A 72,089-nucleotide genomic window follows, 5' to 3' on the forward strand; every position below is an offset into this window, starting at 1 on the left:
TTAATGTCCGCCACTGGAACCCACATCCTCTCCTCAGGACCATAACCCTCCCAATGAACGAGGTACTGAAGAGAACCGCGGACAATACAAGAGTCCACAATCCTAGAGACCTGAAATTCAAGATTACCATCAACCACAATCGGAGGAGGAGACAAAGAGGGGGGTACAGTGGGTTGGACATAAGGTTTTAATAGGGACTTGTGAAAAACATTATGGATCTTCCAAGTCTGAGGAAGATCAAGACGGTAGGCAACGGGATTGATGACGGACAAGATTTTGTAAGGCCCAATAAACTTAGAACCCAACTTCCAGGAGGGAACCTTTATTTGATATTCTTAGTAGACAACCATACCAGATCACCAACATTCAGGTCCGGACCAGGCACACGTCTCTTATCCGCCACACGCTTATATTTCTCACTCATGCTCTTTAGATTATCCTGAATCTTTTGCCAAATAGATGACAAAGACGAGAAGAATCTCTCTCCCTCTCCAGAGAATGTCCCAAACTGCGGATGAAACCCATATGCACCAAAAAATGGTGACTTATCAGAGGACTCCTGACGACGGTTATTTAAAGCAAACTCAGCAATCCTCCTGATTCTCCGCCACAAAACAACGCAGATATGTCTCCAGATTCTGATTGACGCGCTCTGTCTGGCCATTCGACTGCGGGTGGAAAGCGGAAGAGAATGACAACTGAACCCCCAAGTGAGAACAGAAGGCCTTCCAGAATCTGGAAACAAACTGCGTGCCCCTATCAGAGACTATGTTTGAAGGCATACCATGCAGTTTGACAATGTGATCAATAAATGCCTGCGCCAGCGTTTTAGCATTGGGCAAGCCAGGAAAAGGAACAAAATGCGCCATTTTGCTAAAACGGTCCACCACCACCAGAATCACAGTCTTCCCCGAGGAACGAGGCAGGTCCGTAATGAAATCCATGGACAGATGTGTCCAAGGACAGCGCAGGTCTCGCAGGCTGCCACAAAACCCTCAACCGACTTATGAAGAGCCGGCCACCAGAATCTCCGAGCAATGAGATCCACTGTGGCTCTACCCCCCGGGTGCCCAGCAAGGACAGTATCGTGGTGCTCCTTAAAAACCTTGTGTCGTAAAGCGAGAGGCACAAACAACCTCCCAGGAGGACAAAGATCAGGAGCCTCTGCCTGGGCTGCCTGAACCTCTGCCTCGAATTCAGGATAAAGAGAAGACACAACCACCCCTTCAGCCAAAATGGGACCCGGGTCTTCAAAGTTCCCCCCTTCCAGAAAACAACGTGACAGGGCATCCGCCTTCACATTCTTAACCCCAGGGCGGAACGTGACAACAAAATTAAACCTTGAAAAGAACAAAGACCATCTGGCCTGTCTCGGGTTCAGACGCTTGGCTGACTCCAAGTAGGCCAGATTCTTATGGTCGGACCTTCTCAGGGTCCATGCGAAAACCAGAAGCGGAGAGAAGAAACCCCATAAATTGAATTTCTGGAACTGCAAACACACATTTTTCCAGTTTAGCGTACAATTTATTCTCCCGCAGAATGAGCAAGACCTGACGTAGGTGGTCCTTATGAGTTTTGAAATCAGGAGAAAAAATCTAAATGTCATCTAGACACACTAATACAAATTTCCCCATTAAATGATAAAAAATGCTGTTCACAAAATGCTGAAAGACGGCTAGAGCATTCATCAAACCAAAAGGCATAACCAAAGTCTCAAAATGGTCCTCAGGGGTATTGAAGGCCGTCTTCCATTCGTCTCCTTCTCTGACCCTGACCAGGTTGTATGCCCCTCTTAAATCCAACTTGGAAAAAACTTTTGCCCAAACAATCTGGTTAAACAGGTCTGGGATCAGAGGAAGCAGATAAGGGTCACGAATTGTGATACTGTTCAGCTCCCTGAAATGCAGACATGGTCTTAAAGAACCATCTTTTTTCTTAACAAAGAAAAAACTAGCGGCAACAGGTGACTTCGAGGGTCATATGTGTCCCTTTCTCAGGCTCTCAGAGATATAAGCACGCATAGCGACCCTTTCAGGTTGGGAGAGATTGTATAAACGATATTTAGGCAGCTTGGCGCCTGGGATGAGATTAATAGGGCAATCGTACTCCCTGTGAGGGGGCAGCTCCTGAACACCACTCTCAGAAAACACATCCGAAAATTCAGAGAGAAAAGATGGTACAGTCTTAGTAGAAACCTCTGAAACAGATGTCGAGAGGCAATTCTCTCTGCAAAAGTCACTCCAACCATTTATTTGCCTCGCTTGCCAATCAATGGTGGGGTTATGTTTAGTGAGCCAGGGTAGCCCCAACACTAGAGGAGTAGGCAACCCGCTTAGGATGAAGCATGACACATCCTCAACATGAGTATCACTCACAATCAAACGGATATTGTGAACTATGCCCTTTAACGATTTCTGAGAAAGTGGAGCGGAATCAATAGCAAAAACAGGTATATCCTTTTCCAAAGTGCATACCTGGAAACCATGTGTTATAGCAAATTGATTATCAATGAGATTGACAGCTGCTCCACTATCAGAGGGGATTGAGAGAGACTGAGACCCCTGCACACTGAATGAGACCGCCCCACTGTCCCTGGACTGAGTATGACAGGAAGGAGCGATCTCTCCTCTCTCTCTAAGACGCCTGTCAATACGAACGGCCCGAGACATGGCAGACTCCAAGGAGGTAGGTCTCTCATGAAAGGCAAATGCATCTTTCAATCCCTCTGAAAGACCATGGCAAATTGACTTCGGAGTGCAGCATTATTCCAACCAGTATCAGCGGCCCATCTCCGAAATTCTGAACAGTATATCTCTGCGAACTATTTACCCTAGCATAAAAGACGCAATTTAGATTCAGCCAGAGCAATACTATCCGGATCATCATATATCTGACCCAGGGCTACAAAAAATTCATCCACTGATCAGGGGGGCCGTGCCCTTACCGGCAGCGAAAAGGCCCAAGACTGAGCGTTATCCCTGAGCAGTGAGATGATGATCCCCACCCTCTGCTCCTCATCACCAGTGGAATGGGGAAGTAGGCGAAAATGGAGTTTGCAAGCCTCTCTAAAACGAACAAAATTCTCACTACCCCCAGAGAAGGCATCCGGAAGCAAGATCTTAGGCTCAGAACAAACTCCATGAACGCAAGCAGAACCGGTCACCTGAAACTGAGATACAGTTTTACGGCGCTCTGCGACCTCCAGTGAAAGACCCTGCATGCGGTCAATCAAGGCTGAAACCGGATCCATGCTTAGGACGGTTTTGGCGGTTTATAATGTCACGGATGGTGTAACAGAAAACAAGAAGTTACAAATAAGGATCCGACTGGCTTGATCCGAAACTAAGGAACAAAAGGGTGACCCCTATTAAAGCCCTGAAGCTCTCCCTGTCTTCTCAGCCCATGCAAAGATCTCTATGATAGATAATTGCATGCCCTCGTGCCTCGACTATATGACACCTGAACACCCTATAATAGTGAGGGGACACAACCACCGGCACCCTACACTTAATACGGAGGGAGTCAGGGTCACCTAGGATCAAGGCAACAGGAAAACACAAATAAATGAACAGACTTATCTGTAGAAGCATCAGTTGCAGCTTGCAGCATGAGCACACTCCAGGAAGTTGTATAAACTGCAAGGTGAGGCAGTATGGGGAGGAGATATATAGGGAGGCAATCACTGCTAATAGATGACAGCTGGGAGAGGGAGGAGAGATGTCAAAACGAAAGCAAAACAAAAGAAGATCATGCAGGAGGTACTGAAGAACGTTTATCAGAACTTCTCAAAGATCTGGTGGTGACACTGGGATAAGGACATTTGGATGCTGTGCTGGGACACGGAAGTGTCACGGACGGTGTACAGGAAACAAGACAAAGCAACATGCATATATGACTCACTGGATCCAAAGCTAAGGAACCAAAAGGGAGACCCCTGCACAAGACCTGAGACTTTCCCTGGCTGCTCAGCCTATGCAAAGATCCCAGAGGTGGATGGTTGCATATCCACGTACCTCGACTATATAACCCCTGAACACCCTACAATAGTGAGGGGACACGACCACCGGCTCCCTACACCAGACACGAAGGGAGTCAGGGTCACCTGGGATCCAGCAAACAGAAAATAACAGATAAATGTTCAGCACTTAACTTTGTAGCAGACTGGAAAACAGGATCAGCATGCACACACACTCCAGGAAGTAGTATAAGCCGCCCAGTAATGCATTATGGGGAGGAATTTAAAGGGAAGCAATCAGTCCAACTACATGACAGCTGAGAGAGGCTAACGAGATGAGGAACTGAACAGCACAACAAAGAAAACTCAAGGAGGAGGTTCTGAAAGGCTTCTGTCAGAGCTTCTCAGCTGTCTGGTTGTGACAGGAAGTGGATGTGGTCGCTGATGGTGCTTGCAAAGGACCAGGTGCAGGGCGGGAGGCATTCGTGCCTGCGCCTTCAACAGGGGATTGATCAGCACATAACACAGGGGAATAGGAGGCAGTGGTGTGACTCGCAGACACAGATTGTGGACCCAGGCGTTTGTCCCACTTATTACGGTGCTTTGATGCCATGTGGCGGATCATGCTGGTGGTGGTGTGGTTGTTAGTGTTCACGCCGCTCATTTTGGTACAGCACAGGTTGCAAACTACTATTCTTTTGTCGTCCGCACTTTCCTCAAAAAAGCGCCATACTGTGGAACACCTACTGCTTGGCAAGGGAGATTTCCGCAGGGGGGTGCTCCGTGAAACAGTTGCGGGCCTGTTTGGTGTGGCCTGCCTTCTCCATTTTGCCACCCCACTGCCTCTTCCAGCCTGTTGCGGTGCAGAAGATCCCTCCCTGTACTGCTGTCCTCGCTCGGCTTCCCACCTTCCCAGGTTGGGTCAGTGGCTTCATCGTCCACCACTTCCACTTCCTCACTCTGCTCATCCTCCTGACTTGCTGACCTAACCACTACCTCAGTGATTGACAACTATGTCTCATCCTCTTCATCAACCTCTTGAGACAGTAATTGCCGTTGAGTTATTGGAAACTGTGTCTCATCATCATCCACCTCATTAAACAGTAATTGCCTTTCCCCACCGTCATCTTCTTGTGATTGTGGATGCTCAAGAGTTTGGGAATGAGGGCACAAGATCTGTCCCTCTTCAAGAGTGATTGGCGAGAGGGCCAAATCAAGGATCGGCGCTGAAAAGACGGGCATGAAGCTAGGTATCATGCAAACTGGGGCATGAAGCTAGGTATCATGGATGATTGTTTTTCTTGTACTCTGGCAGCAGGCACAGTTTCACCGCGCCCAGGGCCACGGCCTCTGCGTACACCATCAGCCACTGCCACGTCCCTTACTGCTCGCCTTTTTAATATTAAATGTTTTATATGATTGAAAGTCTGTCACACGTACAGTAGCATAGGATTTGGAAGTGTATGTGCAAACAAATTTAAAAAGGTATTTGGGATGTGGAAACGTCACACAGGAGATATCCCGCAGGTAATGTCAATGCTGTCACCAGCGGTTTATGAAAAATTACAGGGAATGTCATAGGTATTTGGGATAAGGAAACGTTATACAGGAGATAATGAACAATTACGACCCTACCTGGGAAGGATTTCATAAATCATCACCAACTAAAGCCTAATTCGGCCAATAACCTCACTTGTCCCAGATGATAAAACTTAACTTTTAATAAAGTGTTTAAGAAATACTTAAATAACTGTGAGCTAAAGAGGATTAAAACTATCTGATGCCTAGTCTGTAGTGAACTTGATGTGCTATAGTTGCTATGACCAATGGGGGTGCACTCCCCAGGTCACACACTTGCTACCTATATAGCACTCAGTGCTTAAACGTCCTGTGTTAGTATAATTGAGCCACTAATCGCTTGTGGAACTGTACTGATGCTAGACTGCACTTTTCACTTGGAACAGACAGGTTTCAGAAGCTAAAAAACACTAAACTCTGTCCCCCAACATGTTTCGCCAGCTAATCTGGCTTCATCAGGGGTTCCGGACAATGCTGTCACAGACAAGGACACTGGATGTCACAGATTTTTTTGGGATGCGCACACTTTACACTGGAGATGTGGCGCAGCTAATGTCGCTGTCTGCAACGGCCTAACAATTGTACGCTATTTATTGCAGGATGCACCAAAAATAGATATTGCTGCCACACACAATAGTCCTTAGAAGGACTTTTGGGTCTGTAAAGTTTTTAGCAATTTAGCACAGGTTGCACTAAAAATATAGATTGCTGCTGCCACACACAATAGTCCATAAGGGTCCATTCACACGTCCGTAACGTGCTTTGCGGATCCATGGATCCTCGGATCCGCAAAACACAGACACGGCAATGTGCATTCCACATTTTGCGGACCGCACATCGCTGGCACTAATAGAATATGCAATTGCGGACAAGAATAGGACATGTTCTATTTTTTCCGGGTCCGCAATTCCGTATCCGGGAAGCACATCGTGCTGCCCCATAGAAATGAATGGGTCCGCGATTCCGTTCCGCAAAATGCGGAACGAAATTGCAGACGTGTGAATGGACCCTAAAAGGACTTTTGGTTTCTCTGGTGGTAAAAATATTCTTATATCACTCCCTACACTGTCTGTCCCTTCCTCAACACAGCTCTCCCTGACTAAGAATGAGCCGAACATGCGTCATCAGGCGCGGATGCGGACAGCGTCTGCTGTCTACATTTTTTGCAGCCCTATTAAAATGAATGGATATAAAATACAGTCTTGTGAATAGGGCTTTATCCAAACTGTACAAGCAGAATGATAAATGTGTCACTTTTCTCTTCATTACATCACCTCATGGCTGTCACATCTCACCTTGTCATTTTGCATCAGAAAATACAGTTTGTACCGTATGTAGTGCATACAGTATAAGACTACGCTTAGCTGCACCTCTTTTTCCAGTACCAGTGCAATAGCGCCGCCCCCGTCATTGTACCCCTCAGATGCCGCGTTCATACATGATCGCGGCATCTGAGTGTAAAAATAACAATAATTTTTTTTTTAATCTAACTTACCGCCTCCTAATTTGCATATTTTAAAAAAGTATCATAACTCCGGAACGCAGCCTCAGATCAACAAAAGAAAAACTGCGTTTTAATCAGGGGAGCCACATCTATGTGTCTATGAAAATAGTTGGTTTGGGAAGTCGCTGGTGACAGATTCCCTTAAAATTTTTGAATCCAGAGGGAAAACAAACCAGGCTGGTGTAGTGAGCTGCATTTATATTTATATAAGGAGATATATAACGCGAGTTTGACCGCGACGCGTGGTTGATTAAGTGTGGTTGCGTAAGTGTGTGACTTAAGATTAAGTGGGGGAGTATCTGAGAGCTAAAATATTTGTGGACATTGTATCACGGCTGAGGATGGGGAAAACCCTCAGCCGTGCGATGACAGAGGATGGAAGTCACGACTTGGCCAGAACCACAGAATTAGGGAGCAGGTCACCTCCTATTGCTTCCCTAATCTGACCCTAACTCCTAGCGACATGAGCCGACCTTGAAGGTAGGAGGGCTCATGCTCTGGAACCTCGGGTCCCTACTAGCCCTCCGCAGGTCCCTAAGCTAGGAGCTGGGTAGACTACCTGTTCCTCCTGGACATGGAGAAATAGGAGTCTAAAGATGGCCAAACTATAAAGACAGGGGAAACAGAAACAGTCATATGGCAATGGCAGGTAAGTGCAACTAGTACTAACACTTACCTGCCACAGACACAGAGCCTTGGACCCAAGTACCAGTGCTGCTGTCCACAAACGACAGAGCACACACACCACACAGGACACCAGGAAACCATATGCTGTAAAGAATAGACATGACACACAAACACATCCTCATAACATTGTGTATAAACAATACATAACAATTTGTTTATGACCACAAGGGTGGCCCCCACTGGCAGATTGAATTACCAGGAGGGTGTCTCCAGCAAAGCATGGCTGAAGAACCCCTCAGCTTCTGATCTCCAAAGAGGCTTTATAGCCCAAAGTGGCCACACCCACACAGACACACACAGGAGAGGGAATTAACCCTTCCAACACTAGCCAGAGAGTGAAACAACTAAAAGGGGAAGTGTCCAAACAAACATCACACTGCAGCTGTTACCGCAGGCAACGACATGCGTGGCAACCATGTCCTGGGAGTCAGCCAGAAGGCGAGACACTGCCACCACATGTACACATCCAAACCAAACGTTGCCATGGGCAGCCACAGTGAAGGGAAGAGTCACAGTGCACACCAAACATAAACTTTGTGCATACCATACACACACACCTAACTGAGAGGTTGCTAGGTGCAACCTCATGAACATTGCCGCAAGCTGCCTAGCACCAGCTCAGGCTGCTCTACTGCGACAATACAAAATAACTTGTTGCCCGCGGCAACCACAAGTGAGGCAACACACTAGCGGCCCTCACCTGTGGTTGAACAACCAAACCAAACCGCAGGCAACAGCTTGCGGTTCAGGAGTCACAACCATGACCATGGCCGTGACACATTGATGAGTGGCTGTGTTTGACTGTATTGTGTGCTGTGATAACACTTTTTTTTTTTTCCTTCTCCAGGGGTTGCAGGGGTTGCACAAGTGAGTAATTAGGGTGTGGCTGTCTAATTAGGAGACTATAAAAACTCAGCAGTGAGAGCAGCACAGCCTTTTTGAATCCAGAGGGAAAACAAACCAGGCTGGTGTAGTGAGCTGCATTTATATTTATATAAGCAGATATATAACGTGAGTTTGACCGCGACGCGTAGTTGATTAAGTGTGGTTGCGTAAGTGTGTGACTTAAGATTAAGTGACTTTAGATTCAGGGACTTCAGTGGGGGACTGCAATTAGCCAGTTTCTTAGTACTACATTATATTGTATTTTTCGCTTTTGTGGTGTAATCCCCATTTAGTATGTGTTGACAGATTACTGGGAGGGGCTGGAGAAGATCCAGCGGTCATGGTCCATATCGGAACCAATGACAGTTAGGGGTAGATGGAGAGTCCTTAAAAATGAGTTCAGGGAATTAGGTCAAAAGCTTAGGGCAAGGACCTCAAAGGTAGTATTTTCCTAAATACTACCTGTACCACGAGCCACACAAGAAAGGCAACGGGATATTAGTGAGATTAACAAGTGGCTCAAGAACTGGTGTAGGAAAGAGGGGTTTGGGTTCCTGGAGAACTGGGCCGACTTCTCTATCGGCTACAGGCTCTATCGTAGGGATGGGCTGCACCTCAATGGGGAAGGGGCAGCTGTGTTGGGGAAAAAGATGGCTAGAAGGTTGGAGGAGTGTTTAAACTAGGGACTGGGGGAGGATAATTATGTTATAGGAGGGGAATATAGTGCAGATAGAGACCGGGGGCAAGGTAGTGGGACTGAAGGAGGAATGGAAGGAGGAACTAGAACAGTTCAGAAGGAAAGGTGTAGGGTAAAAAATATACATAAACCTCTCAAATGTATGTATACTAATGCCAGAAGCCTGACTAATAAACCTGGTGAGCTGGAATTAGTGATGTGTGAGGAGGACTATGACATAGTGGGAATAACTGAGACATGGCTGGATGATAGCTATGACTGGGCAGTTAATGTACAAGGTTACAGTCTGTTTAGAAAGGATCGTCAAAACCGTAGAGGGGGAGGGGTCTGCCTTTATGTAAAGTCCTGTCTAAAGCCCACAGTCCATGAAGATATAAGTGAGGGACCTGAACATGTGGAGTCACTGTGGGTAGAGATACATGGAGCTAAAAACAATAATAAATTACTAATAGGAGTTTACGATAAACCACCTAATATACCAGAGTCCACAGAAAATCTACTACTAAACGAGATAGACGAGGCAGCAAATCATAATGAGGTGGTTATTATGGGGGACTTCATCTACCCAGATATAGACTGGGAAACTGAAACTTGTATATCTCATAAGGGAAACAGGTTCTTGGCAATAACCAAAGACAATTGCCTCTCCCAACTGGTTCAGGACCCGACTAGAGGGACGGCCATACTGGACTTAGTACAAACCAATAGGCCTGACAGAACAACAGACGTGCAGGTTGGGGGACACCTGGGAAATAGTGACCATAAAGTAATAACCTTCCAATTATCATTTAAAAGAGCGTTTCTACAGGGAGGAACAAAAATACCAAACTTCAAAAAAGCTAAATATAGCCAACTAAGAGAGGCCATAGGCCTAACTAACTGGGACAAAGTCCTCAAAAATCAAAATACATCCACAAAATGGGATATCTTTAAAAGCATCCTAAAATCTCATTGTGAGAGGTACATACCTTATCGGAATAAAAGGTTAAGGAACAAAAAGAAACCAATGTGGATAAACAGAACTGTAAAGAAAGCAATAAATGACAAAAAGAAAGCATATAAAACACTAAAACACTAAGACAGGAGGGTAGCACGGAAGCACTGAAAAACTATAAGGAAAAAAATAGAACATGTAAAAAACTAATAAAAGCGGCCAAACTAGAGACCGAGAGAGTAAAACTAACCCTAAAATGTTCTTCAATTATATAAATGTTAAAAGGTATAAATCTGAAGGTGTCGGCCCTTTAAAGAGTAATGAGGGGGGAGTCGCAGAGAGCGACAAGGAGAAAGCAAAGCTGTTAAATATTTTTTTTCTCCAATGTATTCACTGAGGAAAAATAAACTGTCAGATTAAATGCTGAATGTTGAAATAAATTCCCCATTAAAAGTGTCCTGTCTGACCCAGGAAGAAGTACAACAGCGACTTAAAAAGATTAAAATAGATAAATCGCCAGGACCGGATGGCATACACCCCCGTATCCTAAGGGAATTAAGTAATGTCATAGCCAGACCCTTATTTCTGATATTTGCAGATTCTATACGTACAGATTCTATAAAGACATTTGCAAGAACAGTATATGTTCCCAGAGGAGAGGATGCAAGTAATAGTTGTAGAGATGAACTAATCGAATCCCACGAATTTCAGAATAACTTCGATCCACCTAGAAGCCGAATTTCCTCGTGCTTCGTGTCGGTAAATAGATTTAATCTGAAATAGTATAAAAAAGAAAAAAATTCAAACTTACCTCCATCATTTGCTTGCGACGGGCTGCCAGCCTCCATCTTGCTTGAAGATCTCGGCCGAAATCCCGTGCGGCGCAAGATTCCACCATCACGCCAGCCAGCGTTATGACGTCATATGTCACCACCCCAGCCAGTGATTTCGGCCGAGATCTTCAAGCAAGATGGTGGCGGCCGGCCCGTTGCGAGCAATTGGAGGCGGCAAGTTTGATTAAAATTATTTTTTTTATTGTTAATTTTGTACTCAGATGCCGCTATCATGTATGAACGTGGCATCTGAGGGGTACAATGACGGGGCGGCGCTATCGCAGATCCCTGTCATTGCACCCTCTACTTACAAAAAAATTTGCTTCGTGACAAAGTAATTCACACATGCATGTTCTTCTACTATGTCTGCTCAGCAAAGACTCTCTATCCAGACGGGCAGGTCCAGCTTGTCTCCTGACAGCTCAGCTAAGCTTTGCTGCCTATACACAAACATTACACAAATATAATCTCAGTAAACATTTTAAAGTGGTGAACCTTAGTACTAACCCTTTAAAGGGAATCTGTCACCAGTTTTATGATGCCCTCACTTTTAAATCCTAACAGCTCCAGCACCTGCCAATAAGCCTCACAATTTTTTTTCCATATGAATCAGCAGCAGGTGGGCAGGGGGAACCATGAATATGAGGACTTATTGGCATGTGCTAGAGCTGTTCCACTTATGATGTCACAGTAGCTCACCTGACTGAAACCCAGTTGTGATGTCAGAACAGCTTACCTGACAGAATTACATTTGTGATATCACAACTTCCCTGGCCCATTCTTCTGATAAAGTCACAGCAGCTATCCTTACTGAAATTAATATTTGATCTTACAGAAGCTTAGGCTACTTGAAAACATGTGGTAAGGTATCCAGCAGGCTGTTCCTCTGCCGGATTTGTCTGGTTCCCTCCATGAGTGCCTTACAGGCAGTCAAAATCCTATAGACATAGAATAATTAAAGCATAATAAGCCACTCACCACGTCAAGTTTGCCTTCATGAGTGGACCCTAACACTAGTTCCTACCTTTTATGGGCCATGACAGCCACACAAAGTCCAGGGAGCGCAGGTACAGCATGCACGCCAAGCACACTCTGCTTTTAACCCCGTCCGGTGCCATTACAGCTTTCATTGGATCCAGGGATGCAAGTACCAACATGCATGCTGAGCCCACTATATACTTCTCCTGGAGCCAAATGGCTGCTGGTAGGTGCTATATAAGCAGACTCAGTTTTATACTGACTTTGAAACCAGCCTCCAGGGCATACTAACTGGTCAGGTGTGTATGACTGCTTGGAGATCGCCACGCCTCCAATATATACTACAAAGAAAAAAATGTGGGGGGTTCAGCCCGCACAACCCTATGCAGGTGCAGATTGCTATGGCGAAATACAGATACAAACGCAAAAACACAAATGCAATCACACTCTACAACCAGCACTCTGCCCTGCCTCTATGCTGGATGTTGGATAAGGCATTGGTGTACATTTTGGCCAAAGCGTAATAAGCCACTCACCACGTCAAGGTCGCCTTCATGAGTGGTCCCTAACACTAGTTCCCACCTGTTATGGGCCATGACAGCCACACAAAGTCCAGGGAGCGCAGGTACAGCATGCAAGCCAAGCACACTCTGCTTTTAACCCCGTCTGGTGCCATTACATCTTTCATCGTATCCAGGGATGCAAGTACCAACATGCATGCTGAGCCCACTATATACTTCTCCTGGAGCCAAATGGCTACTGGTAGGTGCTATATAAGCAGACTCAGTTTTATGCTGACTTTAAAACCAGCCTCCAGGGCATACTAACTGGTCAGGTGTGCCTGACTGCTTGGAGATCGCCACGCCTCCAATATATACTACAAAGAAAAAAATGTGGGGGGTTCAGCCCGCACAACCCAATGCAGGTGCAGATTGCTATGGCGAAATACAGATACAAACGCAAAAACACAAATGCAATCGCACTCTGCAACCAGCACTTTGCCCTGCCTCTATGCTGGATGTTGGATAAGGCATTGGTGTACATTTTGGCCAAAGCGTAATAAGCCACTCACCACGTCAAGGTCGCCTTCAAGAGTGGACCCTAACACTAGTTCCCACCTGTTATGGGCCATGACAGCCACACAAAGTCCAGGGAGCGCAGGTACAGCATGCACGCCAAGCACACTCTGCTTTTAACCCAGTCATGCACACCTGACCAGTTAGTCTGCCCTGGAGGCTGGTTTTAAAGTCAGTACTGTTGGTACTTGCATCCATGGATCCGATGAAAGCTGTAATGGCACCGGACTTTGTGTGGCTGTCATGGCCCATAACAGGTGGGAACTAGTGTTAAGGACCACTCATGAAGGCGACCTTGACGTGGTGAGTGGCTTATTACGCTTTGGCCAAAATGTACACCTATGCCTTATCCAACATCCAGCATAGAGGCAGGGCAGAGTGCTGGTTGCAGAGTGTGATTGCATTTGTGTTTTTGCATTTGTATCTGTATTTCGCCATTGCAATCTGCACCTGCATAGGGTTGTGCGGGCTGAACCCCCCACATTTTTTTCTTTGTAGTATATATTGGAGGCGTGGCGATCTCCAAGCAGTCATGCACACCTGACCAGTTAGTATGCCCTGGAGGCTGGTTTTAAAGTCAGTATAAAACTGAGTCTGCTTATATAGCACCTACCAGTAGCCATTTGGCTCCAGGAGAAGTATATAATGGGCTCAGCATGCATGTTGGTACTTGCATCCCTGGATCCGATGAAAGCTGTAATGGCACCGGACGGGGTTAAAAGCAGAGTGTGCTTGGCGTGCATGCTGTACCTGCGCTCCCTGGACTTTGTGTGGCTGTCATGGCCCATAACAGGTGGGAACTAGTGTTAGGGACCACTCATGAAGGCAACCTTGACGTGGTGAGTGGCTTATTACGCTTTGGCCAAAATGTACACCGATGCCTTATCCAACATACAGCATAGAGGCAGGGCAGAGTGCTGGTTGCAGAGTGTGATTGCATTTGTGTTTTTGCGTTTGTATCTGTATTTCTCTATAGCAATCTGCACCTGCATAGAGTTGTGTGGGCTGAACCCCCCACATAGAATAATTAAAACATAAAAAAAAATTGCCCTTCACAGTGAATGAAAAAAAATTTAAATGTGCCATTCTCTATTTTTCGGTCACCTCTGCCACCAAAACATTAAATAGAAAGTGATCAGAAAGTTGTATGTACCCCAAAATGGTACCAATAAAAAGTAAAGCTTGGTCCACAAAGAAACAAGACCACACACTGTTCTGTAGTTATAGGTCTCAGATTATAGTGATGCAAAAATAATTTTTATTTTTTTAAAGGTTTTATATTTTTTGTTAAGTAAAAAACTAAATAAATTTGGTATTGTGCCAATCGTACTGACCTGCAGAATTAAGTCATTTTTACAGCAAAGTCAACACTGTAAAAGCAAAACCTGAAAAACCAAGGCAGAATTCTTTTTAATTTCAATTTCACCCCCATTCAATTTTTTATTTTTTTATACAAGATATAGTACATTAAATGGCGCCATTAAAAACTAAAATACTTATCCCATAGAAAATAGGCCTCCATATGAACAAAAAAGTTATTTCTCTTGGAATGTGGGGAGGAAAAAACAAAAACGCAAAAATAAAATTGACCTAGTCCTTAGAGGGTTAGTAGGTCAAATAGGGAAGGCTGACGAATGATAATTACAATGACCGACAATAAAACATCTAAGGTGTGGTAGCTGACCTGATTCTCACCAATAAAATGGGGAAAGGTTGACTCAGTAAAATAACAAGCAACACATTTTGCATGTTTAAGAGCAAAAGGAAGTTGGGAAAGTTGTATTTCACATAAAAATGAGGATCATCAGAAACATGTTTTTTTTCTGCTAACTCAGGTTTCCTCCATTGCACTGTATTATTCCATAAACATGGGGGAGGGTGGGGTTTTACCCAGGGAACTGGTCTTGGGAGGCAATTATCATTATATATTATGGTACAGAAGGAGAGAGCCCTGCCCACAAGGGCTTACATTCTACGGACTAAAATTGAGAGATTAGCCAACATATCCTACTTGGAGGACATGCCTGAGCCCGAGCACCGCACCAAGGTTTCTCAAGTAGCTTGGGACCTAACGCTAAACCTACCTTGGCCGTATGGGCAATACCAGGAGCCAGTAGGCGAATTACAGGAGCGAAAGGTCCGACTCACAGAAATCTCTCAGTAACCTCCAGCATGTGACCATGCATACAGTGGGAGGAGGCGGAGCGCTCTGAGCCCCATCCAAGACTGGCTGATATAGCCCGGGCCTCACATGTGCACCAGAATGCTGCCTGTGGATGGAAATAAAGGCACATTCAGACTAAGAGTTTCTACACCTCCATAAAATTCAATATACAAACTACAGATTGGCGTGGTATTAAAGAGCAGGAAGTGCTCAACCCCATATGCAGTGGTGCATCTATACCGGGGGGGCAGATCCTGCACTTGTGGTCTACTGCTAATGGCAATCCCCAGCAAAAATGCATACAATGGAGGATGCCTGCAGCGGACCACAAGTACCACAATGGACATCCTACACAGGATAGCAATTGTGTGGATGTGATAAGCAGTAAAAATAATATAACAAAAACAAGGACAGGTGCACTCTGTGGTCTTACTAATCTTCATACTGGTGCCTGGGCTATATCAGCCAGTCTGGCAAGCACCCGACTGTATAGGGAGGGTGCTCAGGGACTGATGGTCCTCCATCCTCCCCACTTTTTCCCTTAGGGGAATTTAGGGAGCTGGCCCCGTCTCATTAATGGATAAGTAGGTTGCAGATTAGGGTCATTAAGGGTTAATTCACTGAGGACCCTCCTTAGACAGGATGGGGACGGTGCAGGAAATCCTGAAGGTCACATATACCTCCTCTCTGTTCTGGTCACTTCCTCTTGGAAGTGGAAGCAGATTGTTGTGGTATGTACCCTTTTGCTCTGTCCACACCAAGATGCCACGGGAGGTGCTTCCCTTAAGGAAGCCTCCTGGCGAGTTTCATGAGGAGGGTGAGGGTTAGCTGCACTCAGTTTTGAGCAGCCTCAGCTCTCCCCTGACATCCTCCTCCCCTGTGCCTGCTATTGTGCAGAGTGTGTAGCTGCTGCAGCATGCGTGCAGCTCCAGCGCTTTAGCAGAGGGCGTGGTCTGCTAGGCGTACCCCCCCCCCCCCGCCCGACTTGGTCATAATCTCCCAGCTGCCCGCTTCCTCCGGCATGTCTAGAGCGAAGTGCGCGCCATTTTCCCGGCCCAGCCTAGGGAAGTTTTGCTGCACTGTGTCGGGGCTCCTTGTCACAACCAGACAGCTGAGAAGCTCTGACAGAAGCCTTTCAGAACCTCCTCCTTGAGTTTTCTTTGTTGTGCTGTCCAGTTCCATATCTCGTTAGCCTCTCTCAGCTGTCATGTAGTTGGACTGATTGCTTCCCTTTAAATTCCTCCCCATGATGCATTACTGGGCGGCTTATATTTCTTCCTGGAGTGTGTGTGCATGCTGATCCCATTTCCCAGTCTGCTACTAAAGTTAAGTGCTGTACTTTCATCTGTTATTTTCTGTTTGCTGTATCCCAGGTGACCCTGACTCCCTCCGTGTCTGGTGTAGGGAGCCGGTGGTCGTGTCACCTCACTATTGTAGGGTGTTCAGGGGTTATATAGTCGAGGTACGTGGATATGCAACCATCCACCTCTGGGATCTTTGCATAGGCTGAGCAGCCAGGGAAAGTGCTAGGTCTTGTGCAGGGGTCTCCCCTTGGTTCCTTAGCTTTGGATCCAGTGAGTCATATATGCATGTTGCTTTGTCTTGTTTCCTGTACACCGTCCGTGACATTATAAGCCGCCAAACCCGTCTCAAGCATGGATCCGGTTTCACTTTTGGCTGAACGCCTTCAGGGTCTTTCATTGGAGGTAGCTGATCTCCGCAGGACTTTTTCTCAGCTTCAAGTGACCGGTTCAGCTGGCGTTCATGGAGTTTGTTCTGAGCCTAAGATCTCGCTCCCGGATACGTTTTCCGGGGGTAGTGAGAATTTTGTGCGTTTTAGAGAGGCTTGCAAACTCCATTTTCGCCTTCTTCCCCATTCCTCTGGTGATGAGAAACAGAGGGTGGGGATCATTATATCGCTGCTCAGGGGTAACGCTCAGTCTTGGGCCTTTTTGCTGCCGGAGGGGGCACGGCCCCTCCGTTCAGTGGATGAATTCTTTTTAGCCCTGGGTCAGATATATGATGATCCGGATCGTATTGCTCTGGCTGAGTCTAGACTACGTCTATTATGCCAGGGTAAACAATCCGCAGAGATATACTGCTCAGAATTTCGGAGATGGGCAGCTGATACTGGTTGGAATGATGCTGCACTCCGAAGTCAATTTTGCCATGGTCTTTCAGAGGGATTGAAAGATGCATTTGCCTTTCATGAAAGGCCTATTTCCTTGGACTCTGCTATGTCTCAGGCCGTTCGTATTGACAGGCATCTTAGAGAGAGAGGAGAGATCTCTCCTTCCTATCATACTCAGTCCCAGGACAGTGCAGCGGTCCCATTCTGTGCTCAGGGGTCTCAGTCGCTGTCAGCCCCTTCTGAGCAGGAGCCCATGCAGCTGGGGTTGATTGCTTCTGACAATAGAAGATTCAGCTCGCATGGGAGGGTTTGTTTTTGTTGTGGAGGTATAAATCATTTGGCAAATGTTTGTCCCTCTAGGAGATTCAGGCAGTTTTCTGGGAGTAATAAAGAAACAAAGAGGAAAAAATCTTTTAAAAATGTTCCGTCTGTTACTATTGGCAGGGTTGAGGCGGAAATTGAAGGTTTTACGTTTGCTTGTAGTTCCCGTTTTGTCCTGCCTGCTAGGGTGGCGCTAGAGAGCAAGAGCATTTTTTGTGAGATTTTTGTGGATAGTGGAGCAGCAGTCAATCTCATTGATAGTCAATTTGCAATAACTCATGGTTTCCAGGTGTGCACTTTGGGAAAGGATATTCCCGTTTTTGCTATTGATTCCGCTCCACTTTCTCAGAAATCATTAAAGGGCATAGTTCACAATATCCGTTTAATTGTGAGTGATGCTCATGTTGAGGATGTGTCATGTTTCGTCCTTAGCGGTTTGCCTACTCCTATAGTGTTGGGGCTACCCTGGCTCACTAAACATAATCCCACCATTGATTGGCAAGCGAGGCAAATAAATGGTTAAAGTGACTTTTGCAGAGAGAATTGCCTCACGACATCTGTTTCTGAGGTTGCTACTAAGACTGTACCATCTTTTCTCTCTGAATTTTCGGATGTCTTCTCTGAGAGTGGAGTTCAGGATTTGCCCCCGCACAGGGAGTACGATTGCCCTATTAATCTCATCCCAGACGCCAAGCTGCCTAAATCTCGTTTATACAATCTCTCCCAACCTGAAAGGGTCGCTATGCGTGCTTATATCTCTGAGAGTCTGAGAAAAGGACACATACGACCCTCGAAGTCACCTGTTGCCGCTGGTTTTTTCTTTGTTAAGAAAAAAGATGGTTCTTTAAGACCTTGTCTGGATTTCAGGGAGCTGAACAGTATCACTATCCGTGACCCTTATCCGCTTCCTCTAATCCCGGACCTGTTTAACCAGGTTGTTGGGGCTAAAGTCTTTTCCAAATTAGATCTAAGAGGGGCATACAACCTGGTCAGGGTCAGAGAAGGGGACGAATGGAAGACGGCCTTCAATACCCCTGAGGGCCATTTTGCAAATTTGGTTATGCCTTTTGGTTTGATGAATGCCCCAGGCGTTTTTCAGCATTTCGTGAACAGCATTTTTTATCATTTGATGGGAAAATTTGTATTAGTGTATTTGGATGACATTTTGATTTTTTCTCCTGATTTCAAAACTCATAAGGAACATTTACGTCAGGTCTTGCTCATTCTGCGGGAGAATAAATTATATGCGAAACTGGAAAAATGTGTGTTTGCGGTTCCAGAAATTCAATTTCTGGGGTTTCTTCTCTCCGCTTCTGGTTTTCGCATGGACCCCGAGAAGGTCCGCGCTGTGCTTGAGTGGGAGCTTCCTGAGAATCAGAAGGCACTGATGCGTTTTTTGGGCTTTGCCAATTATTACAGGAAGTTTATTTTGAATTATTCCTCTATTGTTAAACCACTCACTGATATGACCAGAAAGGGGGTAGATTTTTCTTCTTGGTCGGTAGAGGCGTGTAAGGCTTTTTCTAATATCAAGGAGAGTTTTGCTTCCGCTCCCATCTTGGTGCAACCTGATATTTCTTTACCCTTCATAGTTGAGGTTGATGCTTCTGAGGTGGGTGTGGGTGCAGTCTTGTCTCAGGGTTCCTCTCCTGCCAAATGGCGATCGTGTGCCTTTTTCTCGAAAAAAACTCTCCTCCGCAGAGAGAAATTACAATGTGGGAGATAGGGAATTGTTGGCCATCAAATTAGCTTTTGAGGAATGGCGCCATTGGCTGGAGGGAGCCAGACACCCTATTACCGTGTTTACTGACCATAAAAATCTGGCCTACTTGGAGTCAGCCAAGCGTCTGAACCCGAGACAGGCCAGATGGTCTTTGTTCTTTTCAAGATTTAATTTTGTTGTCACGTTCCGCCCTGGAGTTAAGAATGTGAAGGCAGATGCCCTGTCTCGTTGTTTTCCGGGAGGCGGGAATTTTGAAGACCCGGTTCCCATTTTGGCTGAAGGTGTGGTGGTCTCTGCTCTTTTTTCTGAATTGGAGGCAGAGGTGCAGGCAGCCCAGTCAGAGGCTCCTGATCTTTGTCCTCCTGGGAGGTTGTTTGTGCCTCTCGCTTTAAGACACAAGATTTTTAAGGAACACCACGATACTGTCTTTGCTGGGCACCCGGGGGCAAGAGCCACACTGGATCTCATCGCTCTGAGATTCTGGTGGCCTGCGCTTCGTAAGTCGGTTGAGGGTTTTGTGGCAGCCTGCGAGACTAGCGCTCGTGCCAAAGTCCCTCATTCACGGCCATCAGGTCCTCTCCTTCCCTTACCCATTCCTTCCCATCCTTGGACACATCTGTCCATGGACTTCATAACGGACCTGCCTCGTTCCTCGAGGAAGACAGTGATTCTGGTGGTGGTGGACCGTTTTAGCAAAATGGTGCATTTCATCCCTTTTCCTGGTTTGCCCAATGCTAAGACGCTGGCGCAGGCATTTATTGATCACATTGTCAAATTGCACAGTATTCCTTCAGACATAGTCTCTAATAGGGGCACGCAGTTTGTTTCCAGATTCTGGAAGGCTTTCTGTTCTCGCTTGGGGGTTCGGTTGTCATTCTCTTCTGCTTTCCACCCACAGTCGAATGGCCAGACAGAGCGCGTCAATCAGAATCTGGAGACATATCTGCGCTGTTTTGTGGCGGAGAATCAAGAGGATTGGTGTTCCTTTTTGTCCCTTGCTGAGTTTGCTTTAAATAACCGTCGTCAGGAGTCCTCTGATAAGTCACCATTTTTTGGTGCATATGGGTTTCATCCGCAGTTTGGGACTTTCTCGGGAGAGGGGTCTTCTGGTTTACCTGATGAGGACAGATTCTCCTCGTCTTTGTCATCTATTTGGCAAAAGATTCAGGATAATCTAAAGAGCATGAGTGAGAGATATAAGCGTGTGGCAGATAAGAGACGTGTGCTTGGTCCGGACCTGAATGTTGGTGATCTGGTGTGGTTGTCTACCAAGAATATCAAATTGAAGGTTCTCTCCTGGAAGTTGGGTCCTAGGTTTATTGGGCCTTACAAAATCCTGTCTGTCATCAATCCTGTTGCCTACCGTCTTGATCTTCCTCAGACATGGAAGATCCATAATGTTTTTCATAAGTCCTTATTGAAACCTTATGGTCAACCCCTTTGCCTCCTCCTCCGATTATGGTTGATGGGAATCTTGAATTTCAGGTCTCTAGGATTGTGGATTCTCGTCTTGTCCGCGGTTCTCTTCAGTACCTTGTTCATTGGGAGGGTTATGGTCCTGAGGAGAGGATGTGGGTCCCAGTGACGGACATTAAGGCCTCTCGTCTCATCAGGGCTTTCCATAGGTCCCATCCTGAGAAGGTGGGCTCTGAGTGTCCGGAGTCCACTCGTAGAGGGAGGGGTACTGTCACAACCAGACAGCTGAGAAGCTCTGACAGAAGCCTTTCAGAACCTCCTCCTTGAGTTTTCTTTGTTTTGCTGTTCAGTTTCTCATCTCGTTAGCCTCTCTCAGCTGTCATGTAGTTGGACTGATTGCTTCCCTTTAAATTCCTCCCCATGATGCTTTACGGGGCGGCTTATATTTCTTCCTGGAGTGTGTGTGCATGCTGATCCCATTTCCCAGTCTGCTACTAAAGTTAAGTGCTGTACTTTCATCTGTTATTTTCTGTTTGCTGGATCCCAGGTGACCCTGACTCCCTCCGTGTCTGGTGTAGGGAGCCGGTGGTCGTGTCCCCTCACTATTGTAGGGTGTTCAGGGGTTATATAGTCTAGGTACGTGGATATGCAACCATCCACCTCTGGGATCTTTGCATAGGCTGAGCAGCCAGGGAAAGTGCTAGGTCTTGTGCAGGGGTCTCCCCTTGGTTCCTTAGCTTTGGATCCAGTGAGTCATATATGCATGTTGCTTTGTCTTGTTTCCTGTACACCGTCCGTGACACTCCTGCAGCGCTTCTGGTACGTGAGTGTTGGGCAGCGCATGCCAGGCAGGATTGTTAGACATGGGGGGAAGGGGGCGCGAGACAGCTCCTCACTCCCTGAAGAAATCCACCCCCTCCACACCGTCACCACATCCATTGGAGACTATTGTGCCCAGCCCCCCCGCTAATGTGGGGCAGCATGAGGGGGTCACCGCAGTCCTTACTGCCTCAGACAGGGCCCCTTTAGCGCCCATGGTGCAAGCTGGAGCGCTGCGCCTGGCCCCACCCCCTTCCCCTGCAGCGCTTACAGGGTGCTCGTAAAGGGCGCCGCTTGGCAGGCAAGTTCGTTTGTAACTCTGAGGCCCTGGGAGAGCTCTTTGCCCACCCCTGGCATCCCCCTACCCCCCCTCCCTTCTCCATCACCGGATTACAATGTCACCACTAATATAATATTGCCTTAAATGGGGAGTTACTGCCCCCCGCTTCTGTGGTCAGTGCCCCTCTAGTACTGTGGGGTGATCGGGGTCTCTGTTGGAGCATGTTATGGCACCTCCCCTTCCCCCTTTTTTCTCGCCATGTCTGATTACATTGCACCCGCGCCTATAGGCTTGCCTCAAAGGGGTGTTCCTGCTGTCCCTGCTTCTGCGATCAGTGCCCCTTTAGTACCATTGGGGCTCTCTGGGTCTCATTTGGAGCCCATTTTGCAACCCCCCCTCCCCCACGGGTCACGCAGGCGCGGGGAGCTCTCTGGTTTTCTCCTACTCGCAGGTGGTCAGGAGGCATGGCGCAGTAGGCGCTCCAGATCCTCCAGGTTGCGCTTACCGTCGTCTTCGGACGGAATGTAAGGGGCATCTGAGGAGTCTGGTCTGATGTTGTGATTGAAAACTGTAAGAGGCTGGTGCCTGACCATCAATCCAGGGTTCTTAGCCGGGTCACTGCTGCGGCCCACCAGGATGGAATTCCTGTACCTGCTCCTTCAGTGGTGCCGTCCCTTCCTACGACTGGTGAGAACTAATGCGATGGGGGGTGGGAGGTGCAGATTTAGAATTATTACTATGGGCACTTTTAGATACCGGGTCCCCCGCCCCTCCAGTGGAGCTAGTAGCTCTGTGGTACTGCAATAGCTTCATAGGTAGCATTTCTGGGTTTAAAACTCCTTTGGTTTAGGTTAGTTGTGTACAGGTTTGGAGCTGGGAGGTTCCCCAGCCATAGTTTACCTGAGATTGTGCAACTGCGGGTTTAGCACTTGGGGTATTCATATCCTATATGAGAGGTTTTCCCAGACTGTACATCCACTCAAAAAAAAATAAAAAATATTAAAGAGTTAAATAAATAATAAAAAAAACACAGAAAGCGACAAAGCCCCTCTGTCAGTGTCGTTTTCGTGACGTCTGTTGCTCCCCGGCATGTAAGCACGACTTCCCCCTTTAAAGGGATTCCTACGGTGGTCGTCAGAAGTAGTGTAATGAATAATTAATTTGTATGGTGTAGAAATCTTGTTGAGTTCAGAATGGGTCGTACGTTAGTCGCCAGTTACTTTATTTTGTCTATGCTATACCCCACATGATCAATGTAACGGTTCGTGGTCCCACCGGTCTTTCGGCAGGTCTTCTTGCAGCTGGTTTAGCTCAGTCCTTCTGGGTGTCCTCCCATTTTCCCTTACAGCTTGGAGTGTAGGAGCTTCCTTCTCCTAACTGGATCGTATTTCTCCTTTTATGCAGCAGTTAAAAAGTATAACAAAAAACGTTAAAAATCTATATAAATAAAAAAATATTAAAATAATAATAATAAAAAAATAATAGTGGTAGGTTGTGGTGGCTCACTAGCAAGTAGTTATGGTATGGTGCTGCAGGCTCATATAGAGGGAATCACCCCACCCTCTCTTAAAAGGCAAATGTAGTAATAGAGTAATGAGCGAGAGTAATACACTTGGCAACCAGATTGACATGTGCAGAAAATATTTATTAGATCCCCATAAAATACAAGTAATAAAATTTATAAGAACAATGTAGCAATAATATACAACATTACAGTCACATATATTATGGTAGATATGATCGACACTATATTCATATGACTCAATAGTGTCGATAAATTCAATAATATATATCACACCAAAAAACTTCAAGTATATGCTGTTATTTGGGAAGAGGGGGTATTGTCTTCTAGCACTCTGTCCCAATTTGGAAAACTGAATGTCACTGAAAATGTTGTAGGTGTATTCACTGGGAGCGCAACATGTTCATAAAGTGTCCACAGGAATCCTGATAATGTGAAAAGTCTCTTATAGCATATCCTTTTAAAGTCGATATGAGCTTTGAATTGAAGAAAACTTTAAATCGATATTTGGCTTACCGTCTGCTGTCTCCCTATTGCTTCAATGGAGCTTTAAATATTTGCCGGCTTATTCAGTCGCTCCATACAGCAAGCTGGTTTAAATTTTGCGGGAGTTCCAAAGATCGCAGGAGTTGCCACTCTGTTCCGCAATTTCCTTTGGTGCAGCTTTCGACGATAAGAATAGTTAATCCTTTACTGTAGAAATTTTCTTCTGTATGGCCATACAGTATTATCGGAGGCTTTTCAATGCAGGTACATCACTTGTTTCACCATACGCGTTACGGGTAGATTCACTCTCCCTTCCTCAGTGGTCAAGTGTCTGCCTGCTCTGCCTCCATTTTTATCCATTCCTTTAATTGCTTCCCTAATCTCGGACACCTGTTGTTCATGCTACTCCCAGTTGGCCAGGGAATCCTCCCACATAATCAGGGGATAAGGGAATCTAAACATTATAAAGAGATGCATAATCAGGATCCATCGAGCCTGGTGTTTACGGCACTGGAGAGGGTGGAGAAACACTGGAGAGGAGGTGATTTTATCAGACAAATGTCTAGGATAGAATCCAGACGCATTTATGAATTTGGATCTCTACAACCGAAAGGCCTTAATTCGGAGTTGGAAATTTTGGGATTTATGTAGGTTGGGTGTCTCGTGGCCGACGACACGTCGCATGCTAGGCCGTCTATCGGCGCTGCGACGTGTCCTTGGCTCCGAGATACCCACCCTTCTTTCTCTATCAAATCCGAATAATTGTATCAAACTCTAGGATTCCTATGAAACTTTCAGGATTCCTCACATTTATTATTTATTGTTTTACATTTTTATATTGATATTTTAATCTTGAAAATCTGTTTAATAATATTTTATTATAAAAAGTCATTTTAGAAGTGTTAGCAATCAGATATCAAGTTTATATTTCACACAATAATATATCACACCAATTGGGACATCTGGGCCAAAAAACGCATGTGTCCCCCAAAAAAACGCACAAAAAACACATGGAAACTGCAAGAAAGAAAAAAAAAATTTTTTTTTAAGGCTGTATAGAATTATCCCCTGATTATGTGGGAGGATTCCCTGGCCAACTGGGAGTAGCATGAACAACAGGTGTCCGAGATTAGGGAAGCAATTAAAGGAATGGATAAAAATGGAGGCAGAGCAGGCAGACACTTGACCACTGAGGAAGGGAGAGTGAATCTACCCGTAACGCGTATGGTGAAACAAGTGATGTACCTGCATTGAAAAGCCTCCGATAATACTGTATGGCCATACAAAAGAAAATTTCTACAGTAAAGGATTAACTATTCTTATCGTCGAAAGCTGCACCAAAGGAAATTGCGGAACAGAGTGGCAACTCCTGCGATCTTTGGAACTCCCGCAAAATTTAAACCAGCTTGCTGTATGGAGCGACTGAATAAGCCGGCAAATATTTAAAGCTCCATTGAAGCAATAGGGGGACAGCAGACGGTAAGCCAAATATCGATTTAAAGTTTTCTTTAATTCAAAGCTCATATCGACGTTAAAAGGATATGCTATAAGAGACTTTTCACATTATCAGGATTCCTGTGGACACTTTATGAACATGTTGCGCTCCCAGTGAATACACCTACAACATTTTCAGTGACATTCAGTTTTCCAAATTGGGATAGAGTGCTAGAAGACAATACCCCCTCTTCCCAAATAACAGCATATACTTGAAGTTTTTTGGTGTGATATATTATTGAATTTATCGACACTATTGAGTCATATGAATATAGTGTCGATCATATCTACCATAATATATGTGACTGTAATGTTGTATATTATTGCTACATTGTTCTTATAAATTTTATTACTTGTATTTTATGGGGATCTAATAAATATGTTCTGCACATGTCAATCTGGTTGCCAAGTGTATGAGTGCTCGCTCATTACTCTATTAATAAAAAAATAATATAAATAAATAAAAATAAAAAATTTAATGAACATAGGAGAGTATGAGGGAGCTGTATATTCGGGTGCTTTCATGTGTTAAGTAGTACTGTCTGTTATGCTCCTATCTGCGGGCACTAGGCCGTGTGTATGTTAAAAAACAAACAACAAAAAAACAACTAAATTTGTTCTATTTGGGCTTTCAACAATGACATATAGGACATGGTTAGTTTATATGTACGGAGGCGAGGCGTAGTAGTAGTAATCCCTCTAGCATTCAGCTCTATAACCCGTGGCTATGGACCTTCCTTTAATGTAAATAGTTTTCTCTTTCTGCAGTCTACGGTACTGGTCCGCCGGACCAAGGTTCCGTTGGTATGGTTGATAACTGGGCACTTCTGCTGAGCTTCTAACATGTCTATGCAGGCTGGCAGCTTGGTGGTAATGCACTTGCCTCATGTCCAGTGTTACAGGAGTTACAGTGCGGTGGGATCCAGTAGGGTCGAATCCAAGTGAGATGTACACGATGTTAGCAGTACAAGAGACTTTATTCTAGTCTAGCTGGGTTGGTTGCCATGAGGGCGGTATTAGTATACTGGTGCCGCATGGTTTGTACGATGCGGGGCTGCTCCTTGTTGAGTGGATATGGCGAAATCAGTAGTCGCAGGTATAACTAGATGGTAAGCCAGAAGCGGATAACCAGGTCCGTTGGTATACATCGCTCAGGGTAGAGCCTTGATACAACACAATTCATTGAGTTACACAGTAAAACTGCAGCCTTTTATTCCCTGTTCAGATCTAGGTTTTGATGCGGGTCAGACCCACTGACTGGTCCTCTTGACAGGACTTTACAGGTTGGCATGGTGACCCTCCAAGCATTATTTTGCATGTATCGTTTCATTGTACGGTAGGCGATACGGGTATAGTTAGGGAGTATTTAGTCTGGATAGCCATGTCCCGTCTCCTTCAGCCTTCTGTTCTGGCTTATTGATATTTTCTCCAAGGCGTTTGTCTCTTCATTCAAGGCGGCACTGTGTGGGGGGTTGTTATTCCAGAATTTTTTTATGGGGTAATAGTAGTCGGGATTGGGGTCCTTCTATACATGTCGATCCAGTTACTATAAAGGGGTTTGTACCTCCCCTCCGCCTGGTTTCGGTGCGGCTGGTCGGTTAGTTTGCTATTCGGTAATGACTTCACGCATGGTGGGGCTCCAATTGTTTTTCCCTTTAGATTGGTTTCCCCCAGGCGGTTTGACAAGTTACTTGGTCTTTTATAGAGATGGAAGTCTTTTGGAAAGGGATCTAGGAATTCAGGTGGTCATAACTTCTTCCGGAGGTGGTTGGTATAGAGTTCCGCCGGAGGCGCAGTGATGCTGGTGGTAATGCCCCTTTGTCTATTCCAGAGCTCAAGACCTCATGTGTCCTGACATATGATGATCCCTTTCTTTTTCAGGAAGTTGGTAGTAGGGTAGTTGGTGGTTATCTCCTGGGTGGGTTGTTCTGGGCCATATATGGAAGGCGTTATGAATATAATACAAAGGTAGAGATCAAGGGGCGGTAGTTCGGCACTGTTATCGGGAAGATGCAGCTATATAGTGTAGTGGTTACAGTCCTCTGGATCAACGACCCCTCTCTAGTAGCTATAGCCTGTAATATTATTACACTCCAGAAATACATCCAGGCCCCTCTTAAATTTTTTGTGAACTCACCATCACAACCTCCTCAGGCAGAGAGTTCCATAGTCTCACTGCTCTTACCGTAAAGAATCCTCTTCTATGTTGTGAGAAAACATTCTTACCTCCAGACACAGAGAGTGTTCCTCTTTCACAGTCCTGGGGATAAATGGATGATGGGAGTGATCTCTGTACTGACCCCTGTTATATTTATACATAGTTATTAGATCTCCCCTCAGTCGTCTTTTTCTACAGTGAATAACCCTTATTTTGCTAATCTTCCAGGGTACTGTAGTTCCCTCATTCCAGTCATTACTTTAGTTGCCCTCCTCTGAACCTGTCCAGCTCTGCTATGTCTGCCTTGTACAGAGGAGCCCAGAACTGTACACAGTACTCCATGTGTGGTCTGACTAGTGATTTTAAAAGTGGTTGGACTATATTCTCATCACGGGCCTTATTGGCCTTGGTTTTTTAATGGGACCTGATGGTGTCTTCTTCTTGGGTGTTAATTGGAATTCCTTTTCTAGCCTGTATGAGAGCTAAAACAGACACAGTTCTGCTGGGTGGTGGTCGGAACCCCATTGGGAGAACAGGTCTCCTCCGTGGTGGCATTTGAGTACAGCAGAGATATGGTGGTAGCAGATGGCGTAACTGCCCTCTGGGAGTCCAGCGGTTGGCAGACCGCTCTGATGATTACGGTTTAACTTGCCCGCTGGGAGTCCAGTCTTTGGCATACCGCTCCGATATTATGGTTTATTAAGGTTTGCCGCTTTAATAAAGAAGCTGTGGCCGATCACCACCCAGCAATAAAATGATACAGTTGTCTGTGTCTTTTGTTATGGGTCAAGGTTGGGTAAAGGGGCCAAAGGTGAGTTAAAGGTGGTACCCCCTTCCCTTGCTTCCCTGGATACCAGCAGTCTGGCAAGCGCCCGACTGTATAGGGAGGATGCTTAGGGACTGATGGTTCTCCCCCCCTCCCCCCTTTTCTCCTTAGGGGCGTTTAGGGAGCTGGCCCTGTCTCAGTAATGGTTAAGTAGGTTGCAGATTAGGGTCATTAAGGGTTAATTCACTGAGAATCCTCCTTAGACAGGATGGGGCGGTGCAGGAAATCCTGAAGGTCACATATACCTCCTCTCTGTTCTGGTCACTTACTCTTGCAAGTGGAAGCAGATTGGCCCTCCCTCCCTTTGCGGTTATTCTTGGGAGGCGGATCAAGGTGCACGGTTCTGATCAGTTATGGATACTTGGTTATTCTGTTTTTTTTTTTTCTATTCTTAAGAGCTCCGATGATAACGGCTTTTGAGAGCTGTGAATTCTGGTCGAGTTTATTAAGTCACAGCTGGCGGCATTTAAGTACAGCGGAGATATGGTGGTAGCAGATGGCGTAACTGCCCGCTGGGAGTCCAGCAGTTGGCAGACCGCTCTGATGATTACGGTTTAACTTGCCCCTTGGGAGTCCAGCCTTTGGCATACCGCTCCGATATTATGGTTTATTAAGGTTTGCCGCTTTAATAAAGAAGCTGTGGCCGATCACCACCCAGCAATAAAATGATACAGTTGTCGGTGTCTTTTGTTATGGGTCAAGGTTGGGTAAAGGGGCCAAAGGTGAGTTAAAGGTGGTACCCCCTTCCCTTGCTTCCCTGGATACCAGCAGTCTTGGGTGGGGCTCAGAGCTCTCTCCCTTCTCCCACTGTATGCATGGTCACATGCTGGAGGTTACTGGGAGATTGTTGTGAGTCGGACCTTGCGCTCCTGTAATTCGCCCACTGGCTCCTGGTATTGCCCATACGGCCCAGGTAGGTTTAGCTTTAGGTCCCAAGCTACTTAAGAAACCTTGGTGCGGTGCTCGGGCTCAGACATGTCCTCCAAGTAGGATATGTTGGCTAATCTCTAAATTTTACACCAGTATGAGGATTAGTAAGGCCGCAGAGTGCACCTGTCCTTGTTTTTGTTATATTGTTCTTACATTCTACGGAGTTTGAATATTAAAGGTCTGTGCTCTGTATGGTGCTGTATTATGGAGATAGTCTTCCCAAGAAGCAATGGAAGGAGGGGGGGGGGGGGGGGGGTCATTTATTATAGTTCTCTATTGTCCGGAGGATAGGTTATCAATATATTCCTTCTGCACAAACCCTGTAATCTTCTCCTGGAAATGTAATGGGACCCTAGCAGTTCCTGAGCCCACACCAGAGTTCCTTGTCTCCGGGAACCAGTGGCGCTTTTCCCCGCAGTGACCCTGAACGGGTGGGGATTAGACCATAGAGGGGGACGGTGCTTGGGAACCGTCTCCTCATAGCAGGGTTTTAGTGGACTGTCAGAAATGCAGTGCAGGACACAAATGTACTATCTAGCACAAAAAGTTAGTTTTTTTTCTACAGACAAGTAACAGCAGAATTTAACGGTTTTATTTGACTGACAGATATGCAGTGCCGGTGTCAGAAAGAGAAAAAAATTGCTTTAGGTCACACAAATATGTGATAGACTAATGTAATAGAATTATTTTCACTGGCAGGTATGCACTGCAGGCCGCAGGGGTACTTGACCACCAGAAAAAGGGAATTTGTCCCCCTGGAATCTAACAGATGGATTTAATGAATAGATTTTCCCTGTCAGATATTCAGCACAGGCGTACTTCACAGAACAAAATGTGAATATGTCGTCGTCCCCCCCCCCCCCCCCCCCCCCCGGGGCCCTGTAGTCACAGACTGATTACACTGCAGCCTTTCAAAAAGCGTAATTAAATCGCCGAACATCGAACTCGAACCTGAACTTTTCCGAAAATGTTCGGGTCCGGGTCCAAAAATCCTAAAGTTTGGTACGAAACGGAACTTTACAGTACGGGTTCACTCAACCCTACTCATACACTGTGTGTAAGGACATTTTTCAAATATAGGACTGGTTGAAACATAATCTGATGGCTACCAATATGAAGTTTCATTGTATTGGTGCAGAGGTGGTTGCTGCACCCAGGTCCTGGTGCCTAAGGAGCTCAGAGGCCTTTCTGGTAGATGTCGGCATGTAACAGATTATGCAGGAGCTTCTGGTTATGCCTCTTTTTGTAAACCCAATGAATTGATCCAATATAGTTCTAGAAAAAAAGCAAAAAAGGACTGAGGTAACGGGTCAACACAGGGACAGACCAATTAAACAGGAAGAATGTTAATATACTTTATGATAGTTGTCTGTTATTCCATGAGCTGATGGTTGGTGATACATTTCCTGGTTCAGCCTCTGTTATTTTTTATATAATATCTATTTAACAGATCAAAAATAATGGAACATTTTAATATTAAATAATTAAAAAGGGGAATTCCATTTGTGTGAGAATTTTCCACTTCCCTCCTGAGCAGTTACATAATGTAATATGTGCTGGAGCAGCAAAAGTTATCAGAGAGGCGATTAGCAATGATTTGATTCTGCCTTGTTTGTAAACCCAGGGTGACATTTATTACTAATTGCTTGTATACAGTCACCAGAAAAACAAAGTCCAACCTCTGTGGTTTTACATATCAGGACATCATTTAAAAAAAAACATCTGGTCCTTAAAGGGGTTACATAGTTACATAATTGTTAAGGTTGGAAAAAGACAAAAGTCCATCAAGTCCAACCTGTAATCCTGCCATATCGATCCACGGAAAAAACTTCCTGGATCAATGTCCATCTTCCTTTTAAAAATGAGTTGGCGCAAAGGGGAAGGGCGTGTAGAACAAGGTTTCTATACATTGTCATAAGCCTCAATGTTATTTGGAATTAAAAACTCATCTAAACCTTTTTTGAAGCCATCTCCTGGCTATTCCAGAGGTTCACAGCCCTTACTGTAAAGAGTGCTTGTCGCATCTTATGACTGAATCTTCTTTTCTCCAGGCGTAGGGAGTGGACCCTTTTTTTTTAGGGTGTTTAACACAGAATATCTTCCCTGTAATTGCATGTAATTAAAAATGTAGTATAGCCAGTGAGCTACTCAATAAAATGGACCTCTAGGGGAGTTCCAGAAATAGTAGCGCTCTGCACTCAGCTGTCTCTGGATCTGCCATAGAGATGAATACAGCAGTTTTCCTGCCCGACCAGTTGTTCTTCTCATTTCAGGGGGCTGCAGGGGGTATAGGGTCCGCGTTCTTGTGATCGGTGGGAGTCCCAGTAGCAGGACACCAACCAATCTAATAGTTATCCCCTATCCTGTTTATCCCTGTGGATGGGAGGTTAACTTTTAATAACCAGAATACCACTTTTAATACAACCTCGTCAGACACATTAGGAGAGGTGACAGGTACTGAGAGGTTTTCCAACGCTTTCTAATTGATTATCTATCCTCTGTATGTGTGTGTATGTATGTGTGTGTATTGTAGGAAGGCGCAAGGGTCTGTCGTTGACGAAAGGTATGTGTCACCGAGGTTCCTGGCCTCGGTGAAGTAAGAGCCGGTATTTTCAGGTGTCAGCGGCAGCTAATGCTGATTGACACTTTGCTATTTTAGTATGGCTGTATAGCTGATCCGGGACGGCTCTTACTGTGAGTAGTCAAAAGTGATGGGTGGGTGACTACTCCCCACGTTCCAGGCCGGGTCTTGACTGGCCTATAAATAAACCCAGCCAGCAGTGTCAGCTGAGATTGATTACCTCTCACTGACAGAGAAGCTCTGGCAATCGCTGGTGTGGGAACTGAGCCCTGTGCTGGGCTGAAAAGCTGAGGCCTGTGCATTGGGAGAGAAGGCCACCTAAAGCCTGCAATTTGACTGCTGGAGGCAGAACCGCCGACAAGGTGATTTTTTTTGTTACGCACAAACTTTCTACTTTGTGTGAACAAACACCAACCTTGCAAACAGTGTTTTTGTTTGACTTTATGTGTGAATAAACACGGACATTTGAATTACGAACTTGTACTTTGCCTCTGTACTGCACCCGCTTATCCCAACTACCAGAGCAAATCCCCACAGTATGTACAGTCAGGTCCATAAATATTGGGACATCGACACAATTCTAACATTTTTGGCTCTACACACCACCACAATGGATTTTAAATGAAACGAACAAGATGTGCTTTAACTGCAGACTGTCAGCTTTAATTTGAGGTTATTTACATCCAAATCAGGTGAACAGTGTAGGAAATACAACAGTTTGCATATGTGCCTCCCACTTGTTAAGGAACCAAAAGTAATGGGACAGAATAATAATCATAAATCAAACTTTCACTTTTTAATACTTGGTTACAAATCCTTTGCAGTCAATTACAGCCTGAAGTCTGGAACGCATAGACATCACCAGACGCTGGGTTTCATCCCTGGTGATGCTCTGCCAGGCCTCTACTGCAACTGTCTTCAGTTCCTGCTTGTTCTTGGGGGATTTTCCCTTCAGTTTTGTCTTCAGCAAGTGAAATGCATGCTCAATCGGATTCAGGTCAGGTGATTGACTTGGCCATTGCATAACATTCCACTTCTTTCCCTTAAAAAACTCTTTGGTTGCTTTTGCAGTAGGCTTTGGGTCATTGTATATCTGCACTGTGAAGCGCCGTCCAATGAGTTCTGAAGCATTTGGCTGAATATGAGCAGATAATATTTCTTCAGAATTCATCCTGCTGCTTTTGTCAGCAGTCACATCATCAATAAATACAAGAGAACAAGTTCCATTGGCAGCCATACATGCCCACGCCATGACACTACCACCACCATGCTTCACTGATGAGGTGGTATGCCTAGGATCATGAGCAGTTCCTTTCCTTCATCTCCATACTCTTCTCTTACCATCACTCTGGTACAAGTTTATCTTGGTCTCATCTGTCCATAGGATGTTGTTCCAGAACTGTGAAGGCTTTTTTAGATGTTGTTTGGCAAACTCTAATCTGGCCTTCCTGTTTTTGAGGCTCACCAATGGTTTACATCTTGTGGTGAACCCTCTGTATTCACTCTGGTGAAGTCTTCTCTTGATTGTTGACTTTAACACACATACACCTACCTCCTGGAGAGTGTTCTTGATCTGGCCAACTGTTGTGAAGGGTGTTTTCTTCACCAGGGAAAGAATTCTTCGGTCATCCACCATAGTTGTTTTCCATGGTCTTCTGGGTCTTTTGGTGTTGCTGAGCTCACCCGTGCATTTCTTCTTTTTAAGAATGTTCAAAACAGTTGTTTTGGCCACACCTAATGTTTTTGCTATCTCTCTGATGGGTTTGTTTTGTTTTTTCAGCCTAATGATGGCTTGCTTCACCGATAGTGACAGCTCTTTGGATCTCATCTTGAGAGTTGACAGCAACAGATTCCAAATGCAAATAGCACACTTGAAATTAATTCTGGACCTTTTATCTGCTCGTTGTAATTGGGATACAGGGAATAACACACACCTGGCCGTGGAACAGCTGAGAAGCCAATTGTCCCATTACTTTTGGCCCCTTAACAAGTGGGAGGCAGATATGCAAATTGTTGCAATTCCTACACCGTTCACCTGATTTGGATGTAAATACCCTCAGATTAAAGCTGACAGTCTGCAGGTAAAGCACATCTTGTTCGTTTCATTCCAAATCCATTGTGGTGGCGTATAGAGCCAAAAATGTTAGAATTGTGTTGATGTCCTAATATTTATGGACCTGACTGTATGTGTTTCTATGTACTGTATGTGTGTGTATGAATGTATACTAATGTGTGTTTATGTTTGCATGTGTGTGTGTATGAATGTATACTAATGTGTGTGTGTATGTACTGTATGTGTATTAATGTATACTAATGTGTGTGTATGCACTGTATGTGTATGAATGTATACTAATGTGTGTGTATGAATGTATACTAATGTGTGTGTATGCACTGTATGTGTATGAATGTATACTAATGTGTGTGTATGAATGTATACTAATGTGTGTGTATGCACTGTATGTGTATGAATGTATACTAATGTGTGTGTATGAATGTATACTAATGTGTGTGTATGTACTGTATGTGTGTATGAATGTATACTTATGTGTGTTTATGTTTGTATGTGTGTGTATGTATGTGTTTCGATTTTATGTGTGTGTATGTATATGTTTGTGTGTATGATGGTATACTTATGTGTGTTTATGTATGTGTGTGTGTGCGCGTATCATACTAGACTGTGCTTTCCTTGCACAGTATGAACACGGCCCAGTGTAACTGTGGATGCTTTGCAGAATATGATGCATGAAGACGTCCTGCGCATGAGCAGAGGCAGTGGGCAGTAAGCGGCTCCTTTCCAAAATCATAAATAAGCAGCAGCAAAACAACAGCTCATTGTTATCACGTGAGGGTGACTTCATACCATCTAGAACATCGTGTCACATAATGATGGCTGTAACAATATACTGGTACAAAGTTCCCATCATAAATACTAATATGCCCGGCAATAAGGTAAAGTCCGACCTGTGCCGTCTTCCCTACAGTGTCATCTCTGGCAATAAATGATCAGAAACTGCCCGGTCTAGGAGAAGATCTTAAAGGGCAAACCAACCTGCAATATCCGAGCCAGCTAGAATACAAGGAACCTCTGGGGCACATCTTTTAGGACCTGTGTTTTAGACGCCAGGGCGAAGTCGCAGATAGTGGTGCAACTAACTGTTGCAAAGCCATCTGCTCCTGAAATACGCCTAATTTAGGCATTTTCAGCTTATTAAAAAATGACCCCATGTTGCTTGTAATAAAATGGTAGTCACCCAGAAGAAAGCTAAAGGGGTTTCTGACACATTTTAGCTGATCTCCTCATCGGTATGTGATTAGTAGGGGTCCAATACCTGGGGCCAACGCCAATCAGCTGTGGAAGAAGGCACAGGCGCTTGCAGTAGGTAGCACCACAGCCTTCTCATGCTTTTCCTAATCCAGTGACGTCTCGTTCACCTAGGCGCAATAGAAGTGAATGGGGTTGAGCACGATACCAAGCACAGCCGCTATACAAAGTACAGTACTGTGCTTGGTGAGCAGAGAGAAGGCTGCTGCACTCACAGGGACTCCAGCGACTTCTCAAACAGCTGATTGACGGGGGTCTCAGGTGTCTAACGCCCTCTAATCAGCGACTGACGACCTATCCAGAGGATAGGTGTCACGGGACGCTGAGGCGCTCGCTCTCCTCAGCGCCGTCGGCGTCCTGTCTCTGTGCAGGAGCGAGGACGCGCGCGGCGTCCTCGTCTCCTAGGTGATGGGGGGCGGGACAGACCGTCTCCTCTGCGCGGCCGGTGTCCTTGGTTACCATGGCGATTTCTGTTACCTGGCATACTTACCTGATCCTCTGTTCCCTGACGATCCTCTGCCTGCTCCTCCTGTACTGCGCTGCTCTCCTGGTATTCTGACCCTGGCTTCCACCTGACGATTCTTTGCAGACTCTTGTGGTACTTCATTAGTCTCCTGGTATTTGACCCCGGCTTCTCATGACTATTCTCTGCTTTATCCTTTTGTACTGTGTTGCTCTCTTGGTATTGACCCGGTCCGTTCACTATCCGTTATTTGTCTGGTCTGTCCTCCCAGCACTTATTCCAAGCCAGGGATTGCCGTCCAGTTGACCCCTGTCATTAGGACTTGCGAGGCAAGTAGGCAGGGCCAGGGGTGAGGGTGGTCCTTATCCTCCCCCTGTGTGTGTGTGTACGTGACCGTTTCAATAGGTCCTCAATTAGAAGGAGACGGAAACCCCCTTTAAAGAGGACCTGTCACCTCTTCTGACATGTCTGTTTTAGCAACAATTTCGGAGCATCTACAACTTTATGTTGTGCCATCCCTTTATTATTCCTGCTAGAAGTTATAAGTGAATTTCTAGCAGTCTGCAATAAAGTTCCAGATGGGGGTTACCAGTTGGGGGTGTGCCCCTGCACTGTCCGACACTGGCAGCATTGATTGGATAAGGTTAAACTGTGCAGGGACACACCCTCAAATGGTAACACCCATCTGGACTTTCACTATAAACTGCTAGTAATTTATTAACTTCTAGCAAGAATAATAAAACAATGGCACAACATAGAGTAGATTAGAGAGAGTAGATACTGGAGGAGAGGTGGCAGGCCCTCTTTAAGTGGTTGATAGGCAGCCTGAGGCAACACGGCTCAGGATAGGTCATAAATATCCAATCAGTGGGGGCACGACGCCCCACACTCCCTTAGGGCTCATGAACACAAGCATGTGTGTCCCGGGCCCATATTGCGGACCGCGAACAGCGAGTCGTTGACTTGAATAGGTCTGCAATCTTCAAGATACGGAGCAGAGGCACAGATCGGAAGCTCACGGAAGCACTACAAAGCGCTTCCGTGGGATTTTCGCTCCGTGCCTCCTCACCGGAAAAATAGAACATGTCCTATTTTTTTTGCAGTAGGGCTGTCTCTTGCGGATCGGTAACCTATTCAAGTCAATGGGTCCACATCCGCAAACGGCGCGCCCACGGACGGTGCCCGTGCATTGCGGACCGCTATTTGCGATCCGCAGCATTGGCACGGGGCACACACACTCGTGTGCATGAGCCCTTAATCAGATGTTGCCTGCAGCTTCCATCACTGGAACTAGCACTATGAATGGAACATATGAATTGCAGCTCAGGTCTCATTCACTTCAGTGGGGGGCAAAGCTGCAGTAACCCGGCGCGGCCACTACACTTTGAACGGCGCTGTGCTTGCTGTTCCATTCAAGAGCTAGTTTCAGCAGATCCGGAAAATAGGTCATCAATATCGGGAGCTTGAAAATCCCCTTCAAATGATTATAATTTTCTGTTGCTCTCTCCTGATCGTACTGAAATTAACATTTTTGCCATAATAGACCGGATCCGTAAATATACATGACACTCACAAGGCGACATTTACTAAGCAGGTTGCGCCAGAATTATAGCGTAAAATGCGCCAAAAAGAATGTTTTTTTTGCACCAAATATATCAGTTTTCTCCAGAATTTTCACCATAAAGAATGCATCACGCCAGAAATGAGTTATAAATGTCAAAGTGGGCGGGGCTATCAAATTGGCGCCTATTACACCTCATTTATCATCCTCTTATTGGCAGAAATGTCTCAAATTGTTGCGGACAATTAAGCTAGCTTACGTGGTGGTGTTTTGTGTAAAAAGTCGCATTTATAGCAAAAAGATGCGAATTTTTGTAGAAAAGTCACATTTATGAATAGAAAAAACAACTCGTCGTGGGAACAAGTGAAAGGTAAGTATTAAAACAGGAGGCATTTATTTTTATCTAATACAAATGAGCCAAACAACAGGGTTCTGTCAGTAAACTGACATTCAGCAAAACAATAAAAAAAACGTCCCGAGTCTGAGACACTGGAAATGTTGCAAATATGTTCAAAAGTCGCAAGTGCGGTCTGGCAGGGTTGGCTGAAATGGCGCTTTCTGGTTTAAAAAAAAGTTGCATTTTAGAGCTTTTGGCATCAAAATGTCGCAAATCGAGAGAAATAGGAGTAGAATCAAGTTTATACTTAAAAAATTCACATTTTACAAGTGATTTGTAATGTTAGTATTTTTTGGGCGCAAATTACGCCATTATCGATAAATGTCCCCCACAGTGTTGTCCAGCACAGCACATGACTCTTAGTAGGAAGCAATGACCCTCGTTGTTTAATCTACGTTTTTTTCCATTAGCATAAAAAAAACACTTGAGGCAGTAAGTGTGGGAGGACGTGAACAGTAAAGATAAACAATTCCTTCAAGGAGTTTTCCAAGATCCTGGTCATAGGATTCTCTTAAAGGGGTTGTCTCACTTCAGTGAGTGGTATTTATCATGTAGACGGAGTTAATACAAGGCACTTACTAATGTATTGTGATTGTCCATATTGCTTCCTTTGCTGTCTGGATTCATTTTTCCCATCACAATATACACTGCTCGTTTCCATGGTTACAGACCACCCTGCAATCCATCAGTGGTGGTCGTGCTTGCACAATATAGGACAAAAGAACTAGCCTATGTGAGCGATCATGGCCCCGGCCGCCAGAGAGGCTGACGATTTTTCCTATAGTGTGCAAGCACGATCACCACTGATAGATTTGAGGGTGGCCTGTAACCATGGAAACGAGCAGTATATAATGTTATGGAAAAATGAATCCAGACAGCAAAGGAAGCAATATAGACAATCACAATACTTTAGTAAGTGGCTTGTATTAACTTTCTTTACATGATCAACGCTACTTGCTGAAGTGAGACAACCCCTTTAAAGGGACATTGGTGTACTTGTTTAACAAGCACATAAATATTACATACATGACTGTCCTACCTTTGCCAGACTATTATGATGCCCCGTATTCATTGCACAAATTCTCAGCCAGAAGTGAGTCTTTTCTCAGATTCAGTGACGTACCGGGTCCCTTTCTGCCCAACCAAGCCGCTTCTTCCGCTTCACAGGGAGCCTGGTGACATCACCATCAGCCGCAGTGATTGTGCAGAGCACTCGGAGGGGCGGTAACTAGGCGGCAACAGATCGCGCTAAGCCACGCCCCTCCAGTCCGGTGACATCACCGGGCAGGGCGTTTTCTTCTCAAAGAAGGAGGCGGGATATGATTCGGGGGGTGGAGTCATGACGGAGATGATAGTCATCTGAAACCACCTGATGCCGCGCTGCGCTGGGACCCACAGGGCAGTGCGGCAGGTATTCAGGCAAACATAAACATAGATGTAAACAGTGCGTGGGGGACCGTCGGAGCCCTGTAGAAATGACGAAAATACCTAAAAACATATGAGGGGACCTTGAATGAGCTGCTAATAGTAAGTACACTTAAAAAAAATTGATCCCGGACAACCCCTTTAACCACTTCAGCCCCGCTAGCTTAAACCCCCTTAATGACCAGGCCACTTTTTACACTTCTGCACTACACTACTTTCACCGTTTATTGATCGGTCATGCAACTTACCACCCAAAGGAATTTTACCTCCTTTTCTTCTCACTAATAGAGCTTTCATTTGGTGGTATTTCATTGCTGCTGACATTTTTACTTTTTATGTTATTAATCGAAATTTAACGATTTTTTTTGCAAAAAAATGACATTTTTCACTTTCAGTTGTAAAATTTTGAAAAAAAAATGACATCCATATATAAATTTTTCGCTAAATTTATTGTTCTACATGTCTTTGATAAAAAAATGTTTGGGTAAAAAAAAAATGGTTTGAGTAAAAGTTATAGCGTTTACAAACTATGGTACAAAAATGTGAATTTCCACTTTTTGAAACAGCTCTGACTTTCTGAGCACCTGTCATGTTTCCTGAGGTTCTACAATGCCCAGACAGTACAAACACCCCACAAATGACCCCATTTCGGAAAGTAGACACCCTAAGGTATTCACTGATGGACATGAGTTTATCAAACTTTTTATTTTTTGTCACAAGTTAGCGGGAAATGATGATTTTTATTTTTTTTATTTTTCTTACAAAGTCTCATATTCCACTAACTTGTGACAAAAAATAAAAAATTCTAGGAACTCGCCATGCCCCTCACGGAATACCTTGGGGTGTCTTCTTTCCAAAATGGGGTCACTTGTTGGGTAGGTATACTGCCCTGGCATTCTAGGGGCCCTAATGTGTGGTAAGTAGTTTGAAATCAAAATGTGTAAAAAATGACCTGTAAAATCCTAAAGGTGCACTTTGGAATGTGGGCCCCTTTGCCCACCTAGGCGGCAAAAAAGTGTCACACATGTGGTATCGCCGTACTCAGGAGAAGTTGGTGAATGTGTTTTGGGGTGTCATTTTACATATACCCATGCTGGGTGAGAGAAATATCTTGGCAAAAGACAACTTTTCCCATTTTTTTTATACAAAGTTGGCATTTGACCAAGATATTTCTCTCACCCAGCATGGGTATATGTAAAATGACACCCCAAAACACATTCCCCAACTTCTCCTGAGTACGGCGATACCACATGTGTGACACTTTTTTGCAGCCTAGATGCGCAAAGCGGCCCAAATTCCTTTTAGGAGGGCATTTTTAGACATTTGGATCCCAGACTTCTTCTCACGCTTTCGGGCCCCTAAAATGCCAGGGCAGTATAAATACCCCACATGTGACCCCATTTTGGAAAGAAGACACCTCAAGGTATTCAATGAGGGGCATGGCGAGTTCATAAAAAATTATTTTTTTTGGCACAAGTTAGCGGAAATTGATCTTTTGGGGTATTTTCTCACAAAGTCTCCCTTTCCGCTAACTTGGGTGATCAGGGAGTCTATATGGGTGATCACCCCCCTGTCATTGATCACCCCCCTGTAAGGCTCCATTCAGACGTCCGTATGTGTTTTGCGGATCCGATCCATGTATCCGTGGATCCGTAAAGATCATACGGACGTCTGAATGGAGCCTTACAGGTGGGTGATCAATGACAGGGGGGTGATCAATGACAGGGGGGTGATCAGGGAGTCTATATGGGTGATCACCCCCTTGTCATTGATCACCCCCCTGTAAGGCTCCATTCAGACGTCCGTATGTGTTTTGCGGATCCGATCCATGTATCCGTGGATCCGTAAAAATCATACGGACGTCTGAATGGAGCCTTACAGGGGGGTGATCAATGACAGGGGGGTGATCAATGACAGGGGGGTGATCAGGGAGTCTATATGGGGTGATCAGGGGTTAATAAGGGGTTAATAAGTGACAGGGGGGTGTAGTGTAGTGGTGTTTGGTGCTACTTATTACTGAGCTTCCTGTGTCCTCTGGTGGTCGATCCAAACAAAAGGGACCACCAGAGGACCAGGTAGCAGGTATATTAGACGCTGTTATCAAAACAGCGTCTAATATACCTGTTAGGGGTTAAAAAAATCGTATCTCCAGCCTGCCAGCGAACGATCGCCGCTGGCAGGCTAGAGATCCACTCGCTTACCTTCCGATCCTGTGAACGCGCGCGCCTGTGTGCGCGCGTTCACAGGAAATCTCGCGTCTCGCGAGAGGACGCGTATATGCGTCCAGGAGGAATGAATCGACCGCCTCCAGGACGCGTCCCTGCGTTAGTTTTGCGGATCCAATCCATGTATCCGTGGATCCGTAAAAATCATACGGACGTCCTGTTTTGATAACAGTTTTGATAACAGCGTCTAATATGTACTCCGGAATGTACTCCGTATGTCTTCCGTATCCGTTCTGTTTTTGCGGAACCATCTATTGAAAATGTTATGCCCAGCCCAATTTTTTCTATGTAATTACTGTATACTGTATATGCCATAGGGAAAAACAGAACGGAAAAACGGAACGGAACTGGAAACACTACTGAAATAAAAGCGGATCCGGGAAAAACGCAAAACACTGAAAAAGACATACGGTCGTGTGAATGAGCCCTAATTCTGTGGCTCCTGCCTTATTGAGGTACTCGTGATGATAAATGTCTGTATGGGTGCAAGGCAGGGCAATGGTCGCCGTATGACACAGGTATAGGCCAGATGTAGCAGAATAATTGACTCTGAAGTGCAAAATAGGAGTTGTAGTACATCCAACAATAGCAAAACACAGTTCAAACTGCACACAGTGCAATTCTTCCCAGCGAATGATTTATGGATTTAGGCAAAGATGGGAATTCTTCCCTCGTTATTTGTCTCGCGTCTCTTCCGGTACAACATATTACATAACAAACCATTTGCAGATACCCCCTGTTCTGGGGTATTGCCCATCTACTGTGTATGGCCAGCTTTACAGGTACAGGTATCAGAACCTAGGTTGTACAGAGCCGGGCAATGCTTTATTTTCACTAAAAAGTCACAGCTATTATTTTCTCGATTTTACTATTAGTTATGTGATTTTTTACTTGGAGCGACCATGAAGAATGGATTAAAAATGTGTTCAAGCCGTCAGCATACCTATTTATTATCAAGAGGGAAAAGAGTTGTCTTTTCAGAGTCAGGAGAGTTATGGGTGAAGCCAGGTGCATTGCTTTAGGGGGTGCGGAGAAAGAAGTCACACCCTGAACATTGTGCCTAAGGGAACCCAAATGCCACATAAGAAGACAACAGTATTATAAATGGAACATGGTAGGATGGGGTCGCTGTTACAAATTTGGCACTGGGGCCCAGTGGCTTCTGGATACAGAAAGTTTTGTAAGACCTACCAAACTGGACATTCTAGACCCAATTAAGTATATTCTGTGGGGTGATGGTGGAGTTTTCTAACAGTTCTATTTTATATGACCCCCCATTCAAATGCCATTTTCAAGAGACTGCACCTTTTGCAAAACAAATATGGTAGGGTTTACTGACAATTTTACCTATGGGGAGTGGGACAGATTAGTGGTTAGCACTGTTGCCTTGCAGCACTGAAGCCACAGGTCTTGAACAAAGGTGGGCAAATAGTATGTTGGGGTCTGTCAGTAGGCCTCTTTATTGGGGCCTGTAGATCATATACCCTTAGGTATAGGCTTCATTACAAAACTGGAAAAACTGCCTGGGGGCAATCAAAGGTATAAACTGAAGCTCCACAGCCCAAAGCAAACTCCATACCTCGCATCGCTCCTCAAGAGTCCTACTGATGGTCCTACTGTTTACCTACAACTTTAGAGCCCGGGTGTGACCACAGTCAATGGTTTTGCTACTGTGAGCATGTACGTGAACCAGTGGAGAATATATGGATAAAATAGATATGAGTGAGACCTGTATAAGTTGTGATGTTATTTCATGCATGGACTTTGGGCCTAGGACTCACTGGTATTTTGATGGGAAATCCGACCCTGGAAATCTGATGTGATAACATAACTTACGTGCAAAGAAATGCTATTTCGGAGCTGGGTTGACTTTTCTTTTATCCGCAATGCTGTTGTTATAATCCGATTGTAATTATGCCGCTGCCCGTTTTATCAGAAAACAATGAATAGATAGAGATTTTTTTCTTGCTATCGAAAAAGTGAGGCGGTATTATTAATGTGAAGATCTGCTGGTGTTATAAGTCTGTGCTGGGTGAAGAGAGGGGAGAGGTGACCAGGGTGAAATAAGGACACGCGATGAGGCAGCTGGAAGCTCTGAAGACTGATAGAGACAGTGTTTCACTTGTTGTATGTTTTATTATTATGCAAGCAATCAGGATTTTTGAATAAGTGTGAAAATTATAGTGAATGAAAAGGAAATCTGCATAGTGTCCTTCTATATTGTGGCAATTACATTTGCACTAGAAATTAACGAGTTGTCCGGCCAAAAACCCAAAAAAGTCATAATCACCTCGATTACTTGCTGGTCCCATTTCAATGCTTCCTGGGTTCCTCGCGGTCTCTACGATCTGGACCCTCTTGACCATTGTCAGACTGCGGTTTCTTGGGCCAACCAGAGGAAATTAATCTCAGGGTCCAACCTCAATATCATCAATAAAGTCTAATAGGTTTCGAATCAAAGAAATAGACCCTAGTGGCAAGTGATTATCTCCAAATGGGTTTTGTTCTCCTGGACCTTTGGGGTCCACTATGGCTTCAAAGACTGGGCCCACCAGAGAATCCTCTATTGACAAAGAAATGTGATTGCTCAGCAAATCACTGGCTTAGGTGGGCCACCACTTTTTCAGTGGATGACTGAGCACACCATACAAACACATGGCCAAGCATCGGATCAGCTTGAAATAGGGCACCCACTAAAAGGGTCCAAAACGTTACACTAATGAATATTTTGCACTGATGTGTACTTCACACCAATGGTTTTGAAAACTAATTGAAATTAATTAAATAAAAGGAGCAATCAAATAAATCTATTGGCGTGCTGTCTCCTATTATATACGACTTCAGTGGATGACTGAGCTGAGTCATATACTCATTATAGAAAAAATATATAACACACGCAGATAGAAATGTCAATGTCATGAGAGGACTTTCAACTGGTATTTTTGCCCCAGGCGCAAAATTGCAGGGGGCGCCAGACAGCAGGCACTTCAATGAGGGCCACTTCCCCTCCATTCTTCTATGAGGCAGTAGAGCGACGCAGGAGATCGCCCAAACACAGGCTACAAGAGGTGATAAAAAGAGGTAACAGGTAAGTAATTTTTTTAATAGACAGGCCATAATGGGGGCACTATGGGGGGGGGGGCATTATACAAAGGAGGCAATTATTATTACAATACTACAGAAGGGGCCATAATTATTACTATAATACATATAATACATAGGGGGCCATAATTATTACAATTATACTACAGAGGGGGCATTATTATAATAATACTACAGAGGGGCCATTATTATAATAATAATACTACAGAGGGGCCATTATTATAATAATACTACAGAGAAGGCCATTATTACAATAATACTACAGAGGAGGCCATTATTACAATAATACTACAGAGGGACCATTATTACAATAATACTACAGAGGAGGCCATTATTACAATAATACTACAGAGGGGCCATTATTACAATAATACTACAAAGGGGCCATTATTACAATAATACTACAGAGGGGCCATTATTACAATAATACTACAGCGGGGCCATTATTACAATAATACGACAGAGGGGACATTATTACAATAACACAGAGGGGGCCATTGTAATAATGATGAGGGGACATTATATATTATAATTAAACAGAGGGCATTATACTGATGGGCACTACGGGGGGAGGGGAGGTCTTTTATCTGAGGATGGTAGTAAAGTGAGGAATCTAAAAAAAAAAAAAATCTGTGAAACTCTGCAGAGACGAGACGCGGCTGAAAGAAGGTCATGGCGGTCTTATCTCCGAATGAAGAAGCTGAGGAAAGGAGTCTACATCCCAGGAGACGTCACTGGATGTAAGAGGTATGTGCTGCTGTATTGTACTGTATATTTCATAGCAGGGGGCCGTTGAAGTGAGCATGTTCAAGACTGCTTGTATATCTTTCCTCGTGAAACATTCTCTTCAAACAGTTCCTACAAACTCCACTATAGGTGTTACCTGCAGCAAGCTGGCAGGTCTTTACTTCTAGCCTGGCTTCTCTACAGGTCTTCTGCTGCTCCATGGTGTGGGGACTATGAAGGGCAAGGCAGCCACACCTGATTCAGGCTACCCTTTCCACTGCAGTAATCAGCTACTTGACTCTCTGTGTGCCTCACCCACTTCCACTTCCTAGCTAGCTATCACACAGGAGTTAGCTGGCTCTCCATTGCACCAGCTGCAGCATCTCCCAGCGCTCTCTCCTGCTCACTACATGCTCTGACCATGAGGTTTCACTAGGCACATTTACATATGCACTCCCAGGAGCATGCTCTGTTGTGTGGGTACACCTCATACGTGAACACTACTCTGATTCAATTTTGATAAATATCTGGAATTAACCCATTAATAGCCACATATTTACACTGTGTTTCTGCCACAACTACAGTGCAATTTCTTAATTACATTTCAAATAGAGGAAATGGCAACCTGAAAAAGCTTTGATAACTTCTTATAGCCTTTTTCTTGCTTTGTGGGCGTCAACCAATTTTATTTTCAGAGTGTTGGGCAACTGCTTAGAAGAACCTATGGCTGCTGTTTTTTGGGACAAAGTCTAGGTATTTATAAAGCTTTGAAATTGTATCACCTGGCCTTTCCTAACAATGATTGTGAACAAGCCTTATCCCTAACAGGCTATTTAAGGTTTAAGACCTTGGTCAAAGTTATCTGAGCGCTTAAATCTCCTTGGGTTCCCGTACTTTTCCAAGGTACTCCTTTCCTTTTTTCACTCTAAAGAAAACACCCAAAATAATACACTGATACTGCTTAAAATGTTGAAAAGTGTGTTTCATCTTTGATTTTATGGCTTTTGGAAATCATTTCATCTTTAACTTGCCTAACTGTTCACGATATAGTATAGCATAGTAATCATAACATTTATGTGTACAATAGCATATTCTACAGGAATGTAATCATATAACAGTTTAACATGGGTAGTATTACCACAGTAATGTGGTCAATGGTAGCCCAAAGCAACATGATATACTGTAACTAGCATAACTTGTTAAAGGATACAGAGATTTTCTTATAAGTGGTGCAAGGTCATATCCAACCCTTTTACATGACCTCTATATCCCTCACCGCTATGGCTGATTGGCGGCATTCTTCCTAGAGGAAGAGTGGTGTCGATCATCCACAGTAGGGCAGAGGCAGCAGCAGCTCATGAATATGGTAAATCCAACTGGTGATGGGTTACTTTTAAAGATGCAGATGGTCCAGGTCTGTTACCTGTCACATTACAAGTTATAATAACGTTATTACTCAGTTATAATAAGAATCACAAACTAGAATTGTCATTGTGAGCTATACATACAGTATGTCACGAAATTTGTGATTGTTCAACCTTAACCTCTTAGTGACCACCCATACGTGTTTTTACGGTGGTCACTAAGGGGCCTTAGGCTGGGCCGGCGCTTATTTACAGCGGTCCAGTCTAAGAGCTGCACGGACCGGCAGGAGTGCCAATCCGGGATGTTTAACACTTTACATGCGGCGGGCAATGGCGCCCGCCGCATGTAAAGCAGTGACAGAGGGAGCGAACTCCCTCTGTCTCCCATCGAAAGGGTGCTGATGTGTTTGAAGGGATAAGGCATTGCATTTTAAAAGCAGTCAAAATACTGTATGTTATAGTCCCCTTGTGGGACTATTAAGTGGTATAAAAAAGAATAAAAAAAACACATTGATTAAATAACAAAATTCCATTAAAAAAAAAAGTTTTTTTCATTGAAAAAAAGTTTTGTGAGAGAAATTGCGAGAGAAATTGCAAAAAAATAATAATCTCCCCGTATATTTAGTATGGCCGCATCAATAATGACCCGGACTACATAAATATCACATAAATTATCCCCTGCGGTGAACGCCGTAAAAAAAAAAAAAAAAAAAAGAAAAGACAGAATAGCAAATTTATTCTTAGTTGCCAAAGAAAAAACATAATAACAAGTGATCAAAAAGTGCCATTTACTCCAAAATTATACCAATGAAAAATACAAGTCGTCCTGCAAAAATCAAGCCCTCACTCAACTCCATATAAAGAAAAATAAAAAAGTTATGGGTCTTGGGAAGCAGCAATGTAAAAACATTTATTTCTTTTTAAAAAAGGGGTTTTATTGCAAAAAAGTTGTAAAACCTAAAAAAAACTATATGTATTTGGTATCACTGCAATCGTACTGACCCAGAGAATAAAGATGTGATGTTATTTATAGCTAAAAATAAACAATGTAAAATTTATAATGTAAAAACGCAGTGGCAGTATTGCTGTTTTTCCCATCTCGCTCCAAGAAAGAGTTAATAAAAGTTAATCAGAAAGTTATGTGTACCCCAAAATGGCGCCATTACAAACTACAACTTGTCCCGCGAAAAAAACAAGCCCTCATAAATCTATATAGATGAAAAAATAAAAAAGTTATAGCTCTTGGAACGCGATGATGAAAAAAGAAAAAAAAAACGCTTGGTCAGTAAGGGCCAAAACAGGCTGGTCACTAAGGGGTTAAAGGATTAATTTGCTACTAGATGGTTTGTGGACTGTAAAAGTACTAGCACAAGAAGTACAAAAGGTTAAAAAAACACGAGGCAGAACAGGAACAATGAGGTCTTGGACCAGTTACGGCTTAGGTCAATATGTCCAGTACCTGAAAGACAAATATTTATTTGTAGCCCTCATGGTTTCTTCAACTGAACAGGCTGATCGTATTGGTGTCTCATTGAGAGAATATAGAAGGTGAAGAGGGGGCCTGGACAGAACTTCACATGTTCCCTGAAAATAAAACCCATAAGAGACCTACCTTTATTTAATGCCAGTCATCAGCTTCAAATATCTGAACTGAAAATACAGGATAAAATTAAAAACGTATTTGACCTACTAGAGTTGTCTCCACCATAACAAGACAAAAACTTCTAATGATCAGATTATAAGGAAGGCACACAGGGAAACTGTATTGAGGCCTCCACTGCAGGTTTCTAATCAAAGTAGTTTATTAATGTGCAATATAAACCTGTCAACATGCAAATTAAATCTTTTCTATTTAGTTCAGTGCTTGGAATTTACCCTCAGCTTGACCAGTCTCTGTTAGGGACGCCAGTCCTATCTTGGCTCCCGTCAGTTTTCTACAATACTGGGATTTACTGTAACAGAAGAAGAGAAGGAGACCAGGAAAGAATCTGCAGAAGAACACCATCGCCAGACAACGTTGCGATAAAACTGTTAGACTTCATTGTAATAAGAACTCTCAACCAACAACACATATTGCTTTACGACTGACCCCTTAATCAGGTCCAAGACACAATGCGTCATGTAACAAACAAGTGGCCATTTAATTACATAAGATGGCACGAAAGAACATTATATACACATATAAAATACCAATAGAAAAAGAGGGTTTAGGGGACCTTCCAGGAAGTGGCCGGGTTTTAGCAATTTAGAGGCGATCTCATTTTGTCACGCACAACGACACACTAAGAGTATTCTAGTTAGCCTCGACACACAGTATCCTGGGCTTATTTTAACAGGATTTTAACCTTACGCCATTTTGGTTCCTTTTTTTGTGATGTGGTTCAGATGATGTATTTCCGGCCACAGTCAATGATTTGGGTTAAAACATTTGTTCCCCAACCTTTCCAATTAATAGGGGTACTAGACAGGGATGCCCACTCTCCCCGCTCTTATTGCCTTGGAGCCCCTAGTGAGGGTTTTGTTATCTGCCCCTCCATTCCAAGGTATTAAGGTGTGATACTAAACTTCTAGCCTTTGCGGATTATATATTACTTTTCACTTCTAACTCCAAACAGGCAATACCAGATATAAATGTCCACCATTGAGGAGTTTGGGCTGATTTCCAGTTTTAAAATCAACTGGGATAAATCTGAAGGCCTTCTCCGCATCAGTACTAAGGAAAACCAGAGGTGTGGCTGTTTTTCTTGCATATTGGAGCAGGTGGAGGAGGCGGGCTATGTTCATTTTACCCTCTCTGCCTGGGATAAAACCCACTTGCTCAGGGGATAATAAGGATGGGAGTTGTGGTTTGAGTCTATTGGCAAGAAGTTTTGCATAGAATTTGAAGTCGTTGTTCAATAGTGAAATTAGCCTATAACGAGCACATTGGGTAGGGTCTTTTTGTTCTTTTGGTATTATAGTTATGTGTGCTGATAACATTTCATACGTCTAACAAACGCGGCAAAAGGACTTCTCTAAAAGTTTTGAAATAAGGGATCGGGAATCCATCAGGTCCTGATGATTTATTGACTGTGATTCTCTCAGTGCCTTCCTCAACTCAGTCATAGTGAAAGGTTTTGTTAATAGTGAGGCTTGTTTATCTGTGATGGAGGCAGGGGCGGACTGGGCCGGGGGGCAGGGAGGCAATTGCCCCCCAGGCCGCCCTAAATAAACGGCCGCTGGGCCGCCCGTCTCAAAAAAAAAAAAAAATTTTTTTATTCTTCAGGGCCGCACCGCCGATCACCACAGGCGGCGCGGCCCTGGATGTAATTGCGGCCGGGCTGTGGGGCAGGGGAGGGAGAGGCGTGTCCCTCCCCTGTTCTTCTGATAGGCCGCAGGCACTAATGCCTGCAGCCTATCAGAGGCCGGCTCAGGAAGCGCGATGACGTCATTATCATCGCGACGCCTGAGCCGGCAGCACACGCTGCTGATGGAGGTAAGTATTTTTTCTTCTTTTTTTCTTCTTTGCGGAGATCTGGCACTATGGGGGGGGGGGCGGAGATCTGGCACTATAGGGGGGGGAGATCTGTCACTATGGGGGGGAGATCTGTCACTATGGGGGGGAGATCTGGCACTATGGGGGGGAGATCTGGCACTATGGGGTGCACTATAGGGGGAGCTGGCACTATGGGGGGCACTATAGGGGGAGCTGGAACTATGGGGGGCACTATAAGGGGAGCTGGCACTATGGGGGGCACTATAGGGGGAGCTGGCACTATGGGGGGCACTATAGGGGGAGCTGGCACTATAGGGGGAGCTGGCACTATGGGGGGCACTATAAGGGGAGCTGGCACTATGGGGGGCACTATAAGGGGAGCTGGCACTATGGGGCGCACTATATGGGGAGCTGGCACTATGGGGCGCACTATAGGGGGAGCTGGCACTATGGGGGGCACTGTGGGGAGCTGGCACTATGGGGGGCCTATAGGGGGAGCTGGCACTATGGGGGGGCCTATAGGGGGAGCTGGCACTATGGGGGGCCTATAGGGGGAGCTGGCACTATGGGGGGGACTATAGGGGGAGCTGGCACTATGGGGGGGGACTATAGGGGGAGTTGGCACTATGGGGGGGGACTATAGGGGGAGCTGGCACTATGGGGGGGGACTATAGGGGGAGCTGGCACTATGGGGGGACTATAGGGGGAGCTGGCACTATGGGGGGACTATAGGGGGAGCTGGCACTATGGGGGGGGACTATAGGGGGAGCTGGCACTATGGGGGGGGACTATAGGGGGAGCTGGCACTATGGGGGGACTATAGGGGGAGCTGGCACTATGGGGGGGACTATAGGGGGAGCTGGCACTATGGGGGGGCACTATAGGGGGAGCTGGCACTATGGGGGGGCACTATAGGGGGAGCTGGCACTATGGGGGGGCACTATAGGGGGAGCTGGCACTATGGGGGGGCACTATAGGGGGAGCTGGCACTATGGGGGGCACTATAGGGGGAGCTGGCACTATTGGGGGAGCTGGCACTATTGGAGGAGCTGGCACTATGGGGGCATTTCTTACTGGCACATTATGCGGGGGCACCATGGGGGAGAGGAGCACTATGGGGGTAACTGGGGGCTCTAAAGGGGCTTTTTTTTTAATTATTGGCACATTCTGGGGGCACTATAGGGGAGAGCAGCACTATGGGGCATCTGGTGCTACTATAGGGGCATTATTTGGGGGCACTATGGGGAAGTGGGGGCTCTAAAGGGGCCTTTTGTATTGGAACATTATGGGGGGCACTATGGCATTTGGTGGCACTAAGGGGGCATTTTTTACTGGCACATTATGGAAGGCACTATAGGGGAGAGCGGCACTATGGGGGAGTGGAGCACTATTGGGGCATATGGTGGCACTAAGAAGGGGCATTTTTTTACTGGTACATTGTGGGGGAGAGGAGCACTATAGGGGCATCTGCTGGGGGCACTAAGGGGCATTTTTTTACTGGCATATTATGGGGACACTATGGGGAAGGGGGAGAGGAGCAGTATGAGGGCATTTACTGGGGCACTATATAGGGGTATTTTATACTGGCATACATTATGGGGACATTAGCTCAACTGCGGGCACTAAGCGGGGGTATTTCATGTACTGTCATATTATAGGGAAAATTAGTACTACTAGGGGGTATTATGGGGAGCTTTACTACTACTAGGGGCTATGAAGAACATGATTACTAGGGCACTATAGGGGCATTATTACTACTAAGTGTGCTCTGGCAGAGAATTATTTCTATTGGTGGGATTTTGGGGAGCATTGTTACTTTGGGGGCACCCTGGCATAGTATCAGCTTAGCACAATTATTTTTGGGGGACATTATCTTTATACTATTAGTGTCTGGGCGCAGTTATTTTTTAGAGCGCTGTGTGCCAATAATTGTTTAAGGGGGCACTATCTGTGGGGTAGTAGTATTTCCAGGCGGACTGTTTCTGCAGTATAGTATTGGGGGCATAGCGGGTACAGTATTGGGGGCACTATCTGTGTGGTAGTTTGTATTTCCAGGGGGACTGTTTCTGCAGTATAGTATTGGGGGTGGCAGGAAACTAATGTCTGTTTCTCAATCTCTGCAGTGAAGGGAGATGGCAGAAAAATCATCATGGCGGTCTGGTCTGAATGGAGAAGATGAGGAAAGAGAACGTCTACAACAAAGGTGACATCACTGGATGTAAGAGGTATGTGGTGCTATGTAGGAGAGGAGATGCTCCGGCTCCTCCTCCTGCCATTTGCAGAAGGAGGATTCAGAACTGGGTGAGGATGACGAAAGGGGGCAGCAGGCCACGGGCGGGTGGCAGATGGTGGGGGGAACCACAGGCCTTGAGCAGGATCAGGGTAGGGAGGAGAGCGGAGGAGCTTCCTGGCTGTAGCTTGTTATATAAGCAGGCAGTGCAGCCAGGACGGCCTCCCCTCTCCGCATGATGTGTAGAGACAGGCCGCAACTATAAAATGTCAGCTGTACAGTGTGTGTTGGGAGTGGCCTATTATATGTAGGAGGGGCTTTTAATGATGGGCGGGGCTAAAAATGGGCCACTTGACTAGATTTGCCCCCCAGGACTAAGGCTGCCAGTCCTCCCCTGGATGGAGGGTAGTGAGAGAGTCGATAGCCATGCATCAATGGCACTTTTGCGAGAGTCTAATGCCCCTTCCACAAGGGCGTCGCGAGTGAGGGCCGGATGTGTTCAGGGTGCATCGCGGGAAACCCGCGCTAGTAGGCACGCAATTGCAGTCAGTTTTGTCTGCGACTGCATTCCGATGTTCAGTTTTTTCCGCGCGAGTGCAATGCGTTATGCACTGAATGTGGTACCCAGACCCGAACCTGGACTTCTTCACTGAAGTTCGGGTTTGGGTTTGGTGTTCTGTAGATTTTATTATTTTCCATTATAATATGGTTTTAATGGAAAATAATAGCATTCTTTAATACAGAATGCTAAGTATAATGTCAATTGAGGGTTAAAACATAATAAAAACATAACTCACCTCATCCACTTGATCGCCTAGCCGGCATCGTCTTCTTTCTTCTTCTTTCAGGACCTGCAAAAGGACCTTTGATGACGTCCTGCTGAATGAAGATAGAAGATAGAATGAAGATAGAAGATCCTTCTATCTTCATTCAGCAGGACCTGCAGTTGACGTCACCAAAAGGTCCTTTTGCAGTTCCTGAAAGAAGAAGAAAGAAGACGATGCCGGCTGCGCGATCAAGTGGATGAGGTGAGTTAATTTCTTTTTTATTTTTTAACCTCTCAAGGCACAGTTTACTAAGCATTCTGTATTAAGAATGCTATTATTTTCCCTTATAACAATGTTATAAGGGAAAATAATATAGTGAATAGACTTTAATGCGGTTGGGATTGCTCATCACTATCATCTCCTAGCAACCATGCATGAAAATCGCACCGCATCCACAAGCAATGCTTGCCATTTTCACACAGCCCCATTCATTTCTATGGGGCCTGCATTGCGTGAAAAACTCAGAATATAGAACATGCTGTGATTTTCACGCAACGCACAAGTGATGGCTGAAAATCACTGCTCATCTGCACCCGCGTGGAAAACTCGCCCGTGTGAAAGGGGCCTAAGGCTCCTTTCACACGAACAATACGGATTAGGTCCGGATGCGTTCAGGGTGCGTTCAGTAAAACTCGCACCATTTTGCAAACAAGTTCAGTTTTGTCTGCGGTTGCGTTCAGTTTTTTCTGCGCGGGTGCAATGCGTTTTGAGGCATTTTTCACGCGAGTTATAAAAAACTGAAGGTTTACAAACAACATCTCCTAGCAACCATCAGATTGGAGGTTAATGCAGGGATCAGCATATCTGGAGTCACAGACTCGGGTAAACCTTTCAGTCTTAGATTGTTCCTTCGACCCCGGTTTTCCTGATGTTCTATCAGGGAATATAAGTGGTTCACATGGGCTTGGCAGTTGTCGAGGTTGTGGGCTACTTCATTGTTAAAATCTATAATGGACACTTGGTGCGTTTCTAAAGTCTCTATCCTGGAGTGCATATGTCGTAAGTCCTGTTTTATGTCCTTAAGTTCACGTACCAGAGATTCCAATGACTGGGCCAGCAGGTCTTTAAGGAATGATTTGGATATCTTCTGGTCCTCTTTTGCTACCGCTGTGTCTTCTGTTTTGCTCCCTCCGGACTGCCGCTCCGTTCCCGTTGACTATAATGGGGGTGGGGCAGAGTTCCGGCGGAGGCATGGCAGCGCACGGCGAGAGGCTGCCGGAATAAATCTCGGAGATGTCGTAGTTTTATTCCGGCAGTCTTTCGCCATGCCCTGCCGTGCCTCCCCCCCCCGCCCCTATTATAGTCAATGGGGATGGAGCGGCAGTCCAGGGGCACGCGTTCACTAGCGGCAGGACAGATCCGACAGGCTGTTCACCCGGCGGAACAGCCTGCCAGAGGTCAGTGCCGCTAGTGTGAAAGTAGCCTTAGCCTGGTAAAAATACAATTACCAAAAGTATTGGGAGGACTAAACTTCCCAGACATCTCATCATACGATCTCGCAGCAAACTTCAGATTTCAGATATGTCTTGGACTGGTCCTGTAGGAGCTGTTTGGGAATGTGAATTTAGACAGACAATTATTTCCCCACATAGCATTAGAAGCATTATTACATATTCCCGATGACTTAATGCCACCCACTATTTGTGACTTTCCAATATTGTGGTCTGCTATACAAGTGTGGAAGAGGGTTAGAAAACTCAGTAAACTAGATAGACAACATACTCCGTTTCAACCTTTCTTGGCTTATCCGCATTTTTGGAGAGGCAAGCCTCCTAGGGTGTATATTACTTTGGCCACCCAGGGATGCTCCTTAGTACTGGACTTATTGGATATTAATTTTTCAATGTTGTCTTATAAGGCAGCTGCGCAAAAGCTTCCAGTATTTTCCAATAATGTTTTTCTTTTCTTACAAGCTCGTAATTTTGTTAATAGATGTTTGGGGGGGGGGGGAAGGGAGACCAGGAAGTCGGTAGGGGCCTCTTTGAATATTTTTCTTAAACAAGCACAATCACACCCCATTTCAACCAGTAATATCTGTCGTTTCCTTAGACCATCAAAGTTTTGGGGTGCGGAAAGTACAGGCCCCAACAAATCGATTAAGGATTTGCCTTAGGCTACTTTCACATTGGTGTTTTGCTGTGGCGCCGGTGGTCGCCATGCAGTGCCGCGCCGAATTTAGAGTAGGTTCCTACTCGAGGAGGCAACCTTGCTTTTTGATCAAAATATCTACTAATGCCTCATGTAAGCATGTATTTATGGCGCTGAAAAGCGATGATAATTATGCTCAGAAGCAGTTATTAGATCAAAGCAGTTATTATAGCATGAGGAGGTGTTTTCCAGGTTTATTCTTGTTTTTGGTTATTTTCCCATGGGGCCCCATAATTTCTAGTCACGCCCCTTTTTATGAAGGTCACTGTAATCTTGTAATGTGTTTCTTTTCCCTTTATTGCTCCTATCTCCCGTTCTGGGCTGTGGTCATAGGGGAGTGTCTATGTAACTCGCTAATGTGCACATCCACCTACTGAGCTGGTTGAGCATGGTTGCACATACTCAGTTCCATCTTTCACCTGCCATATCTATTGTTAGAAAGGAGAGTATGGGCTGTAATGGTAAAAGAAGCGCACAAAAGGGTAGCACATCCCAGAATAGATAGTAAAAGACTCTTACACTGGACTAAACTCTCTTTCAGTTTGGTCAGATAAGTGTCACGAGGGTGTCAAGAGCCACGTCTGACTCCGTTATACCCGGGGTCAGGAAGTCGCAGTGGGCGGCTGCACGCTCTATGTCTAAAGATTGCGCTGTTACTTAATGGTAGCTTTCTGTGTTTGCCTTGCAATCCTTTTTGTCTCACTCAGGGATACGTAGCTTCTCCTCCTCAGCTGTTTCTTGTTCGGCACTCCCAACCTCTTTATATTCCTCTCTCACTTCTCTGGTTGCCAGATATAGAGCTTCCTGTCTGGACTTCTATACTGACCCACTGGAGCTGAGTTGCTGTTATTTCTGGTTGTCGTACCAGAGCGTTACCCTCCGGATCCCTGTTGGTTGTTTGTTGTCTCCCACCTGGGACTATATGTTTTGTCAGTATTGTCTGTCCTCTCCCTGGTGTTTCCTTTTAGAGCTAGTGGTGTGGACTAGTGTTCTCACCGCCCTATTCACTATCTAGGGCTCATCTTAGGGAAAGCCAGGGTTTAGGCACGTGATTGGCGTACAGGTGAGAAACCCGTATAGGGACGTCAGGGCAGTCAGGTGCCAGCCCCAAGGTGAGTTAGGGGTCACCATCTTTCCTTCTCCCTTGGACAGGGCCTTCCTTTTCCCTCCCTTTGCGTCATGTATGTGATCGGCACGCCGGTCTTGATAATAAGGGAATATCATTCATAGACAACGTTATAGACAACAGGAAAATTAAAAGCTTTGACTCCCTAAAAGACCAATATAACTTAGACCTAGAAGAAATAAAAACTCACAAAGCACCTTAACAAGTTCCCTACACAAGAAACCTGGCTCCCTAACAACATATCAGACTTAATTACAAAACAAAAACAAAACAAAAAAGAATCCACTAAAGAATTATACGACATATACAATAAAGACTCCCAATTTGCTGCTTTACACTCACTTGGCAAATGGGAGACCGTACTTGGAAAAACTATCCACCCTAAAGAGTGGGAGGCAGCATGCAATAACATCCGCAAAGCAACCACTTGCATTTCACATAGAGAGCAAATATACAAAATGCACTCCAGATGGTACTTCACACCAAACAAACTCCACGACATATACCCAGACCATTCTAACCAATGCTGGAGAAACTGTGGTGCAGTGGGAGCGATTAAACATATATTCTGGTCCTGTCCCAGACTGAAAAAACTGGGCAAAGATCTAAAAAGTTTACTGTTCTTACTAACAGGGAAAAAGAATATCCTTACTCCAGAACTGATTCTACTGAACATTGGTCTAGAAGATCTGCCAGCAGACTGGAGATTTCCAATTTGCCACGTAGCATTTGCTACAAGACTTCTTATAGCCAAATCCTGGAAAACAGCATATATTCCAGAGATAAATGAAATTATCTCTGCAGTATCAAACAATTATACCACAGAACAAGCAAGCTTTTGCCTGCCAACTCGAAAATGGCCAAAAATGCAAAAAGGGCTGGAATTGCTGGTTATCGCACCTCCCAAATAAAACTTAAACACATGACCCGGGTCTCCTTCACCATTTACACAAAACAAAACCTTCCTTTCACCCAAGACTCTTTCCTTGAAGCCGAGGAGAAACTCTAATCTTAAGTTTCAATTTGTATTGATACTTGTTAAATGAGCCGTTTACTCTAATGCTAATAAAAATAACATCCCAAGGCTCAAATGTTGAGTTCTACCATATTCCATGGTAAATGTTTCATGTTATCTCCTTTTCTGTAAACATGCTCAAACAAAGTTATGTGTACCTAAAACTGCTTCCAGCTACATTGTCAACATTATGTTGTAACTATACAGAAAGCAAATATTTTATTAATGTTTGTAATATCATAACCTACCTTTATGTTTAAGTGTACTATACACTAAGAAAAACTCTCAATAAAAAATATTTTTGAAAGAATAGATAGTAAAAGATAAATATGGGGGATCACCTTATTGGGTTGTGCTAGTATAGGCACAACCCTATTGTAGACTTGTAGACTTGTAAAAGGATGTTGCGGTGCAGATGCTGGGTATGCTGCCACAGGAACGTGATCCTAGCAGAGAGAAGCTCGGTCCCTCCTGGAAAGGTTAGGTAAGTATGGGTCCTGCTTTAGGCGCAAGAATTCTCCATGCAGCTGGATTTTAAGATAAGCATTTCGGGGGATCTCAGGCCCCCTTCATCAGGTTAGGAGTCTAATACAATAGTCTGCAGGTCTGCATATAAATACCTTAAAAAAAAAATCTATCGTTAGAAGCAGTGACAGTTACAGGTAGTGTTGATCACGAATATTCAAATTGCAAATTTTTATCGCAAATATCGGCACTTCAAGAATTCGCGAATATTTAGAATAGTGATATATATTCGTAATTTCAAATATTCAAGATTTTTTTTAAATCAGTACACACGATTCCTCCCTGCTTCTAGATTGTGGGCCAATGAGAAGGCTGCAATATCTTTGACTTTAGGAGTAGTGTTGATTGCAAATTTTCGTAATGCGAATTTTCGTAATGCGAGTTTCGTAATGAGAATCAATGAGATTATGAAAACTCAAATCCGATGGTATATTTTAACCCCCAGGCATTCCCATGGTGATGGGGACGCTTTTCGGGGAGGAGTATGCCAAAGTCAAACAACTGCACAGATTTAAAAAAAAATGATGAATATTTTAGAAAACTAATATATTTGATATAGTGCTATATGTAGAGCAATTTAGCTAATATAGTGCTATAATCTTTTTTTTTTATAGTTGTAATTTTTTTTCCAATCTGAACTTCAGATGAGAAAAAAATTACAACTATTAGACAAAGAAGATTATAGCACTATATTAGCTAAATTGCTCTATATTCGGGGTTTTTTTTCGAATATTCGCTATATTGCTATATATTCTTGTTTTTAAATATTACAAATATTCAAAAAAACTAATATATTCGTTTTCTAGAATAATCGTCTTTTTTTTTTTTTATCTGTACAGTTGTTTCACTTTGGCATACTCCTCCCTGACAAGCGTCCCTGTCACCATGGGAACGCCTAGGGGTTAGAATATACCATCGGATCTGAGTTGTCACGATCTCGTTGATTCTCATTACGAAAATTCGCAATCAACACTACTCCTAACGAATATTCAAATTCGCGAATATTCTACAAATATTCTATGAAATATTCGCTAAATATTGCGAATTCGAATATGACACCTGCCGCTCATCACTAGTTACAGGGAGAGAGCTGCAGCAAAAAGGACACACCCTCTGATAAAGGACATTCCTCTGGGCTACCAGTCTGAAAAAAAATCTAGCAGAACAATTGGAGCAATGAATGGGGAGATCTCTGGACCCATGTGAGGTACAGGACTGGTTCTAGCTTTGTTACAAAGAGATTGTCATGTACTATATGATGCCTGTTTTACATTTGTTACATCATTCATGGAATAGCCCTTTTAAGTAGCTTCCTATCAAGTTTGCCCTAGTGTGAGTCCATAGGGATGTGTACATGAGCCAATTACTTCTCGAAAAGATTATTTGCTGCCAATCAATGGCACGCATAAAAAGTCCATCGATTGTCACCTAATCAGGATTCTTTAGATTGGCACAAACATTGTTTTTTGTTGGCAGTACACCCCACCATGTAAATAGGGGATGTGCTGTCCACAGTCATGTAAACAAATGGCTGCAGGAAAGATCCAATTGTTCATGCCATCATTTGGGCAATTATCTGCTCATGTGAAGGTCCCGTGTAAAAGGAAACTAAAGTTGGCCATACATATTAGATACATTTCCGACCAGCCTATGTTTTTGGGTCCTCATAAGAGATAAGTATTGGAATCGGGAAGTCTTGCTCTTGGGAATATGTATGAAGAAGTCTGGAGAGATAGCTATCCAGCTTAACATATAGAGAAATTAGATTGTTAGATTCGTTGCCGAGAAGAACTAATGTAAATGATGACAATTGTACTGCAAAATATGTTGGTGCTATATAAGCAAATGAAAATACATTCTTCAAAAATTTTACAGGAATAGAAGCAAATTTTGATGTAAAGTACTTGACTAGCTTTTCCATATTCTGCTTTGTGGCAAACCTACAAAAAGAGATAGAGACGAAGTGAACAAGGTCTACAGAGTCAAGGGTTATGTGTCTACAGACATGACCCTGTCCTTGACCGCCATGTAAATTTGGGCCTCTGATCTCTTTTTGGATATGCAGTTGGAGCTCTTATCCCCAAGCAGGATAAAGATCAAAGCCTCAGGCAAGCAAATACAGAAATACCTTGATTATTCAGGCTTTCAAGTAAATTCCTGTAAGTTCTAAGAGATGCTATCTTGGAGCACCTCAATGAAAATAAGCAAATAACGCAATATCAGCATGGCTTCACGAGGGATCGGTCATGTCAAACTAATTTAATTAGTTTCTATGAGGAGGTAAGTTCTAGACTTGATAACAGCAAATCAATGAATGTCGTATATCTGGACTTCTCCAAAGCATTTGACACTGTACCGCATAAAAGGTTAGTATATAAAATGAGAATACTCGGACTGAGAGAACATGTCTGTATGTGGGTAAGTAACTGGCTCAGTGATAGAAAACAGAGGGTGGTTATTAATGGTACACACTCAGATTTGGTCACTGTCACTAGTGGGGTACATCAGGGGTCAGTATTGGGCCCTATTCTCTTCAATATATTTATTAATGATCTTGTAGAAGGCTTGCATAGTAAAATATACATTTTTGCAGATGACACTAAACTGTGTAAAGTAATTGACATGGAAGAGGACAGTATACTGCTAAAGATGGATCTGGATAGATTGGAGGCTTGGACAGAGAAGTGGCAGATGAGGTTTAACACTGACAAATGTAAGGTTATGCACATGGTAAGGAATAATGCAAGTCACCCGTACATACTAAATGGTAAAACACTCGGTAACACTGACATGGAAAAGAACCTAGGAATTTTAGTGAACAGCAAACTAAGCTGTAAAAACCAGTGTCAGGCAGCTGCTGCCAAGGCCAATAAGATAATGGGTTGCATCAAAAGGGGCATGGATGCCCGTGATTAGAACATAGTCCTAACACTTTACAAATCAATGGTCAGACGACACATGGAGTACTGTGTACAGTTCTGGTCTCCTGTAAACAAGGCAGACATAGCAGAGCTGGAGAGGGTCCAGAGGAGGGGAACAAAAATAATACCTGGAATGAGAGAACTACAGTACCCTGAAAGATTATCAAAATTAGGGTTATTCACTTTAGAAAAAGACGACTAAGGGGAGATTTAATTACTATGTATAAATATATCAGGGGTCAGTACAGAGATCTCTCCCATCATCTGTTTATCCCCAGGACTGTGACTGTGACGAGGGGACATCCTCTGCGTCTGGAGGAAAGAAGGTTTGTACACAAACATAGAAGAGGATTCTTAAGTGGGGAAAATTGGCTACCTCACAGGTTGTTGTTGTTTTTTTGCCTTCCTCTGGATCAACTTACAGGCTGAACTGGACGGACAAATGTATTTTTTCTGCCTTATATACTATGTTACTATATTACTATGTTATTATGTTATTATAGTCCAGAGTCAAAACACCTTTTTTCAGGAAAGTGGAGGTTATATTAGTGCAAGGGAGGAATCCACAGTGCTGACTGGTTATTGATCTTGATAAGGATCTAATCTTGCACTGTTTTCGGTGTGTCATGGAAACGGTGACACTGGATTCTGTACTATTTATTATTTAATGGATAATTCATAGCACTTTAGATCAATGGCAAAGGTGCTGAGTAAAACCTAGATAAGGAACATTTTCCCTTAATCAGTGGTGTGCACAGAGGGTAAGGAGAAATTGTAAAGATAAAACTTTGTCCCCTTTCAGGTACTACTTGTGCAGTAACCCAGAAGAGGGTAGCTGCAAAAGGGTTAATCATAATATTGTTATTTGGTTTATTTAAAGGGGTTATCCAAGAATTAATAAAATGAAAATACATAAATATTACTTTATTATAAATAAATTCCCAAGTACCTTTCATTTGTTATAATGGCTCGTTTTCTCTGGGGAGTAATCATTAGAAGAAATAAAATGTCTGCCGTCCTATTAGTGCACACAAAACCTGTCCTAATCACATAGGAGGACAAGTTACTTCAGAGCACTGAGGTAAAGAGCTGCCTCATCCTCCTCTCTGCTCTGCTTGTCAGGGCTTATGGTCCTGAATACAGTTTAATATGATCTTCAGCTGATTCTCTGTAGGAATGTAGTTCAGGAGGAGACATGATGTACAGAGAGGAGGTGGGGATGTGGCTGTATCCTGCTATTTGATTAGGATAGGTTTTGTGTGCACTAATACGACAGCAGCCATTTTATTTCTCCTGATGATTGCTTCCCAGACAAAATGAGACATTATAACTAATGAAAGATATTTGGGAATATATTTTTAATAAAGTAATATTTAGGTATTTTCATTTTCTTATTTCCTGGATAACCTCTTTAAATGTTCTGATTTGTTGTGAATGCCTACTTAATGGTACAGTATGGATAAGTCAGGGATAACAACTTTGACTTGGTTCCTTAAGGTTGCTAGGAGATGGACCTGGGTTGACCCCTAGTCAGTAGAGAGAGTCTAGTCTAGCTGTGCTGCTGAGAGGACACATGTTTGCTTGCTCCCCAGAAGTATACCTGAATCTCAGGGAACTATCATCTCTGAGACAGTTACAGATATCTAGAGAGAAAGAGACGGAAGATTAGAAGGTCCAGAATGTGTAAGGCTGATATAGACTTTGCCACTGTGAGAGAGAATTTTGCCAGTGCACCCTTCCACACTTTGAGACAGTTTGGCCATCTGTATCTTAATTCTGTACCCCAAGGGCACCCGACCTACCACCAACCAGGAGCCCCAACACCTGTGTGTGCCCCAAGGGAAAAAAGGGTGTGCCCTCCTGTCATTGTACGTCCCTAGGAGGTTATAAGTGGGAGCATTGCCACTGTGATCCGTGTTTACATTTATTCTTATCACATCCACTACCACTCCCATCTTCCACTTGTTATTCCCGGACAGCCACTGCACTTGACACCAATAACCATGTGAAAACACCTTGTGACCCTAACTCCATAACTGAAGTAAATTTTCCTCTTCCTTGTTTTGTTTACATTAAAGAGTTTGTCCAGCTTTTTGGGCTTTTTTAAAATTTCAACAATTCACACTCACTTGCTCCCTGCTCCGTTCTGGATCCCATGCTCCGCTCAGCAGTCTTCCAGTTCCTGTCATGTAAACTTCTGGACGGGCAGGGTCACATGTGCCGCTGCAGCCAATGACATGTCCCCAAAAGGCATATTACTGTTGGGGACATGTCACCACTGAAGCCAGTCATTGGCAGCATTGATGCACATAATTCCCATCCATCTGGAAGTTTACAGGACGAGGCCTGGAGGCCCGCTGAACAAAGGCAGGAGGTGGAAAAGAGCGTCGATGAGCAGGTGAGCATGATTTTTTTTTAACAGGCTGCTATAAATAAAAAGTCCTAAAGGCTGGATAACCTCTCTAAATAGCGGAGGCAAGCTTGGGGCAATGCTTAAAAGTTATTAATTTCCAGAAAACCTCTTTAATGCTGGGTTCTGTGTTAGCCAGAATGTGCCACATAAGCCAATTACTGAGCATGTGCTTTACCGCAAATTAAGCCCTATCTTCTGTGACACTTACAGGGAGAGGGCTGCAGCAGAAAAGACATGCCCCCTGAGAAAGGCTACCAGCTTTAAATATATCTAGCAGAGCAACTGGAGCAATGAATGGGACAATCTCTGGATCCATGGAAGGTACAGGGCTGGTTTCCCATATTCAGACCACCTCCTTTTCTTTTCAGACATTAGTTCTAAGTACCCTCTTCTGCAGAACTCAGCCTTCTATTATCAGAGAACATGGCATTACTGCTGAAGTGTGTTGGGTTCCCTGGCCTTGCCATCTCTGTCTCTTTTTGTTCAAATTTTTCTACGTGGACCCTCAACTCAAGGTCTTATATCGGACATATATAAGCTTCTACTCTCATCAGACTTTCCTGCTTTCCTGTCGACTATACGCACCTTTACATGCAGAAGTGGTCCAAAGCATTTGCTAGCTACTCGTGTGTCGTTTATAAAGAAAACCAACCTAAGATCTCAATGCATAAGCCAGAACTTCTACATGCTTTGAACCCGGCTTCCTTGACTCCTGTTGAGATGCCCTTCCCAGAATGCGTCATCATTTAACTTATTTTTTTTTGGGAATGTCCAGTTATACGTTTTTACTGGACTGAGGTGACCCAATTATTACAGTTTTTGATAGACGGATTCCCAGAGACCCGTTGGTACTTACCCTTAATGTTGTTCCCAAGGGTCTTCGGGGTTCTGGTGCCAGGCTGCTCCTCTATATACTAACTGCCGCTAGGTGCTTAATTGCTCTCTCTTGGAGACGCCCAGCTCTGAGTGGAGATATGATACCCGTATACAGGATTTACGTTCCCTGGAATATTCTATGGCCCTTCTACACTGTACCACTGCTAAGTTCCTTAAAATCTAGTCAGCATGGGACACTCGTTCAAATAGCATAACTATAATCGTCAAGAGAGACCTTTTGATATCGATTCTTGTTTTTTGTCCACTGTACCTGGACGATTTCAACCATTTGTCATATGTACTCTTATACTTTATACTGTATTTTACCTATTGTAAGGCGTCAAAAGAAACAAAGTTGGCAAAGAAAAGAAAGAGATTGTCATGTACTATATAGTTTTTACCTTAATCATGGCAAACTCCTTTATAGCAATGCAAACAACAGAACCTACTAAATATATTTATGCACTTGCACAAAATGACAAATCTGATTCCAAATAATCTATATTACACCTTGAAATACCCATATATAGACAGTAGATGTATGCAATTCATAAATGAGGTATAAAGAATTAAAATATATATTACAGTCTAATATAAATATTCATACAACCACATGATATTCATCTGCCATGGGTTTATTCATATTATTTTAAATCAGCATGTGTTAAATAAGTATGTATAAAACTCATGACTACATGACACATGACTACATAGATATATAGATATGAAAAAAGCATTTACCATTTCATCCCTGTAAATCCGTGCGAACATGGAAATGAACCAAAATCAGGTAATAAAAAGAATATTTTTATTTATTTTACTCACTTATATAGCGCTGATATATTCCACAGCGCTTTACAGACATTATCATCTCTCACTGTCCCCAATGGGGCTCACAATCTAAGTTCCCTGTCAGTATGTCTTTGGAATGTGGGAGGAAACCAGAGAACCCAGAGGAAACCCCCACAAACAAGAGGACAACATACAAACTCCATGCAGATATTGTCCTTGGTCAGATTTCAACCTAGGACCCAAGCACTGCAAGGCATCAGTGCTACTGCTAACCACTGAGCCACCAAAAAGTCTTTAGATTGCATATAAATACACGCATATATATCTGTATGGTGTAGGAAGGCGCAAGGGTGTGTGTCACTGAGATTCCTGGCCTCGGTGAGGTAAGAGCCGGTAATTTCATGTGTCAGCGGCAGCTAGTGCTGGCTGACATGGTTTTGCTATTTAGTATGGCTGTAAAGCCGATCCGGGCCGACTCTTACTGGGAGCAGCCAAAGTGCAGCGTGGGTGGCTTCCCCCCACGTTCCAGGCCGGGTCTTGGTTTGGGCTATAAAACACAGGCAGTTCCCTTTCGTCCTAACCAGCAGCACAAGTGGGGTATTTGCCCCTGTGAAACTGGTCAGGACAGGCAGAATTTTTAATGAACAAAAATTTCTGCCTAAGTATCCTAATTAGTAATTAACTAATTAAGCCCCTACCCCATATAACCCGGCCCCAACTGGACGGGGTTGCTTTTTTATTGTCCTGTGGACTCCAGGACAGGCTAGACTCCTTACTGGAGTCTCCCATTGTTAGCCATAGAATTATCATATGGTTATTATAATCTTTAATTCTGCCTTTTTCTTTTTCCTAGGTATCCTGAACTGCCCTCTCCTACCTGTGGGAGCGTGCCTCCGGTGGATCACTTCGGAGCCCATCTGTGTTACAGTCATATCAGATGCAGGGGGGAGATGGCGGCGGTTTGGCTTCCTGCCTCCCTCCTCATGTGCCATTGAAGCAGTCGCTTCGCTCCTCTGGCATCTCGCGAGTACCGAAAGTGCGTCATTATCGTCACTTCCGGTCCGCGGCTCCGACTTCCAGCGCTGTGTTCAGAGCTTTCCATGTTCAAAATACACCTTAAGTTCGTGCCTCAGTTTTGCTGGGGCACCTAAAGGGGGGAATTAGGAAGGTTATGTTATATTTATTAAAATTGTACCTTTTAACCCGGGAATCCACCCCCTGGGTTTGGGAGTGACTGTAAGCTCCTCCCCCTTGTGCTATTTAAGGCACCTGTGTGAGGCAGGTCAATGTTGCTCTCAGTTTTCTGAGCTCAACTGACTTCTGCTGTTGATTACTCCTGCGCTCAGGAAGTTTTCCTTGAAGTCACCTTGCTTTCTTCTAAGATGGCATCGCCACCTCACGGTAAGGTACTACTCTCCCTTTTTTTGTACCGTTTTGGATCCAAATTCTTATTCTGTTGTCTGTGTCTTAGGCAAATCCACCCAGAAGCAGAAGCATCTCGCCTGCTCCAGCTGCACCACCCCATTACCGGATTCATACGAATTCCACCGATGCCCAGGCTGCCGTCCCAGACCAGCGGACCCAGAACCAACGGTGGTGGATATGTTCTCATGGATGAAACAGTTCATGGATACGTCCATTGCCGAGATCAAGGGAGCAGTCTCTAACAAGAGGCCCAGACAGGCTTCTCCTGGTCCTGTTCCCATGTCTGAAGACGTCGTCTCCATTGAGGACAATTCTTCCTCTGAGGAAGAAAGTTCGGCCTTCCTCTTTCCGGCCGAAAAAACGCAAAGACTGTTATGCTCCATCAGGTCGAGGGACCATGATGTTGAGCAAGTGGAAGCTCCACAGTCCACCTCTAGAGGGCCAAGTGTCTTTAAAGTGGACGAGTCTTTAAATAAATTAATGGCAACCGAGTGGAAACACCCGGAGAAGGGGCCAGTGTTAACAAAGAGATTTAAACTAATGTTCCCTCTTCAGGATGTGGATTCCTTAGTTTGGGTTCCACCTCCAAAAGGTGGATATGGCCATATCGAAGCTCTCCAAGAGAACCCTAGTCCCCTCAGACGACGGCAGCAACCTAAAGGACCCCCTAGACAGACGAGCAGAGTGCACGCTTAGACGCAACTACTCGGCTGCCTCCGCCTCTGTGTCATGGTCTTACCTCCTTGCTGTCCTCCTTCGTTTGACATGTGCTGGCGGCCATCTTGGTTTCTGGGTTTCTTGTAGCCTCCCACCCTGCGGCTCCTCCTTCCCACTGGGAGGAGCTGGATGCCTAGCTCATATATATAGGAGGTCTGTGGCTTCAGTTCCTTGCTTGGTCCTCCTGTGCTCACATGCTTCTAAGACTGCTGCTGCTTCTGGTTCCTGATCCTGGCCTCGTCTGACTACCCCGTTGGTTCCTGATCCTGGCTTCGTCTGACTACCCTGCTGGTTCCTGATCCAGGCTTCGTCTGACTACCCTTCTGGTTCCTGATCCCTGGTTTCGCAAGACCCTGCTTCGGTTTAGCCATCCGTTTGGACTTTTGCCTTACAGCTTTATTTTCAAAAAAGCCTTCTTATTTCCACTCATCTCTTGTTGTACGTCTGGTTCATGGTTCCATGACATTAGGACCAAGCCATGAATTCTGACGGTACAGGGCCATCCTCGCTACCTACGCTGGTTGCCAGACTTGATCAGCAGGATCACCTGTTGGGTCGGTTCGCTGTGGCGTTGCAAACCCTGCTTGAACGCACGGCTCATTTAGCTTCCGTTGCCGATGGGTCGGTTGTCGCTCCTGGGCCCGCTCCTACTGCCGCTCCGGTTGTTGCGCCAGAGTCTACCCCGACACCTGTTGCTGCGCCTGCGGTGTTTCGGGGTATGACCGGTTCTGCCCCCCTTCCACAGCGCTTTGGGGGAGAGCCAACTCAGTGCCGAGGTTTCCTTAACCAGGTGGGCATTTACTTCGAGTTGCTGCCACATGCCTTTCCTACTGAGAGATCAAAGGTGGGCTTCTTGATCTCGCTGCTCTCGGACAAGGCCTTGGCCTGGGCCAGCCCTTTATGGGAGAACAACAATCCGGTGGTTGCCGAGTTTTCTGGTTTTGTTGCTTCTCTTCGGAAGGTATTCGATGTGCCGGCTCGTGCTGCCTCTGCTGCGAAGCTCCTTATGTCCATCAGACAGGGTTCACGATCCGTAGCTGAATACGCCATTGAGTTTCGTACCCTGGCAGCAGAGGTGGGCTGGAATAATGAGGCTCTGGTCGCTGCTTTCTCTCATGGTCTCTCGGATGCCTTGAAGGATGAGGTTGCAGCTAAGGACCTACCAGTGGAGCTCGAGTCTCTTATTTCTTTCCTGATTTTGATTGACACCAGACTCAGGGAGAGACCTTCCTTTAAGGAGAGCCTGCGGAGGCCTTCTAACAGATTGGCGCCTACGTTTGCTGTCCCACCCGTGCCTCCCTCTCCTCCCACGCCTCCTGGGGATGACTTGTCTGGGGGTGAACCCATGCAGCTGGGGTTTGCTCGCCTGTCCGAGGGGGAGAGGGTACTCCGGAGACGCGAGGGCCGATGCATGTACTGTGGTCTCGGTGGGCATTTTCGGTTGGCATGCCCGAACCGTCCGGGAAACGCTCGCACCTGAGATCCTGTCGGGGGCAGATCTTGGGTGGAGTCTCCTCGTCCCCGGTTTCCCGTGTTGACAAACCACTGATTACTGTTGTCCTCTCCTGGGTCGGGGGCTCGGTGACGACCCAGGCGTTGGTGGACTCTGGTGCTGGTGGTTTGTTCATTGATAGTGTGTTCGCTGCCGCCAATTCCATTCCTCTGCAGCCTCGAGGTTCCCCACTGGCTCTTGAGGCGATAGACGGCAGACCCCTTCTGCCGCCACACGTGACTCATGAGACCCTTCCAGTGGGGATGGCCATTGGTGCCGTTCACAGAGAGTCGGTCTGTCTCCAGGTTATTTCGTCTCCACACTACTCGGTGGTCTTGGGGTACCCCTGGCTCCAGAAGCACAATCCGACTTTCGATTGGAAATCGGCCGAGATCCTCTCGTGGTCACCGCAGTGTGGGGCTAGTTGCATCCATGGGCCTGTCAAGTTGCTGTGTACTTCCTCGGACTCTCTGTTGCCTCCTGAATATGAGGAGTACCGGGATGTATTCGATAAGGTGCGTGCGGTTGCCCTACCTCCGCACCGCCCATACGATTGTGCCATAGAGTTACAATCTGGTGCCGTTCCGCCTCGTGGCAAAGTCTATCCACTGTCGGTAGCGGAGAATGAGGCCATGGAGGAGTACGTGAGGGAGGCGCTTTCACGCGGACACATTCGCAAATCCTCGTCCCCGGCAGGGGCTGGATTTTTCTTTGTGAAAAAGAAGGGCGGTGAGTTGAGGCCTTGCATCGATTACAGGGGTCTCAATCGCATCACGATCAAGAACGCTTACCCGATACCCTTGATTTCCGAGCTGTTCGATCGCCTCAAAGGGGCCACAGTCTTTACCAAACTCGACCTGAGGGCGGCATATAACCTGGTAAGGATCAAGGCGGGCGATGAGTGGAAGACCGCGTTTAACACCAGGACCGGTCATTATGAATCCTTGGTTATGCCCTTTGGGTTGTGCAATGCGCCCGCAGTCTTCCAGGAATTCATCAACGATGTTTTCCGTGACCTGTTGCAGCAGTGTGTGGTGGTCTATTTGGATGACATCTTGGTATATTCTGAATCCATGGAGGCCCACATTCTGGATGTCAGACGAGTGTTGCAACGGTTACGAGAGAACAAGCTGTTCGGTAAGCTTGAGAAATGCGAATTTCACCGATCCCAGGTAACCTTCTTAGGTTACATCATTTCCGCTGAGGGGTTCTCCATGGATCCTGAGAAGGTTTCGGCTGTCTTACAGTGGCCCCAGCCCAGTGGTCTCCGTGCCCTGCAGCGCTTTTTGGGCTTCGCCAATTATTATCGGAAGTTCATCAGGGACTTTTCTATGCTAGCCAAGCCTCTCACGGATCTGACCAGGAAGGGCAGTAATTTCCAGGTCTGGCCGCCCGAGGCCATCCGAGCTTTTGAGGCTCTAAAGTCCGCCTTTGTGTCGGCTCCGATTCTGTCGCATCCCAACCCTGGGTTGCCGTTTGTCCTCGAGGTGGACGCGTCTGAGACGGGAGTAGGCGCCCTCCTGTCTCAGCGTAGAACACCAGAGGGTCCTCTGCTTCCTTGTGGGTTTTACTCCCGGAAACTGTCTTCCGTGGAGTGCAACTACCAGATTGGTGACAGGGAGTTATTGGCCATCGTGCAGGCCCTTAAAGAATGGAGGCACTTGCTCGAGGGCTCGGTGGTTCCGGTTCTCATCCTGACGGACCACAAGAATCTGACCTACCTCTCTGAGGCCAAGAGATTGACACCACGTCAGGCCAGATGGGCTCTGTTCTTGTCACGTTTTAATTACGTGGTCTCCTACCTACACGGTTCCAAGAACATCAGAGCGGATGCCTTATCACGGCAGTACTCCGAGCTGTCCGGGGAGGAGTCGATTCCGACTTCGGTCATACCTCCGAATCAGATCCTGGCCGCCATTCGCACCAGCCTGACCTCTCTCCTGGGTGAGCAGATTTTGGCGGCTCAATCTGGTGCTCCCTCTGGGAGACCCAACGGCAGGTGTTTTGTGCCTGAGGAGTTGCGCACTCGGTTGTTGCGAACCTACCATAACTCCAAGGCCGCGGGGCATCCTGGAAAGAATCAGCTGTCCTGGGCTGTTTCACGTCTGTTCTGGTGGCCTTCTCTACGTTCCGACATCGCCGCATATGTAGCGGCATGCTCCGTTTGTGCCCAGAGTAAGTCCCCTCGGCACCTTCCGTTGGGCCTTTTGCAACCCATAGCCACCGGGGAGCGTCCATGGTCACACCTGGGGATGGATTTCATTGTGGACCTCCCTGCATCCCGAGGCCATACGGTCATTCTCATGATAGTGGATCGGTTTTCCAAAATGTGCCACTGTGTTCCTCTTAAGAAGTTACCCTCTGCACAAGAGTTGGCCTCGATTTTTGCCAGGGAGGTCTTCCGGTTGCACGGTTTGCCCAAGGAGATTGTGTCGGATCGGGGGAGTCAGTTTGTGTCCAGGTTCTGGCGCGCCTTTTGCTCCCAGTTGGGGATTCATCTCTCTTTCTCCTCGGCCTACCACCCTCAGTCCAATGGGGCCGCAGAACGATCCAATCAGGCCTTGGAGCAATTCCTTCGTTGCTATGTCTCCGATCACCAAGACAATTGGGTTGACCTCCTGCCTTGGGCTGAGTTTGCCAGGAACACGGCGGTGAACTCTTCCTCTGGGACGTCTCCCTTCATGGCCAATTATGGGTTCCAACCTGCCGTGTTACCGGAGGTATTCTCTCCCCAGGATATTCCGGCTGTGGAGGATCACCTTTCCGTCCTACATGCTTCTTGGGTACAGATCCAGAGGTCCCTTGAGGTCTCTGCGCAGCGCCAGAGACTCCAGGCTGATCGCAGACGAGCGCCCGCTCCTTCCTACCAGGTCGGAGACCCCGTATGGTTGTCCACCCGCAACCTCAACCTTCGAGTGCCCACTCCCAAGCTGGCGCCTCGCTTTGTTGGTCCCTTCCGAGTGCTTCGCAGGGTAAACCCGGTAGCCTATGCCCTTGCGCTTCCTCCTGGCATGCGGATCTCCAACGTGTTTCATGTCTCCCTGTTGAAGCCACTGGTGTGTAATCGTTTCACTTCCTCGATTCCTCGGCCTCGTCCGGTCCAAGTGGGCAATCGTGAGGAGTATGAGGTGAGCAATATCCTGGACTCACGCCTGGTCCGCGGCCGGGTGCAGTTTTTGGTCCATTGGCGTGGTTATGGTCCAGAGGAGCGTTCCTGGGTTCCCTCCGCAGATGTCCATGCTCCTGCCTTGCTCCGAGCCTTCCACGCACGCTTCCCTCAGAAACCGTTCCTTACTCCGCGGAGGAGGGGCCCTTGAGGGGGAGGTACTGTCATGGTCTTACCTCCTTGCTGTCCTCCTTCGTTTGACATGTGCTGGCGGCCATCTTGGTTTCTGGGTTTCTTGTAGCCTCCCACCCTGCGGCTCCTCCTTCCCACTGGGAGGAGCTGGATGCCTAGCTCATATATATAGGAGGTCTGTGGCTTCAGTTCCTTGCTTGGTCCTCCTGTGCTCACATGCTTCTAAGACTGCTGCTGCTTCTGGTT

This window comes from Bufo gargarizans, chromosome 5 (genome assembly GCF_014858855.1).
Source record: "Bufo gargarizans isolate SCDJY-AF-19 chromosome 5, ASM1485885v1, whole genome shotgun sequence".
Lineage (NCBI taxonomy): Eukaryota > Metazoa > Chordata > Amphibia > Anura > Bufonidae > Bufo > Bufo gargarizans.